Consider the following 72,089-nt stretch of genomic DNA (forward strand, 5'->3'; position numbering starts at 1 on the left):
CCTATACTTTTTGAGTAAAGGCGCTGACTATTAGGCTATATCGTTTATTTCCGATTAAAATGATATAAAATAACCAACATTTAGCGAAATAAATCAATTCACTGTTTATGCTTCTTTTTTTCGTTTTGAAGATTAAGTAATAGCACCGAAATACGAGGCTAACATTCCCGAGTGTTTTGGTGTTCTTTCTCTTTTGTATCATAGGCAAAAGTGAAAATACGTTCTCTATCGTCACGCTTTTAAACCCCAGAAGAAAGTTAACAATGCACGAGCATCAGAATATGACTTTTCTATCGTTATCTCTTTCCCTGTCGTCAAAAAAAAAACTCAGAAAAAAATGAGCCTATCAAGGAGCGTGCTCCAGACAGTGAGTGTAGATAACTAATACCAGTTGTATCATAGTCTGGGGACCTTTCTGTTGAAAATGCGCCAGAGTTAAATCGTATACATAAAGATGCACAATGCGTTAACTGGATTGCAGGTATTAGTTACCCGCACTCCAGAGCATGCCGAATGATTGGCTCATTTTTGCTGGGGTTTTCTTATTGATACGGCAGGGAAAAGAGAAGGGGAAAGCGACAGAAATATCAAATTCAGATTCTCGTTCATTGGATATATTTTTCAGGAGTTTCTCATTGTGACAACAGGGAACTTGTTTTTATATTTGACTATGATACAAAAGAGAAAGAACATCAAAACACTCGGCAATCTAATTGATACTCGGGCGCTACGCCCCCTCGTACCAATCAGATAGCCTCGTGTTTTAATGCTTTTTCTATTACTTAACGCCCTGTGCATGCATTGGTATAACATTTGACTGTGATACGTTTTCAATAGTAAAGTCTCCAAACTCTGATATAATATAACGATGTAGAGATTGTTTTTCCTTATATAAAGTATATAAAATTATTCTGCGACGTTTATTACAGTAATAGATATTAGTAAAAAAATCGTGAGTGATGGCCCGAAAACATGTAATCACAACAAAATTACGTGAAAAATTGCAGACTCGGTTTGACTTAGTCTGTATATGAGGAATAATCAAAAAGTGTAGCATCCCTCACGTCCCCTGTCACCGGCTGAGCGGTACTCAATTTTTTAACAGTCAAAAGTGCTGGAATCAATGATCCCGAAGGAAATATAACAACACAAAAGTGAAGTACGGGGCAAATTTTGCAGCTGCCACACAGCACTTGTCACTTAAAATTATTTGTGTAACAATTACTTAAACACTTCATGCCTTATTATCTTGATATTTGTTTTCATAGTTTGTCATGTCCACTCTGCAATGATAACCTGTCACTTTTACTCGTATTCAGTACATTATTTTATGCATGAAAGGTAAAAAAGTAGAAGCAATTTTGTGTGCATGAAAGGCCTTCCAACCTATTTATCACTAATGAACTGATAAATGTGGAGCCACAAGAGTCTGTCACTTTACAGATTAGTCCCCGTTTTTAACAACAGTACGAACTTTAATATATACTATAAATAGATTGAATATAAATGACTGACGATCGGTATACCATACATACATGTAATATAGTTTAATTCCATTATAAAAAGGTTTCGGATATTTGTAATACAACAAACCTTAAAGCTCAAGCTAATTTTCATATAAATAAGTTGTATAAGATTTCATTTGAAACAAAATATATTAATACATGTACAGTGAAGGCCCATAATGCCTCAGAAACTTTCATTTTTATTTCTCAAAAGCTTTTTCTTTTATGATATTAAACAAGTTACTCATTGGCCAATTACTGGAAACATTTTTTTAACTGTGTTTTTGGTTATAAAGAATACGTTAGATTACACTATTGAATCAGGATGTGTACTGGTAGTATGATTGTAATGCCACAATACTGTTTGTTGCTCCCTATCAATATACGTTTTTAGAAGTCTTGAGCCTCTGAAACGCGCTGATAGAGATCCCAATTGTTTTCTCGTCCTTCAGGGAAAATTCTGATCTTTTTGCTTATTATAAAATGTCTTCTTTCACCGCCCTGTGCCGCAAAGCAATAAACCGTATGCACATCAGTATCATTTGAAGCAGATAATGTAAGGGTTATTCGGGATGAGTACTTGCCGGATTCAGACTTCCCAAACTGCAAAAGTATAAATTCATATACCAAACTACAAAAGTATAAATTCATATATGAAAACACCCGCCAGTTGCTAGTTATTTATCGTGATTAATACATAATCTTGACAGTCGTGACAACCATAATTGGTAGGCGTATTCTAATCAAAATCAAAGTAACATGGTTTAAAGGTTCATTAGGCCCAACAATACTTTTATTAATGAATTATTATCGCACAGGTCCAGTTTCCCAAATGGTACCTTTTGGTCATAAGCTAAATTTGTCAACAAAGAAGGGTGTTATTCAATGGATGCATCCCCAAAATACCCCAGCAATACCGGCAAGGATCCCAGAAAGACACCAAACAAAAACAGGAGAGAGCGCAAGGGCAACAATCTTTTTATTCTGTCCATGTTTGCAATCATTTGAATAATTTGTATTTAGTATTTTTTTTTGGAAGCCAGAATTTAATTTGTTGACGTTTTATTAAGAAAACCATTTCTTAGCAATACTGAGTACAGGAATATAGATGTCAAAATGTTTAAATCAGCTCCTAAATATTAACTTAAGGATATTTCAACTTAATCAGAATGCGTCTCGAATTCCTCTATATCAAAATGTTACATTAACTCAGTCGTCTCCAGGACTTATAGTTTTGGAGGTTTATATGTAGTAAATGTGCAGATAGTGCTGTTTGATATCATTAAAATTGAAGAGGGGCGACATATTAAAACACATACATTTGTATATAAAAAGCAGTCCAAAGTAACCTCTTTGTAGATATATAATGTGCATTACCTTGAACAATCCAGATCTTATCATAAAAGGGCCCTGTTTATCATACAGACGGAAGTCAAGTTCTGGTCTAGGCTTTCCTTTGGCCTTGCAAGAAACAACGATGGTGTTACTCGAATTTTTCAATACACCGGTCTTGGTTTCGTCGATCACAGCTTTTTTGATGATAACAACGTCAGTTTCTGATTCCACTACTTTATTACCATTCGATGCACTTTTTGAAAACAAAAGTTTTGTGTCAAACAAAGTGTCGTAAAAGCTAACATTTTATCAATAATAATTCACATTCAACTTCTTTTTTAATTTGTTCATGTATTATTCACATTTATTTTTTGGCAGTTGAGTTTGCACAGTAAGCATACACGTTATAAATTTGACAAATAACAAAATAAAATTGTTAAGCCAAGTTTGAATTATTCTTGTTAAGTAATGGCAAAATGTAATGACGTCATGGCGTTATAGTTGTTTTAAAAGCATTTAATGTAATGACAAGATTACAAGTATGTGTACTTAACTGAAATACCTGCAAATATAACGACCCTCGTGTGTCCGTTGATTTGCTGACAAAGTTAGTACTTCCACGGTTGAATAGCTGTTTGAAAAGACTGTTTCTGTAACAAGTTTCTTATAACCACCATTTTTATCGATTTTGAATATTGAAGCGTTAGGACGTGGGTTTCCAATTGTAAGGCACATGATGGTACTAGATGGCGGGAAAATAATTGTCTGCTTTTGCAGAGGAAACGTTCCAACAACATTGTATGGTAGAACGTCTTTTGTGCCATAAGCAAAGATTTTTACACGATAACCGCTTGAATACACGTCGACCATCCTGTCCTTTGAAGATTCCATATAAGGGACGCGGATCGTCAGAAAGCCGCCGTATTTGATAACAGAATGACCGATTGTTATATGGTAATTTGTTGTTTCATTTGTTCTTTTCGTTAAGTTAACATTTATTTCATCCGAGTTAAAACTGGATTTTTCAAAAAATATAGGTGGGTTTGAACTTGTGTTAAGGCCTTCAAAAACGTCAACAATCGTAGAGGAGTCACCGATAAATGACATATTTAACTTTATAACCCCTGTTATTGTCAAACTAGAATTTTGTGGTGCCATGTAACTTGTGTTCATTTCAATAAGTTTTGAATGTGGTTGTGTTATGGTCTGTTCTTGGGATGTTTCTGCAGCGGTGGTATTTAGTACTATAGATATGACATGTTTTTCGTTAGACAATCGGAAGTAAATAGTACGAAACGAGGTAACATTCATCACATCAACCGTTGAAGTATATATCTCACTTCCTGGCGTAGACTGTGTCTTTGTTCCACCTGTAATTGTTCGTACAAAATTTTCGTCACTATTTTTGATTTCACTTTTTTATGTACTGTTTGTCTAATTACTGATCTGTTTCTTTTATTTTTATTTTTAATCTTAAGTTTAATATTTCAATATATAAGCACCCAGTGAATGTGAAAATTTAAAATGTGAATGTTAATATAAAAAACGAAGGGCAGCGATGCGCCACATGACGGGATAAAGGCACCCAGTGGAACACAGAGCATGATAATTGCATGTAACATGCCATTGCATTAGAAAAGGGCACTCAATAAATGTATTGAGCAAGGAGCGGTTTAATTATTTCAAACCAAATGACAAGCTTTACCGTTTCTCCATGTTCTACCATCATCTACCAGACCAATCCAGTATACGTTATGCTCGGGGAAGCGACATAGGTAATGCTTATATTAGTTACAATTGACGTTAGTCCGGTTGACTTGATTGACAACACCTCAAGTGGTAATGTTGCATTTGCTGGAGTACATTCGTACTGATTTTCATTTGTTTCGGGCGCATATGATTTGTTACCCTGGAAAAAGATGCGCATTTTGTTTATTTATAGACATCATTAAAACCTGAAAATATGTACCCATTGAACATATACATGTACATTTCACACTGAACTGTAAAGGTGTTGAATTGAAAAGAACATAGCGTTTATTTAGATATTGAAGTTGTGATTTATTATAGTTGTAAAAAAATTATAATGATTTTGATAATTTTTTTTTAAAGATTACTGTATTCCATGCAATACTAACATAAATAGGATATTTATAAGCGATATATGTGGTAATTCAAAAATACTAACGGAAGCGCAACCAGAGCCACTAACATTCCAAGACGGATAACAGTTGTGTTTCTTGTGACAATGAATGTGTAGATCTATAATAAATATTGTTAATAATTTAAGTCGTTAAGATACATACACTTAAGGTCATGTTACTGCACTGGTCACAGTCGCGTACAGGCAACGCTAAAGCTTTACACATTTGCTGCATACCAAACCATACCTGAAATTGCCAAGGAATATTAAAATAAAAAATGACATGTAGTAAAACAAAGGTTTACGACAAATAGCGTTATTTAAATGATTGACGTACAGAACTGCAAAGTATCCCACAAAATACACAGAAAAAGACTAAAGTACAAGATAAACAAAATCAATACAAAAAAAGGAAAAGAAAAGAAAAGAAAGATAATTTTCATTACTTGCTGAAGCCTGTTATTCTGCAAAACAAGTTTCCTGTTTTGCTCCATAACAGTGTTAAGCATATCTCTCAATTCTTGTTCATTTCCGGTCAGACTATTTCGGCTACTGTTATATTGACTAGCTCCATATACCTACAAAAATAAATTCATTTTTTACACGTGAAATTAGTATTTACTGTTCTTACATTTGTTTAAAAGATGGAATATCCAAGTTAATGCGTTTAAAATACCGTGACAGTATACTACAGAAAAGTAAACGTTTTATATGATAGCACAATGTGGAATAACTGACACAAGTAAATGCATGCTATCCCAGCACTGACTTTAGTTTTATTTAACACAAAGGACATGATTGAAAATAAAATGTACATAAAAACAACAAAGTAACATTAAATTTTAATGTGTAGAAAGAGCATCGACACACGAGGATATCTGATATATACGAGGGGGCATAGCACCCGAAGGTATATCCTATTGCCGAGTGTGTCGATGCTCTTTCTATTACTTATAACGAGCATGCTCAATTTTAATCCCCAAGAGACAGTGCTGAAACTGGAATGCGGATAACTAATAGTATGCGCTCCAGTTAACGCACTGTATATGTATGGGTATACGACAATGCCAATATCACACTATGATACAGATGCGATTATGCACGTAAGTTAAAGTTGGTCTGATACATTTATAATATAATTATTACTTAAATGTGTACAGTCACGTATAAATCTACAAATTCTCTGTAATAATAATTGCTTGAATTATGATAAAAACAACAACAAAAGCAACAAAAAAAAAAGAAAAAAAAAGAAAAAAGAAATATATTAATATCATAATTCTTTGATAGTAAATGAGGCGTATATTAAGGCATTACAAAGCAGTTAAAACTACTCCAAATAGCAGTCTGTTCACGTGTAATTGTCTGGTGAAATAACAGACAAATTTGGTTTCCAACCTTTCAAGGATCGACCATAAGATTATAGAAACAACTTAATATTACCATTATAATACAAAAGTATATTTCATCCCTTTAAATAAGTTAATCACTAATCAGCCATGTGACGGTCTTGTTTGTGTTATAATTTGAAATAACAGACCCAGTTAAATGAAGCATATTTGCCACAATTGTTACTCCCCACCCACCATACATACTGAGCCCACATTCACGGTTTGATTAGGAAGTGAATAAGAAAATACATTTTTGATTAAATGCTGAATGCTTCCATAAAATCATACCATAGAAAAGCATGTGTTGATAATTTTTTTCATCCATGTAACGGTTTGCGCGCTGTCCATGTACCATTGTTTTCTTCCTTTCTATTTAGCCTTTTTGACTTGCTTACTTTAGTTACTTTGTCTCGACTTAAAATGTATTTTGTCTAACTTTGCTCACTTGATAATAGTTCTAAAGGTCTTTCTGAACATAAATGTGCTGTTTTAAATGTACATGCCTTTGCTCAATTATAACTAACTAATACTGCTCAATTAAATTGCAATGAGATTATTAGTGTTGTATTATCATACACGATGGACTTGGACTGACCCTTTATATAATGCTTGTTTGCGCATGCTCAGTATTTCTAATAAATATCTAACATCACTTGTTAAGGCTTTTCACAGAATGATTTGATATCGTTGCTAAAACATTTGCTAAAATAATGATATTTTGAATTTTGAAATCATCCATTGATTAATTAAAACAATAACTTCTTGATATAGACTTTAATAATTCCGTGTTAAGCAGATATTTTACAGCCTCCGAACAAAGTGACTACAGAGGTACAATCTTGACACTGGATCTCAAATTTTAGCGGATGTGGATGCGAAACCATATCCATTTTGAAAATTAAATTTTTACATATGATGTGCCCAAGTTCTCTTTGTGGACATTCCTTCATGTGAGGAAGTTTTCGAGCTAGTTAGCGGGACGTCGGTGGCTCTACTGAGATGCCGGTTCGTGTGGAGAGGCACCTGAAGTCTTCCTCTACCAGTAAAAATGGGAAATCGTACAGAGAGTATTCGACTAACATAAATAAAATAGATGTGTGTACATACAAATTGGTCATAAAATAGCATCAGAGATACTGCATGTCATTTTTTCGTAGCACTATTTAATTGATAGCAAAAGATCATATTTTTCTAAAAAAACGAATGCATTATATAAATTGATTTTACTTAGTCCCCTGATATTAATGTCTAAAACTCACCTCAAAGATGTGTAAAATAAACACAACTGCGAACAATATATTTAAAGACTCCATTCGAATACACTTTATACAACCTTCACAACTGAAAACATATCAAATATTCTTTTTACCACAGAGGAGAGCAAGTATGTGGACGGATAAATAACAAGCTATCATATTCTACTTAACAATTAAGACAATTATTTCCATCGCGTACACAATGTAAGCTGTACTTAAGCGTTATGCTCTTAAAATAATTATACTTAAGCCCTTCATATAGAGGTCTTTCAAAGGTTAGGTGGACAAAAACTTACTTCTGTTTAAGTAGAATACTAGAACCTAAATGATGCTTATAGGCATACTGGCAGTTAGCTTTATAAGTGTTTGAGTATTGTTTATTTGATATGAAATAAAATATGTGAGCTATAGTTGTAGTGTCAGCCTTGAACAACTTATTCTTAGTGATTTAGCTTAACCACTACTTGACAATGTTTAATTAAGACCTTCTCTACTTGGCTTTTTTCAGCCGTTCTTCATTTACAGCTTTTGATGAAGGTGTAGGTGACCTTTTCGTTGAGAAATTGTAGTAATTAAAATGTTTTCATATAAAATTACATCAGTTTCGACATTTTGATTCATTAATATTTCGACTCAGCTAAGTAAATTATTTTAATCTATATTTTTTAATAAATAGTGTATGGCTCAAATCACAAAACATTTTCTGGTAAACATGGTATCATGCTGACATCTGATACATTGGTAACTGGGTTACTCTGAGAATAAATCGTTGAAAAATTACGGTCTTTCTTCGTGCCACTGTCACAATAAAATCAGTTAGCTTCTCATATTAAAAGTTGCATCTTTGGAAGAAGGTTCCATGATAGGCGCCGTAATTAATTTTGAATTCTGCTTAAGCAGGTGGTAGGGTGCGTGGACGGTAACTTGCATTTTCCAGTATAGTTCATGAACAGGCTCAATCAAACCAAGCCTGCAGCATTTTTCAATTTTGTCGTTTTAAGCGGTATTTAGGGATTCTTTTTTTCTATTTAATAAAGCACGTAAGTGATTGCAATTTAAGGAAATTTACTCTGACATTGCTTTATTCTAATTTGCTCTTAATGAAAACCAAAGATAACTTTAACATGTTGTTTGTATCTATTGTACTGTTACAGTACACTTACCGTTACGTTAGAGTACATTTGTATTTAAACATGGAAACATGTTATATGAAATAATATTTGTTTAAATATTTTAAAATGCATCGTTTGACTTAAATAGACATTAAAAAAATAGCACCGCTACATTTTGAATGACCCTTTTTTCTCATTTTGTTCCACCGCATTATACAAATTACTTAACATGAAGCTTTATGCCTATTTTTGCGTTTATACTTAAAAAGGTTAAGAATAAACCTTTCGAAAAAAAGAAAAGGGTTCGATTAAATGTTATCAATCTTTAGGAATGTTTTAACAGGACATTTCGTCAGAAAAAAAAACTGCCGCAAAATGTCACCGCATAACGGAAATGAACTACATAATAAATTATTGCTTCTTGCGAAAGAAGACAATATATTTTGAAGGGAATTTGTTCGTTTATATCAATACTTTTCCCGTTATCCACCTTTCTGCTCTGTAATAATATATATAGCAGAAAACATAAACAGTGTTACGGCTAATACATAAACTGAATGTCTTCTGAAGGTTTATATAGGAAGAAGAAATATATACGAGTACATCTGCATAACGTTGCTTAAAAAGTTTATATCTGCATATTTAAACGTTAAATGTTATATAGTTGGATAATAAGGATTAAGTTTATTTTGTATGTAAGATCGAAATATCTTTCAAAAAGTGAACATCAGACTGATGTAATATTTCACGCGTGGAGTAACCACGAAGAAAAGTATGAGTTTGTGTTCACAAGTGAAATATAATTTGCTCTTACATACAAAGCAAAAGTTTCTTTTAGGTTCATGCTTTAAAGTGGTTTCCAATAATTTTTTAACCAATTTTTGCCGTGTAACGACAAATGTTTTCAATCATGACGTCATTAAGTCATGTTGTTGAAAACGTTGTACAATTTTACAAAATTCGTTACGTTTTTATATGATAGGTGCAGATGTTTACGCGCCTTTTTTCATCAACCTCAGCCATAATGGGCATTAGAATGTGATATAAATAAATAAAGAAACATATTCATGTAAAAATATTTTAAACACAACTTAGTGACCTAACCTTTAGAAGTTTTTCGTCCTCAAAAGACTTTTGCAAGAGGTGTTGAACTTTCCAAAGTTATTGATACTGAGTCTGAGATACATTTAAACAATAGAATAAGTATAGTTTTATAGTTGCATTGGTCCCCCTTTTTCATAATACTTCAATCCATCGTTGCGTCTTTTCTTTTCATTTGATATTTTTCTCTGTAGATATCGATTGTTTACCAAGCCTGAACTCTCACAACTAAACTCTTGAAATAAACAATATCACAAGATGACTTGTTTTCTTTGTGTTCTGCTTTGTGACTTGTTGGTAGTCTTGAGTTGATGTGTTTTGCTCGGGACAGCTTTCTGAGAATTTTGTTGATATAAAAATATAGTAAAAATACAGCAACGTTTCTATCATATCAAATGTAATGAATAGTATCCTCAAACATTGACCAAATAATTCAACAGATGCAAGAGCAAAGTGAACACTTATTTAAAACTTGTTGCTGTTCATGAAATATTTAAAGAAAAAATAATAATGTGTCGCGAAACAATAAAATAGTACCAAACAGCGCTTTTTAATGAGATTGATTTATAAAAATTCATTCATTCTTTCTATGCGCTCATAAAGGTCCCAGTTGTATGTCTTTTGACCATAAGGAAACAGATCAATTTTAACATGTTTATGATTTCCACCCATTTGACTTGCAACACAGTATATCGTGTGGAAATCTTGACCGTCCTCGGCTGCAAGCGTAAGTGATACCCGAGATACAAATACGTCTTCCTTCCATACCTAAAATAGAGATATCAATAGCACATTTAAGCATCTACATTAAAACAAAATCAAAATAGTTAATGACTGTTATCGACATCAAGTAAGGCATGACATGAATTGTTGTACAACTAAACATATAACATAACTTAGTGTTGAGAATTGAGAACCACTCAAGCCGGTGCTAGCGGGCGTGACGGATGTTGCACTTCTAGATTATATCCCCCATGTACAGACTCAGACTGTGTCTGCAAATGTTATGTAATTTTGCTGTTTTAAATGCTTCAGTGGGAAGATAGTTTTATTCAGCGTATATCGTATTTTTCGCAAACCTTGTACTCTCCAGCGTTGATTAAACTTGGACCATAGTCACTGTACAAACGAAGAGATAATTCTGGTTTTGGTTTTCCAGTAGCCATACACGACAGCTTGATAACATTACTGTCGTTTTGTACAACGCCTGTGTAGGTATCATTAAAAACAACATCTTCGTTAGCTATCACTTGTGTCTCTGATTCAACCGTCTTGTTGCCATTTGTAGCCCTATAATGAAAATAGTTAAATGCCTTTATGATTGAAATTGATAATAACTTTTTTGGAAGATTAGAAATCAAAAAGAAAAATATGTGAGCTGTTTCAAACAAATAATCTTTATAAAGTGATCAGAATATGATACACTATAGCAAATATATCGTGTATGTGTTATATTTCTGTAATACCCAGAATTATCCTTATTTTGAACAGAAATGGCTATTTCACCATGATCTTGAATGATTTCATATTTAAAGGGTTTATGTTACTGACTTACTGATATTATGCTCATTGTTTCATTGTCGAGCTCAACTGGAACGATTATATATTTTAAAAGATTGACTGTTGTTATGTTGATGTAACAACAGTAAATAATTGGAATATGTTAACGATAAAATATAAATCTGCCTAAAATATAAAAAAAGTATTCCCCACTCTTTTTATTAATTGAATGTTACAGGTAACTTCCGTGAATATTTATAGAAATTTCCTTGAGCCACATGGGTTATCAATTATTCGTGTGAAGTGAATTATAAAATTGATTATTATGGTAAAATTACTTTATACCCTTAGATTGGCATAATGTAACCTTAAAATGTTTGTTATAACTGACGGTTAGTGGCTTATATTATATACAAAATGTTTCAAAACTGTTCTCCCGTTATTATGATATAAAAAATAAACATTTATTGATGTACCTGCAGACGTAAAGACCTTCAATATATCCTGACGCATCCCAATTTAATGTCAATACTTTCATCTCCATGTTATTAACACGAGTAATTAACTCAGTTTTTGTTTCAATTTCATTGCGTTCCGGGCCATTTATTACCTTTACAATTGTGACATTTGGATGCGGGTTTCCCATTGCTGCACACATTAGTGTTGATGATGGAGCGGAAATAACAGTTTGCTTAGGCAATGGAAACACGCCCAAAGTATTATTGTATACAATGTCGTCGGTCCCTACTGCTTGTATCTGAATAATGGGACCATGGTATAGGTCTTGAAGCATTCCTGTCATAGGAGACCAAAATCGAACTGTTAGAATACCTCCATATTTTGCAATCATCTGCTTGACAATTATTTCCATATTTGTAGTGTTAGCTGATGTAGCAGACATATTTACTGCAATCAGATCTGAATTAAAGCTAAAAATCTCAAATATTTCAGATGAATTATCATTTACTCCTGTAAAATAAATTTCAAATGTAGGAAAGTCTTTTAAAAATAATACGTTTTCATAAACAGTTGTTGAAATACTGAAATCGGTATCATTCGTTGCCTGAAAGCGCTTGTCTACAGTTATTAATATCTCCGTCGGTTGCATGACTATTTGTTCTCGATCTACAGTGACTGCTATTTCTGTAAGGTTGAAACGTATACTTAGATTCTCCTCTTCATTGTAAAGGAATAATATTAAATCTCTTAATTTTTTAAGCTCTCCTATCTCAACAGATGAGTCGAACATCGTTCCATCAGAAGTGTTTCTGCTTCCAGCTAAATGTATAAGAAAATACCACTGTATTGTTAAGTATCATTATTATGTAATAAATACGTACCAATATGAACATTGGCTTAACTTCTTTCCTAAAAAGTTTCTTTGTTTTCTTTTCTAAAAACCAAAAAAGAAAACTTCTAATGCATTTGCATAATTCATTCCTTTGTTGTTACCTAAACATCGACTTCCTTTTTATGATTGATATTTTGTTATGATACTTCATTTTACAAATTCATCCATTAAAACATTGTTTGACATAAGACGATTATATCTATATACCTGTTCTCCATACGCCACCATTTTCTCTCAGGCCAACCCATTCTGTCACATGATCCAATGTCGACATGTAGCTGACGGACATCATGGTCATATGCCCGTTATATACATTTGACCTTACAGTCTGGATTTGTAAAGATACATCTGCATTTCTCGGCTTACTTGATTGCCGTACTGAATTGGTGAAAGTAAATGGTGCTGCATACTAAAAGGAAATGAAGAAAATGCTCTTAAATGGACATGCTAAATTTACAATCTGCCATATCAAGATTCTTATCTAAAACTTATTGCTATCTTTAAACGCTTCAATTTATTTCTCACATTTTTAAATTATGGAAGCTGCGTAAAATATTTCGCAGTTTACGTTAACAATTGTTGCTTCAACGTCAATAAATAAATGATAAATAAATAAATGAATATTCCGTTGTTTGGGTTTAACGGCGGCATTGACACATTATATGTCATACCGCGTCCAACACTACACTAAGTAGGCCTAAAAGAGTTGGTACAAGTGAGTAAGTTCAATACAAATTTACGTTTTTTCGGTAGTCGATGAGAGTGGATGGATCTAATGCAAAACGTTCTCTAAATGAATTGCCTTAATACAATATATTACGAACATGTGCACGATCATGGCATTCAAGAAAGAAATGTTTTAACAGTAATAAATTCCTTGCAAGATATACGAAATGGAACATTGTCTCCTGTTAAAAGGTAAGAATGTCTAACTTAAGTACCTAAAAAAATCAACTTGACCATGACGGTTAAGGAGGGAAAGAGGAGGTGATATCTAAAGACAAGATAAGCCTTAGTGTAGATATCATGAAGTCTGTTAATTATAGTTTTGTCCCAATAAAATAAATGCATAAATATTTTGTTTGTTTGTTTGTTTGTTTCATTTTACGCCTTTTCCCAACAGTATTTCAATCATATAGGCGGGTAGTTTCCTAACCATCGTTCCTGGAGAAATACATAAATAAAATTGTTAAAATCACAATTTATGCTTCAGGTAGATATTCTAAAATTTAATACTTTGAAAATAAATAAACATTAACATAAATATTTTATTATTCAGATAAAGATGTAAATCAGATATATTTTTGATCATTAAAATGATTTGTAATATCTATTTAAAGTGAGAAAAACGCTTACATCTAACGAAGATGCTGCCTTTGTATCACATTCACAGGACAGCATGTTAACAGATTCACATATGTTCTGCATATCTTCCCATACCTTTATTAAATTAACAATATAAAAGCATATATAGCAATTGTATAAGATAAATAAATTTAAATAATGTCTAAGTGAAATTTAAAAAGTGAGATTGCATTTGCTGAAAATATATTTATATGACATATATTATTGGTCAAAAATATCATGAATGCCTTAATTTATTAAAAGCGTTAAAAAGGACAAGATGTTTTAATTGAATGTGAATACAGATATTTAAAAATATGACTATTTGGAAGATTAGTTTAATGCTTGAATAAGACAATAAATGGCAGATACCTTGCGCAGTTGTTTGTTTTTAAGGGTGAGTCGTCTGTTTTGTTCCATCAATGTTTGTATCATAATCCGAACATACTGTTCATCTGCTACTTTTATCCTTTGGTCTTTGACATGTTTTCCACTGATTTGAACCTACATGTATATATGAAAAGTTATAAACTTGATAAAACCTATTAGACATAATCATTCATTTAATGCGTGTTGTGTTACATAATTTGATAAAAATATTTTTTTTTAATATGCAATATATTATGTCCTAAAATATTTATGGAGCAATAAAATATCATATGAAATTATATATAGTAATCGAAATAAAATAATTGTTCAATAAAAATTTATGTTCTAAAAATATTAAATGGCGTAAAAATATAATTATATAGGCTATAAATATATATATATTAAGTAATTCTTGTTTCATTTTAATACATGTGCCATCATCAAATATATTTTATAACAGTCATGCTTTTTATTGAACAGTGAAAATATATTTTGATGATTTCACTATCATGATAAATTTAAATGTGTTATGACTGTTATTTTTGAAGATAATACATTTTCTGTCATGACAAAATCTTAAGACAATAATAATAGATATTTTATAAGAAAATAGATTCTTATCACATTCCAGATATAACTGTGATTCATTGCATGGTAATTGCAAAGTTCACATTAATCATATTTTATCATTTATACAGCATATGTCTTTATCATTTAGGCAGCATATGTTCTGATAGTACATTCTACTTGTCTTTATCATTTAGGCAGCATATCTATAAACATTTATAACAAACGGTACATAGTTCGTAAATGGCCACACCCTGGCTGCCATGTAAAAACTATGAATTTCTACAATAGCGTGATTTCACATATTTTAGATGCATTTTCTTGTTTTTTACTGATTTCATTCTTTTAAAGAAATGTCTTGCCGTACTGGATTGTAGTCAAAAGTTTAATTCGTACTTGACTCGAGCACGACTAGGCCAGGTTTGAAGTGCAGGCATTACAATTTATTCAAATGTAAATAAAAACAAGCATGAGTCTTAACTTGTACTGTGAATGAAAGAGAATATTTCTCAAATGAATAGTATATGCATGTATAAAAATAATCCTACTTACCACTAGAAATGTGGCACTGCAAAAACACATGAAAACTGTTATCAATTTATCCATTTGTTTCTCTAATTTGGTCTTATTAATCAATGATTTAAAACATAGCAAAAGTTTGCTATTCTTTTCACATCGCGACTATAGTGCTTTTTATAGGAATCAGAAAACACAAAATGCAGAAAGCCGACTAAATTATGATGATAAATATATTTTTATACCTAAAGTGTACAAAATCTGTCAGTTATTATCATGAGTTTTTAAAACAAAAAATACTTAAGAAAATGTCACGGCATATGTAAAAGTTAGAAGGCACATCAGTTTTTATCTGTACTTTACTAAAAAATAAAAAGGGAAGTTTGAGTCACAACCATTTAATTAAACTCCGATGTAAATATCATACGTTTGATGCTCATATCAAGGGTTTACAGCAAAACTGCAGTAACTCATATAAAATAAAGAGGGACTTACAATAACCTTGCGGTCAACCCTCAATATTATGTAGATAAATAGAAAAAATAAAGTTTTGACAGATATCCTTAACAAGCATACTAAATAAGTAAAGTCACGAAATAAAAAAAAATGTTTCAACGTTTACGTTTTTTACTTGATTGCCCTTTTACTTTATATATTTAAACAAAAATCTTTTCATTTTCTTTTTTTGTCACATTTGTTTTAAGTGTATTTATACCGGTTGTAATCTGATATACGAGGGTTGTTCAAAAAGTAATAGGACTGCAGCTCTACTGTTCACATTTTTTCATCTACGTACACGAGTTTACAAAAATCGAATATCGGAATTTGTCCTCTATATACAGTGAAAAAATCAATACAATATGTTTAAAAACAACAATTCTGTACAACTTACAAATGACAAGGGGTACGCGACCCGGCGCACGCTAATTGTTAAATAAATGACGTTCATGACGTCGCAAAATAAATTCAAAATGTAAACAGCGTCATTCTTTCTGAAATTATTCTCCACAATGTTCTAGGTGCTTGAATCATGTAACTATAACCAGAACTCATCTGTGGAGATGTAGCGAAAAAAAGCAATCACATTTTCATTTCTTTATTCGAAACATGCCCGGTGGCCGGCAACTTTCGGTTTGATCTCGTGATTTTGAGTATTCTGGAAGCTAAACGGGCATGGACATATAATGTAAATGACAAAGTGATTTATATTATTTATTTACACATGCCATCTTACATTCTTAAAACAATATGATTATGTACAGTAAATTAAAAATGCTTATTAATTGAAAAATATTCTCTTCTTCTGAGCACAGGCTATCATTTATTAAACGAAATCGAGAAAAATTGATACCAATAATTACCGCGTATCATTATCAAATTTTTTCAATGATAACACACACACACACACATATATATCTAAAAAATAAAATAGTGTTTAAAACAAATTTCCCCTATTCAATAATTTTCTTAGAACTGAAACAGTATACCCGATGCAAACATCAAACATGCCGGACAGTATCGCCGATACTTTTGTAGCGCTATTGCAATTAACGTCTCTAACGTCCGTCAATTTTCGCTTTCTCCCTAGCCCTTTCGTGTCTGTGATCTCATATTCACCGTCTTTGAACTGCTTTCTCCAGCTGAAAACGAGTGTCCTAATTGCCTAATTATTGTTCTGTGAAAATTTAATCTTTTCATACGTAGCTAAAGGAGTAGGGCCTATCTGTTGGAAAAATTTAATGATCGTACACATTTTAAGTTTTTCAACGAACGTCATTTTTCTACATTTAACGCGATTATCACTGCTGTTCAAAACGTTATAGTTTAGCGATTTCTTGACTGAATGACGTCAAATTTGGACAACATGACACTTTAATATGATGAAATGTGTTGGTGAAATATTAGGGGGAAAAGACAACATATTATGAATAAGCTGAAAGTACAAATTAGCGTCAAATTATTTTTGATGCGCTGCGCCGGTTGCGTGTTACCATGGTTATTTAATATCACAGGTGATAGCGCAATAATTCAATAAACTTATGCTGAAGTTGTAGAAAACAATTAACTATTGCCGTGGATATGAAAATATTTAAAATCTAATGGAATATGGAGACATAAGACTCTTAGTCCTATTACTTTTTGAACAACCCTCGTATATAGTGTTAAACTATCTGGTACTGATTGTCTGAATTGAAGATATTCCACTGATGATAAATCTGATAACAATCTTTATTTTCCAAATTGCTTTATACAAACTTATTGTTTAGATAAAACCCCATACTTTTTGCTTATTTTAAATCACATCGATGTTGAGACAATTAATAACAATACTGTCGTGTTAACAATAACCGTCGTTTTCGTTTTTATTTATTATTTTTTCTTATATACATTATCTTATATGACTGTTTGTTGTCATTGTATTTATAATTTATAATGATACCTAAAATAAAATTGTTAGCTACTGTTTAGTATGTCATCGACCTTCTGCAACATATGACGAGGGAATATAAAACAGCAAACAAAATACTAAGTGGTGTAAGACATATGAAATAAAGTTCTAATATAGTAAATTAACTGATTGTTGGGCAAATCTCGTCGTAGTCAAGACAAAACATACCAATCCACATATTGATTTATTTTAATATACACTTATACAATAGTTTCAAGACAGGTAAGCTGTCTAAGTAGATGTATGATTCCACATGATCAAGAACCTGGACGTTAAAGAACAAACTAGCTCTTTTCCGAAATGCACGCACTTTGAAATGTACGAGGGGTGTTCGGGAAGTTTAATATTGAAATGTACGAGGGGTGTTCGGGAAGTTTAATATTGACTTTTGCTGTATTTTTTTCCTAAATTGTGCGTTTTTATCCATATTTCACAAAATGTAATTTAAATATGTGCTCAATTTGTAGTATATCGCTCACTAACAACAATAGACAAATACCGCTCGAAACTTGTTTCTATAGTAACCGCATAACGCATACCCGGAGCACTCCGATTTTATCGTATTTAAGTTAATGGTACCGATATATTTAATTGATAATAATTTTCTTAAATTACAATGGATAATGTCACGAAGAAACACGAGCGTTAAATACAACGTCAACATCATTACCTGAAAACTCTACTCGTAAATCATTACAATTATTTGTATTACAACGGTTTTAACATCGCTGGTGCTTAAACAATTCAAGAGAAAAATGACGTCAATAGGCGACATTGAAGTCAGGGCAATCATCAAGTTTTGTGTTGGAATAGAAAAGACACCAACGGAGACGTATAAAAAGATTCAAGCATCTAGTACAGCAAAGAAAAGCTGTAGATCGCTAGTATTTAGATGACACGACATTTTCTGGAAGAGAGTCAATAGATGATTGATTTCCGAGATTTTCCGGAAATCAAAGCACAGCTGCGTGGTCGACGCTTTGATTCCGGGTTGGAATTACAAATTGAAACCCAGAGAATAGTTTCGTCATTCGAGAACATCTGGTACGAGGACACGTACGACAAATGAGTCAAGAGGCATATAAAATGTATCGCTGTGAATGGAGATTACGTCGAGAAGTGAGTCAATATGACGGTCGGGGAAATTTGACTTTAACATATTAAGCAATGACGTGACGTTAGCGTGCTCCGGGTATGCTTCGGTGTATGTTTTGTTTTATTTGTAATTTACTTATTGTTGAATGTATTTCATTGTAATTTTTACAGCTGGCTGTAAAAGAATTAAACATTTTTATGGTGTTTTTCATGTTTTTCAATTCCTATTATTTATCAAACTACAGCAAATGTCACCCCTCGTAAGAGCATGTATGTGTCACTTAAAATGACTAGAAACAAGTTAAACATGCCGACTACAAAAATGGATCAAAGACAGACATGACAGGGTTGCATTTGTATACCAAATATCTTGAGGCTGTGATCGTACGAAAATTGCTTCCATTGACCATGAATGTCGAAAATTTAGCTAAGTCGGTAAACGGGAAGTGAATGAGCGACATACCTGAAATTGAATCCCACGGTATGGGGTATTGGATCACGTGGTAATGTTGTAAATAAATATCAAGTTGCTGTGATTAGTAGTTGCTTAGAAAAAAGTTACTAAAACTGCCTACAATTCATCATTAATGTCGAAAATTTAACTAAGTCGTTATGAGCGACAAGTCTAAAATTGAAAGCCTCTGTATGGGACCACGAGTTAATGCTGTTTCCAAATATGAAGTAGTTGTTGGGGAAAACTATTACGAACATTTCCTACTATTGAACATTTATGTCAAAAATTTAACTAAGTCGGTAAACAGGAAGTAGATGAGCGACATAAATGCGCTCAATTGTAGTTCTATGTTTAATACGTCTGACATTATTGTTAATACTAGTATTACAAATTCTATGTCCAAAATGACCGTAAGACGTAATGTAATGCTCAACATTATGCTATAACAGATGACAAAACAAGTGAAATTATCATTACGTTGTTACTTTATCTTACCATGCTGTAAATTATCATTACGTTGTTTCTTTATTTTGCGATGCTGCCAATTATCATTACGTTGTACTTGTCGTGTACAGGCCTTGAATAGTTGCCTGATCATACAATCAGAGATGTTTATATTTCCTATTCTTGAAGGTAGCTCAACACGACATTATTGTTGTGTTTGTTGTAATCTTATTTTTATGTTGACCATTTTCAAGTTTGGTGGTTCCAGCAACTTGAATATTGTAAAGTCAATCTAAGGATTAATGCTTTCTATAATGACATCTTTTAGCGGCTTGTCTGTGGTATACATGCTTTAAAATTAGAAGATTGCTTTTATTTTAAACATCGTATATACTTTTTCTTAAAAATGATATACAATTTGATATTTATTAAAACAAGTCCTAAAAACAAACCTGTAATAGTAGGCAGTTTCTTTAGTTATAACTTAAATTGTGGCAAACTCCATAATCATTTCGGGAAACTGTGCTCGGTCATACAGTCAATAAGCTATTAGCATTATTAGACGGCGCGTACATGCGCCATCTTGTAGATATGCATTTGCCCATATAGCAATGGGGAAATTTTTTGACTTTGTTTTTGTCCATTTGTTTTGTTTTAACAGAATCACATTGTTTTCAAATTTTCTAATAAAAATAGCTTTTCTGATGAACAACATGTCACAGAGCTTTAAAGGATTAAAATAAACGTTTAAGTGATAGTGCCATGTTTGAATATCATATTCTTTTTATAATTATTTAATTTTATCGACCTTATAAATAACGTGCCAATGAGCCAGTCTAGTCTATAGTCGATCGTTCTAAAACTTAACCGTTGACAGAGGTAACCACTGAGGCACTGTCACTCACTACATTTGCTCCGCCTCTATTGGAGTTCGGATCCGACTTAAATTGTCGCCAAATTTAATATGATGCTCCTTAAGCTTGCATTTACTCTTCTTTGACGGTGGGGAGGGAACCAAGACAACTATGATCAATATAACTTTCGAATCATTACATGACAAGTAACAACACCTAAACCACGCTTACTATCAGAGAGGCGGTTCTTCCTCAACCCTTAGCTCAACACAGACATGTCTATAGTCTAATGACGGGAACCAAATTCGGGCAGGGAACAAGAGGTATCATCAAAATACGCAACGGAGATTTTTTGGCGCTACAGACGCAACGAAAATATTTTTTGCAAAATAGGCAAAACATGTGCGACATGTAATTCATGAAAATAATTTACATTTAAGTTATAAAACAGTTTAACTGAGTATAAAAGTACGTTTATTTTAAAATGTATCACAGATATTTGCAATAGCTTATTTTGAAGGATTCTGTGACTGACGATTGTTCTCTTTTGCCTAGATTTTTTCACTACATTTAGTGGTCCTTTGCGAATATGCATAATTTTGTTTAATCAAGTAATTTTATCTTTTATAAATAAGTAAACAATACGTAACTAAGAAATTATAATATAATATTATATCAATTTATTCCTAACTATTATTTTATTGTTGCTACTTGTAAAGTAACAGACAGTTCTCCCTAAAAATCATTCCAATATTATGCAATGCGGACCAATATTTAAATGAACATATTTTCGGCACATATTGTCTTGAAATTATTTTAAGTTTACCAATCATTTCAAATTTACTTGTTATCCAATTTATTTTGCTTCGACCAGACGTTTCAATCTTTTAGCAACAAACAAACATTTCAGAATTTCAGACACATACCAAAAACATGGAGAAAAAATTGATAAGTGCTTCGATATTCAACTGTAATAGAGAACGATTTTCAATTCTGATTTTGTACATTACCCGTGACTGTTCACATCATATGGCGGCGTCTTTGGTGTGCAGCATCATTATTTTACTTGTTTTTTACTAATATGCAAGTATATGCCCGCAATGTGTGCTTAATCTGTGAAAAATATTTTTACTAAAAATAAAAAGATTGTCATTTATTTTGGTTATTCAATTTGTCCCTTGTGTTAAAATGGTGTTTGTTTCTAATGTTATCATATCTAATTTTATAACATACGTGCTAAAAGTGTTGCAAAGCTGAAAATATTAAAATCCGTACTTCATACTTGACCATCTCTAGAAAACGTTAACGCCGGCTATATTCCTTCACATGGCGTGTAAACATTTGATGTATTATGTCAAGGTCACTAGAATTTTCAATTTTTTTCGGGTGATAAAAATTCTATTAAAATAAAAAGTTAGCCAGTGTTTAAAGTGTGTGGGATATGGCGAGTGGATATGATAAGTTTGTGGATGAAGATTTTGGATATACGGATTTAGATGAAGGTCAGGATACCGAGGAATCTAGCGTTTTCTTTGCTGTCTCAACACACAACAGATTCGAACAAAAGGAAAATGGCGGAGATTTTAAACAAATAACAAAGAAGAGGAAAAAGGGTAGTAGTGCTGGAAGTAGTGATTGCTTTAATGGATTAAGAACGGATGATAAGTTAGAACGCATCTATGATCAAGTGACTAAAAACTATAAAAAAATACGAGGAATTGAGAAGCAGCAGTTATCACTACATAAGGAGCTTCATAATGTAAACAAAGGCTTCCAGGACCTAGATGAGAGACTGAGTAAAATGGAGGATTTGTGTAAAGAACAAGACTGGAAAGTAAAGGTATTGTCTTACAAATCAGTTGATTGTGAATCAAGGAGCATGAGAAATAATTTAGTGATATATGGTCTCACAGAAAAATCACATTTTCAAAATTGTAAAAGCCTCGTTTTGGGTTTTCTTGAAGATGAGATAGATATTGACACCACGGATATGTATATTGAGAGGGCACATAAACTTGGAAGGCTTACACAAGATAAATATAAGGGTATGACTGACCCAAAACGTCCGATGGTTGTGCGATTTAGGGATTTTGTTGATACTGAAAACATCATGAACAAAGCTTATAAGCTGAAAGGTAGTAACTTGGGAATAGACAGACAGTATCCGAGAGAAATTGCAATGGCCAGGGCCTCATTATATAAAACAGCAGAAGCTAGAACAGCGAGATCAAATAGACAGAAAGTGCAAATAAAATATCCGGCTGTGTTGTACATAGATGGGAAATGTGTGAAAGATATGTTCCCGGACTGGTGGAAAGTGTTAGGAACTGATAGAATAAACCCGGCAGATAGGCTGAATAATAATAACTACTGGAGTGGATTATCGGACAGACGGATGAACAGAACTTATTCATGTACAACAGTAGAAGACAACATCAGTGGGCAGGATGAGGAGTTAAACTCTGTGCAAAGTGAAAGTGAAAGTACACGTGAGTGTTCAGATGCTAACAATGTGTCACGTGATCAACAACAGGCGATAGGTATGAATAAAACAAACATAAATAGTGACGAAATAAACTTACCGAGAGAAGATTTAGTCCATAGCAAAACTCAAGTATCAGTAAAAAATAGTAAATACAATTTTAACAATGATAAACATACCAACACACAACAGAAGCAAAATAAGAACATACAACGCACTGGAATTTCCCATAACGGTATGACGTCTCAATCTAAATATAGTACTCGAGCTGCGTGGGGTAATGTCAAACCGGATATTGGGCGTAAAGCGGAATCCCAAAATAAAACTGTACAGGGAAATGTGAAACGGACGAATAATAGTACGGCGACGACCAATGACAATACAGCGCAGAAGTAGGACAGCAGGGGTGAACATGAGGTCAAGTTTTGTTTACTAAATGTACAGGGACTCACAGGGAAAACATACAATAAACTAGACTCCAGTGAAATGAAACATTTATTCGAAAATAATGATATTGTTCTTTTAACGGAGACATGGTCAAATGATCTTTTTAACTATGAAGTTACAAACTTTGATTATTATATTTTACATAGAAAATTAAAATCTAAATGTGCAAAAAGAGACAGTGGTGGTTTAATAATATATGTTCATCATAAACTAAAACAGTATGTTGAACTTGTTAAATTTTCAGATGACTGTTTGATATGGATGAAATTTAGTAAATCATTGTTTAATTTTGAAAATGATTTATTTGTGTGTTTGACTTATAACACCCCAAAGGGTATTAGTAGGGAAAATATTGGTGATCAATCTATATTTGAAATTTTACTTGATGACATGTTGAATTTTGAAAATATGTACAATAATAAATGTAATTTTATTTTAACTGGAGATTACAATGCTAGAGTTGGGGAAAGATTAGATTATGTTGAAGAATCTTACCATATTTTACATGATTTTTTACCAGAAGATTATATACAAGATGAAATTTTGCCTAGGAAAAGTCTAGATAAAACTGTGAATGAATATGGAAAATTACTGTTAGAGTTTTGTAAAGCTTCTGGGGTTAGAATATTAAATGGCAGATGTTGTGAAGATAATAATGTGGGTAAATATACATGCATTAATACACAAGGCCCGCGTGTAATAGACTATGTTTTATGTAGATCAGATTTGATACAATTTATTTCACACTTTGAAGTGAGTGACCCAAATATTTTGTCTGATAATTGCTGTGTGCACTTTAATCTAAAATCTTGTTAAATATCTGAAAATGAAGATAAAACTGAAACTGATAATTCAAATATACCTTACACTTATAAATGGGAAAACAGTAAAAGGAATTGTATATTAGTAGTTTAGGTAGTAATAGTGTTATGAATGAATTTGTAAATGTATGTCAAACTGTTGATGATGCTGTAAGTAGCCATGAAATAGATCAATCTTTGACAAATTTCTGTAATACATGTAATATATTAGAAAATGTATGTAATCCATTATTTAAAAGAAATGTTACAAATAACATTAGTTCTAACATAAGAAAAAATAATGTATATTATGATAATGATTGTAAAGATCTAAAAAAACATATTGTAGATGTCTGAATATTTGGAGAAATAATAAATGTGATGAAACAAGGGCAGAAATGGTACAAGCTCATATTAATTATAAAAATACTTTTAGGAAAAATAAATTTATTTATGATAAGGAACAAACACACAGATTAGAAAATGCTAGACTTTGTAATGCTAGGTTATTATTATATACTGGAAAATGTTAAAAAGGCACTGTTTTTTGAAAATAATAAATGTTAGATACCACAGATGATTTTCAAAGATATTTTAAATCTGTAAATGATCCTGAGTCTGTATTTTATTAAGCTGATGAAGATGTCTTATATTTTAATGATAGATACTTATACATGTATATTATAAATGAAGAATTAAATGTCATGTTCTCGGAACTTAATATTCCTTTCACTGGTACTGAAGTTTTTAATGCTTGCAAACAGTTAAATGCTGGTAAATCAGCTGGGCAGGATTATTTAGTTAAATGAGTTTTTTAAGTTTGCATCTGATTTTGAACACTTTACAGGTTATAGTTTCTTTGTTTAATAAAATGTTTGATATAGGTTACTTCCCATCAAGTTAGTACCTATTTATAAAAAAGAGGATATAGATAACCCTAATAACTTTAGAGGTATTACTCTTCTTAGCATTTTTGGGTAACTTTTTACCAAAGTAATAAATGAACGTTTAAATATGTGTATATAGAACCCAAGCTGGTTTCAGAAAAAACATGAGCACTATTGATAATGTTTTTATATTACATGGTATTATAACACATTTATTAGATAATAGTAAAACATTGTATGCTGTTTTTGTAGATTTCACTAAAGCTTTTGATTATTTGGTATAAATTAATTCAATTTGGAGTGAGAGGTAAAATGTTAGATATTATTAGGTCCATGTATGAGAATGTAAGATCAAGAGTAAAATACAATAATACTATTAGTGAAGAGTTTGTATGTTACTTGGGAGTAAGACAAGGCGAATCCCTTTCGCCGTTTTTATTTTCTATGTATTTAAATGATATAGAAGAATATTTTATGTTAAATGGTTTTGAAGGTATTTTAAAGATATTTTTATTATTGTATGCAGATGATATAGTGATTATGTCTGAAACAGAGGAGGGCTTACAGAAAGGATTAAGATTATTAGAAATATATTGTGATAGGTGGAAATTAAGTGTTAACTGTACAAAGACAAAGGTTTTGATTTTTAAAAAAGGGGGTAGACTAAGACAGAATTTGAATTTCTATTATAAAGGTCAGTCAATTGAAACAGTTAAAAGGTTTACATATCTAGGCATTGTTTTTTCTGTTGGTGGATCTTTTAATATGACTTTTGAAACACTCTCTGGACAAGCATTGAAGGCGTTATATAAGCATGAAAAAGAGCTGATAAGATTCCCTTGTATGTCAGTTAAACATAAACTGGATTTATTTGATAAACTTATTTTACCAATTCTCAACTATGGATCACAAATATGGGGTTTACTTGATAGTCATGTATTAGAAAATATTCATTTAAAGTATTGTAAGAAGTTTTTAGGAGTTAAAAGACAAACACAAAACAATTTTATCTATGGTGAACTTGGAAGGACATCTTTAAAAACAATGAGAGCTATTAATGTTATAAAATACTGGTTAAAAGTTGTTCAGTTAAGTAGTACAAAATATGTCAAAGTTGCATATGATCTTATGTGTAGAGATTTAGAACTTAAACCGAATTCAATGTCCTGGGCTAAATCTGTTATGATTTTGTTACAATCATTAGGTTTCAATGAAGTATGGATTAATCAGGGCGTTGGTGATATAAATTTATTTTTAGCAGTAGTAAAACAAAGATTAACAGATACATTTATACAAAATTGGTATGCAACTTTAAGAGATTCATCAAGAGCAAGAAGTTATGTATTTTTTTGTGATTTTGGTTTTAAATCATATCTGTCAATGGTTAATATTGAAAAATTTAGGAAATCTCAATCACGTTTCAGGATTTCTTCGCATAGATTAAAAGTAGAAACTGGTAGATGGCATAAACCTGAAGCAATTCCTTATAATGAAAGAAAATGTAATATTTGCCTAAAACTAGAAGATGAATTTCATGTATTATTAAAATGTCCACAATACAATGTTTTGAGAAAACAGCTCATAGATAAATATTATTGGAAAAAACCAAATATACCAAAATTTATTGAATTGTTAACATCTGAAAATGAAAATCTTATAAGAAAATTATCAATGTTTATCGTTAAAATGTTTGAATTAAGAACAAATGTTGAATATTCGTAAATTATAGTACCTAGGAAGGTAAATGTAATGTTACTTAATTAATATCATTATGCAAAACTTGTGCTTCATTTAAACCTTGCTGTAACATGTTATTCTGTTCATATTAAAGCAAACTTATGACTCAAATATACAGTAAATGTTAAATATATGTTATATATGTTTAATGACCTTGATATTATGTTTCTGTATGTATTTATGTTTGTATGTATGCTGTGTGCTCATGAGTATAATACCCACATGTATTTGGAATAAAATCTTGAAATCTTGAAATCTTTGATTTGCATTTATTTAAAGAATGTTACGATCACACTGTCCCTGAATTGCCAGTAATGTATCTTTTTAGATGTTGCAGTATCAGATTATGCTACCGAATATGATATGTTTCAGGGCTTTTCGTTTATTTAAAAAAAGTCAAAAAAGCATGCACCAAGAAATTTAAACATTTTAATAATACATAAAATGTTCAAATAATTGTGGGGTATAACTTCTTAGCTATCGGTAATATCTAATTAATTTTATTTATTAAATTTAAAAATTTATTTATTTATGCAATGCTTCGTTTTTTGGCCCATGGTAGGAGCTGTTATTATTAGCAGTTAATGGCATATTCTATATAGTCTCACTGTTTATTTATTTTTGTTAATTCTGCATTGTTTAGTTATACGAGTATATACTGTTTTTACAGGCTATAAAATAACTTTCTTATGATATTTATATTGTTAATAAAATTAATAAAATAACCTGTGGTAAAAATGAAAGGTAGAAAATTAAAGATATTTGTATAGGTGCTCATGTCCATGTACCATTGAAACAGAGAAAGGATAACATCCTTAAGTTATCAATTTTAAACATTTGATGTATATGCAGTTAGTTGTTACAGTAAAGTCTAATAGAAGATTGATAGAGGAACAGAATTAGCTACTAAAAGAGATATGCATTCGATGCTAATATACATCTCAATGTTTATTATATTTATTATATAATATAGACTTTTTGAGATTTTTTACTATACATTATTGTTTTCTTCTACTAGATTTGAATTCCAGCCAAGTACTAATGTAAATAGGATTTTATTTTTATTAATTTATAGATACTTGGAATTATTACTGTTCTGTGCATACATGCATATCTTAGTATGACTGAATAATATTTCTGTACTTAAAGAGTTAAGTAATGCCATTATTATTAAAGGGATAAGACTTCCATTTAAGTTTATAAATGATAATACATGTATTGATAAGTCTACAGGTTAAAGGTTTATACCCAGTGTTAGCTTGCTAATAATTTTATTTATTATAGAGTTAAAGGAATATTATAAAGGGTGACTTAACCTGGACGTTGTGGTTATATGTTAAACTTTAGAAGAACTTTTTACTTACTGTATTATTCAAAATATTTCATTTTCTTAACATCTTTTCTTATTTTTTTTGTAATGGAGGAACACCGGTCTCAATCTCATGAGCCAACCCGACTACATAGTTTTCATAGAGTAGATTGCTGCTTGCACTTGAGTAAATTTGTGCTCTAAATCTTGTAACAACTTACATCTATCAGTAATAAATGTTTAATAAACATCATAATTATATAACAGTAAATCCCACAAATATCACATTGACACCACTTATCTAAATTATCACATTGACTATAGTAAAACGCTAACATTTAGCGTGTCTAAACGCTATGTTTATATAACGCAAATGACGTCAGTCAAAATATAAGAAAGTCGTTTGGTGCACATGTACCAAAACGTCCAATATGAAAATGATATTTTTTTTGGATCTAATACGGGAATATATTTGACGGTCACGAGGTACAAATGCAGATTGTCGATTGGTTAGATTTATTAGATATATAATAATGTAGAATATTTTAAACAAAAATATTATGATGTTAAGTTTATCAACAAGTAAGTTTAAAGATCTTATGACATATATATCCTTACTTATCATGTTAGAATAGTTCTACAAAGGTTAAATGCGATATCGCATTTAATTTGCACATCTCGTTTAAATACACTAGGAAATATTCAATAAAACTAAAGGTAAGCAAATAAGTATTTACACAAGAAGCAACCTGTACTATAAGCACACCAAAATAGCTAAATTAAATCAAATAACAACTCACACTGACACTCACAATAATATATGTTGATAACAGATTTGTAGAAGTATCTTAAGGGTATATATTATCATGTAAATGTAAAAAGATGAATGTATTGTTGATACACAGTGATTTCTATACAATACAAAAGTCACGTGATACGGTTTCATAAGTCAATGAATCATCGTGTTGTGTGTGTCTTCCTACAACGAAACCAATGTTGAAACGTTGATGCAAATGATTTCTGTGTCAATATACAACAATAGACAATAAAATCCATAAACGAAATTATAAACCAAATGGAATATATATAATTTGATAAAAAGATTTAATAGGCTTAAACTGACACTATGCTCATTTTTCCTTTGTAAAGTTGAGATGAATTGGATATACATTTTCAAAAGATTGACTATATTTATATGATAAATGAAGAATAATAGACACTTCGAAGTTCGCCATTATTTCAAGCAATACAAAACCCCGTAGTAGTCTGTATCTTAACCAAAAAATCTTTTTTTGCCTAATTTTGTTTATATTTGAAGTGTTTATTTTTTTCATCTTAGGAATTGTTTTGTTAAAATCTTATTTTTAAATCTAGAAGTAATTATGTAGAAGTTATGTATCATTCTTCTGATTGATAGATCCTTACTCTGACCTTTCATTTGAATAACAATAAATTTACCCACAAACATTGACACGTGCTCTTGCTCTTTTGTTAACAAATATGTTGTGGTGAAATTCTTACTGTATCCACTAATCTGATAATTAGAATTGGACAGGTCAGGGATCTATGCATTATGCAAATGAAACGGATAATGACGTTAAACAGTTCAAATCGTCAGTAATTCTCAAGTGACTCGGAAAACTTTACTGTGATCTGTCATTTTCCTGGTCATTTAAATATTGAATTCAATTCATACAGTTTACTTCATACAGACTGACCCAAAACGGAGTATGCGACTTTACTTTTCTTGTTTAAAACACAACAATTACAATCAGCAACCTGGTGGAAATGAAAAGATAATTCATACGAATCTTTGCAATCTAAATTTCCAGGTTCTGTATCGTGAATACCAAACATAATATACAGTTTAACAAACTAGAATGCCACTTGACCTTTCTCATTTAAACACAACGCAGTATCAATCAGCAGTCAGTTGGAAGATAAAAGATAATTCAAACAAAGCTTTGCTTACACAATTTCTAGCTTATTCTTGAATTGAATATCAATCATAACAGTCAAACAAATAAGAAAGCTCTGAATCACAATCAGACATTATTGATAGAAAACATAAACCGAATTGTTTAGTTGCATTTGATTTTCACGATGTCATCAGTTGGTATTTTCTCCACTATGTAAGCCAATCTGCTTTGTCTTGCAATTTCATTTGGTCGGATATCAATGGCCTTTTGGAGTTCGTGAAGAAAATCATTAGGCAGCTCGTTATCATAGTGGACTTCAACCCATGGTGAGCCTCCAAGTAAATAGTAACAGAAATATTAAATAAATTTATAATATATGAAAAATAAAAGCACATACACCAAAATTACATTTGTGGTATGAAAGATTAAGTAATTACAACTTCATAGAAAAGTATCATTTCTGACGAATAATGTAAGCATTGTGTGATAGACTTTAGCGATCAATTCTTCAGATATCCTCCAATAAAATACAATCAATTGCAACATTCAATTTGAATAAATAAGGGTTAACAACGTGAACAGCAAGTTAGCCTTTCAATATTAAAATTCTTACACTTACCACAAGCAATTTTCTTCCCAACGTGTGTTTGCAGAACGAGTCCAACAGCAGGGTTTATAACGTCGCCAGGATTAATCCGATTGGCTCCTAATTCTGCGGACAGCTTTCCGCATTTCATTGCATCAATTCCGTGTACATAACCTATCATATCAAACTGTCAACGTCAGTAAGAGAAATTATAGTTGGTTCGTAGTTATTTGGATTTTTTTTACGAAAATTTTGAAAAAATATAAGTTACTATTATAACAATTACATTTTACATAAAAGGAAATTGAATAGTGATTTACAAAGCACGTAGAATAAAACCTCAGTCTGTTACAGCGAAATTGGATAAAATTCTACAACGGGAAACTTCTCATGAATGCTTTAAAACTAAATCTATTTTAATTACTTGAATCATTATTTGGAGGACTTCCTTTTAAACAATATATGCGTGATAAATGGTTCAGTGCGCAAACTAGAAAAACTCTTGTAGATTGCCAACATTTTCTGAGGTTTACATGACGACAGGGCTCATAAGACTAAGAACATCAAAACATTTTGCAACCTCATTATTTTTGATCCGATGCATTTCAAAGTATCTATTGTTCAAAATAAAATAAACATATGTACATTTCTAACATTTCGTTTAAACGTTTTAACATTTTAGATTATTCAAAACTACCTTCAGTTTCGGCTTTGAGTTGTTCGGTGTGTTCAGATTGAGGTAATAATGTGGAAATATCAATCCCTTTTTCACAGAGTTTGTCGGCTAGTTCTGGCGTTACGCCCTGTTCCTTAAGCATGAGTACAAAATGTTTAATGGCTGTTCCATTCTGTAATGTAGTGTCGATCATGTCATATGCTTCACCTAAACTTGGTGCCTTTTTAACACTAACCAACAGTTGACCTCCTATTAAAGTAAGGTAAGGACATTTTTATAATTAAACATTGCATAACTATATAGAAATTTGGAGCTATCATAATATCAGATTAATGACAATACTTGCACGTCTGTTTGTTACTTAAATAATCTGCAGCTCTTTTCACAAAAATATTACGACAAATTTCTATCGTTAAAAGAAATCTGAAGCTTACGATAGATCCACTTTTTACGAAATATCTTAAAACATTCTTAAAGTGCAAAAATCGTCGTTTTTTACGATAGGTGTACCACATTCGTAAGTGATTTTTTTATATCTAAACAGAACAAAAACACAAAGAATGGAAAGAGAAATATGTATGCAAATATTATGTTGAAAATAAACCAAATTAAATTAGAATTATTTTTAAATAAATATTGTAACGCAATGATATGATGACGTCATAACGGAGAGTGCTAAAATAGTTTATATGGCATATGTTTCTATGGTAGGATACTACGTCATTGCGACTTCTGAAGATAAAAACATATCTTATCTTCGAGTTGGATGGTCACAAAAATACTGTCGGAATGGGTATTTTGGAGGTGCGCGATTACATTGATTGAGGTGATCTTGTTACCTAGAATTTTTGAAACCTACCATTTTGTATTGTGTATTTTGTTGTGTGTTCGATTTCACTGCCAGCATATACAATATGCACTTATTATTAGTTAATACCTTGGCAATAACGTAGTAAACTTTTTTCTGAATCACTTAGACTCATATATGATTTGCATTCAAGATAAAAAGTTTGAAAAAGCTTTTTCTTTTAAATGTATTTTTAAATTGTTAAGGATAACATTATTGTGTTCAGGACATAATTATATCAAGCTCTTTGAAATAAACTTATACATGTAAAGTGCATCAACATATCAACATCAAACGAACGTTGTTACAAACGCTTTTTTATCGGAAGATTTATCTTAAGTGAATTTTTATCTCTAGGTAAAATTTTAATTTACGAGTTGCATTGTGAAAATGACGTCACTTACAATTTTCGTAAGGCAAAATTAGAAAAGATCGTAAGATCATTTGTGAAAATGTCTGCAGATTTTCAGCTGCTTATGAACATGAACTAATAAAAGCCACAAAGCGGAAATAATTTAATCATTACAAGAATAATAACACGGCTTGTATTATTTCCCTTGAACAAGATTTGTCCTTGTATCTTCTTATGATGTTGTTGAGGATAAAGCCAATGTAGTTACAAATATTTTTGAATATTTATAATTATATTCAACATGCACATAAATATTTACTATTGTAGTTGTTTGTACGTATTATTTATTACAATACCTAAATATTTAACTAATTCGATCAGATCTTCTGGCCCTTCTCCTTGGAGACATTTTATAGATTCAGCCACCTCAAGAGCGTTCCCAATCGCGTTACCAAGAGGAGAGTTCATGTCAGTAATTAAGGCAACTGTTTTGACACCCAAACTGTTTCCTGCTTTGACCTAAAAGAAATAACATGAAAAAGACATTTTTAAAAAAAAACTTTGAAAAATGATGCATTAGTGTATGTAGGTACATTTGTTTTTCATGGATTTATTGTTCGTTTACTTTGAATCTGTTTTCCATCAACGCCGCGGGTTTGAATCCCAAAAAGGACCTTGGATTCTTTCATGTGAAAAAGCAATCCAGATGAATGACAGGGGGTTCAACTGCTCTTTAAGGTACCCATTCATTCCTAATGTAATGCAGGTAGGGAGACCTTAGCGTCTCTGTCAGAACTATTAATTAAGTTGGAATTGCCAAATTTTGAAGTATCGATGACTGATTTATATTGCATCATTATTATGTTTCACCGTATACTAGACTTTGGTGTTTAAAAGTCACAAATATCTTTTACTAAAGTTTTATACTCTACGTTTTAATGATCACAAATAATTCTGTTAAAAAAATGACACAGTTTACCATTTTTTCAGATAAGTTTATTGCAACGTCTGTTGTTTTGCAGAAAGCCCCTATTCCAAATTTGACATCTAGAGCCAATGCTTCAGGTGACTCAACAACTTTTTTTGAAATGATTGATCCTGTAAGGATTTAAGTGTCTTTTTTTCTTAAAATATGTTGTAAATGCTTTTGATCTTAATTGCACTGCGTTAAATGATTTAATATATCCGTAATAACCCAGAACAATCGTAATTACACTGCTCGACTTATAGCAATTTTCATTCTTGCGACATACATTGACTCAATTCTATGACGTTATATAAGACTGTATATAATTCAACAATGTTCTTGTTGTATTATATGTTAAAGATGCGAACATATGGCGCAGCAGAACAAAACAAAAACAACAACTGGAACTTGATGGTTATAAATGTATATTTGATATTGATTCGATTGAAATAGTGACACAATTGGATGGATTGTTTGTTTAGTTTGACAGCGCACCAACACAATCTAGGTGATAATTACGGCACTGAAAAAGAAAATATGGTTCTGGCAAACCTTGGGTGTTACGAATTTTTAAGCAACACGAGTCAAATGTTCTTATGCCCACTCAAGTTATTGATCAGTCACGGATTTTTAATAAGATGTTACTGTGACCTCTAATCTAGAAGATTTCAATAGCCGGTCATGGAAACTGTCCCTACCTTCTTCGTAGTGCAAAATGTCACTGTGATCTTTGTACAAATGGCCTAAGAATCAATAGTGACCATTAAAGAATTAAAGAACTAAAGAATTAGTACGTGAAACAAAACAGGACGTACAAACGGACCTCCCAATTACATTTAGCTAGCAACTTTTTAGTGGGGCCATAACATTAGTCTGCCACTCATATGAAGTCGAATCTTACCCGTAATTAGTCCATGCTCATTTACTGTTTTAGTTTCGTCTCGTAAAGCGTACAAAATTTTGTCAGCAGGTACAAGCTGACTTGTTTGGCTAACAATACAACATCCAGCTCTCCTCAATATTCGCAACATGTCTTCTTCTTCCTGCATAACTTTGAAGCCTGGGATAGACTCAAGTTTGTCTAACGTACCACCTGTGTGTTCAAGGCCTCTACCTGATATCATTGGTACCTAAAAACATCAAATAACCATAATCAATTTAACGTTCTTGCTTAACTGGCTATCGTTATTGTAAATGTTGTTGACTATAACTTTACTAAGTTAACTCTTCTTTACTAAAATCTTCTTTTTTACTCCATATATAATTTTTCTCTGTACATTCCTTCGATACAATACAGTGTACTAAACAGGACAAGTGAAAACCCTATTTTGGGCTTTAACCCAATTCAATCAATAGTGAAGCCGACAATTAACCGTAAATGAGATACCTCCAAAGATTTAGGTTAAGGGATTTGGTTATTTCCGTGACTTGTGTGAACAACATGGTTACATATCAAGTATTAACAACACAATCACACCCGATCAAATAGACATTTTAGCAGTTGTAAAACATAAAACGTTAATAATCATAATGTTACAGTGTCAGGAAATTGCTTCTTCACGCAACCAAACTCCAAACCTATACAATTGTTCATAATACTATTGACTGACTACAATCTAGTAAGTTTTAAGTGTTTCAAAACGTTAAATGCTTTCAATATATCTCACACTTGGCTGTTTTCTTTTATACACCATGACATGATAAATAGCCATCTGTTCACTTTATCGAAAAGGAGCTTTGGTAAACTATGCGGATTAAATACATGTAAAAAACTTGTAACTGATTGATACTTATATAAATGTTGGGGCATAGTTGTATCAGAAGTTGCTCAGCAGACCATACTCTCACTGAATATCATCTTTAAATACCAGGACAATATAGAAGTTGTATGGTTTCGTGAAACTCTATAATATGGAGTATAAAACAAACATGTGATAAGTAAGAAAATTTATTGCCTTAACAAGCATACCTTCAGTCCACACGCTGCAAGTACAGGTGCAAGAACTAAGCTGACCTTGTCACCAACACCACCTGTACTATGTTTGTCTACAACTGTCCAATTGGCAGGCCATCGCAGAGTTATTCCAGAATTAATCATTGCTTCTGTGAGATGTAAAGTCTCTTCCTCGTTAAGCGTTTTGTCACAGATCGCTTTTAACATGTCACCTTTCAATATTAAATGGTTCTCTATTTATATAAATGTTTTGTAACTATTTAAATTATTTAATAGTTCAAAGTAAATGTGCTAGCTACCGCGAAGTTATTGTGGGCATTTCACTTCAGACGGTGTTGTATTACAAATACATTCTAAAAAATATGACCGGCGTATTTGATTATAGCACAGACCAACAACTTTATCCATAAGGTGTAGTACTGTAAGTATATCATCATATATACATTGTACATATCAACTTAGTACAGTAACAGTTTAACCACTTCTCTTATGGAATGACCTTCAGTTATTTAAATCGGACTTTAGATGTTAGAATTAGTGGGGATTCCATAAATACAATTAAGATTCATTTGGTGTTTTTTTTTATCTAAATTCTGACATGTAATCGTACGTCAAATTGATCTTGTGTAAATTGAATTATTAGTGAACCGACAGTTTCTATTAACAATGATTACTGTGAACTAAGTAAAAATTTTGAAATGCATATAACTGTGTGAATCTTCTGTAAATAATACCGCAAAAACACCGTAAATATATTTAAAACAAAGAACCCGTTTTTTACAATATTCAATCAAATTTAGGATATTATTAATCAATTTTGTAAAGAAGAACTTTTAAGTAATTTAAATACGTTTAAAATGTATTCAAATACAAGTATTCCAACGTATCTTTGCCCCAGAATCGTGGAATTTAAAACTTGATACAGACATTTATAACTTATGAATTGAGATTACGTCTCCTAATATTTTTATAGACATGAATTCTTATATGGAAACACCCCCCTTCCTGCTTAATATTTTTATAACCTTATTATTAATATTTACATTATGTCAGTAAAAACATGTTTTAACAACATTATTGTTCTTTTACAAGCACATTGAACTAGGAGCATGCAATTAATTGACATTATTTTTTTTTGAAATGTAACATTTTTTAAAGGCACATTATGCCTTAGAAATGAATATATTTTTTTCTTCTTTAGAAAGGGCAAGTGAGTTTTACAACATTTAAATAATAGTGTAATGGCATATTAGATTCTTATCACCTGAGGGAAATGGTTCTGTATATGAGATAAATTGTCAAAAATGTACCAAAATGTACAAATAGTATTTTGTATATAACATTATTAAGATCCCTTTTGACGACCTATAAGTGGGTGATACATGTATGACAATCCCATTGTTACCAAAATGAATTGAGTTAAGGTTAATTATACATGTAATATAAATATTTCTACACCACTAAAATGTATAGTTGTATCAATTATCATACTAAACTGATTAGATTATTATTGTTTCATTCATATCAATTAGTGCTGAAGTGTACAGGATATTCCTGCACTTCACAAATCTTGTTACAAATATCTTCATAATCTTAATTTTGATTGTTATTTTAATCACTTGGTTTACAGAAACAACTCAAACTACAGACACCGTTGCTTCTTTTAAAATGTTGTTGATAATTATATCTTACTTATTATTTGATGTTGGAATGTAACAATTGTACACAATATAAAAAAAAACTACATGCATGGATGGAAAATCAACACGGAACGTCCTTTATTATTCTTTTTATAGTTAACTCACTATTTTCATAATCTCTTAAATTTCAGGTATAATGTATCATAATTATGATCCAAATCATTAAACCATCATACGTTATGACAAATCCAATTTAGAAGGTATCATAAATGTTTGTTTGTCTAGGCACAGACATTGAAACAAAAAAAACGTGTATATATTTGCTTCATTTTGCAAACATTCATTAGAAAGTTGCCCGAGTTGCCCAAAAATATACTTTGAAAGCAAATATTGTATTGATATTTATTTAACTCTGACTTGAGTTTTATTATTTGAATTCTATGAAATCTATTGTAAGAACTTTATTAAACTTTATCTTAACAAGTAATACCAGATCGACCAAAAAGTCTAATCCATGTAGAAGGCCATTTATCATTTAAAACTTCCTCGATTGTTAAAGTTGAAAGGATTTCAAACAAACCGCTTTAAATCCCACTTAGGCCAAGTTTAAGAAATAATTTATCAATCAAATTGAAAAATGAAAAAAACCTCTCACATACGTGCGCATCGATATTTAAGAAATAAGACAAAGTATGCACTATTATATCAGTCATTTAAAATATTCTTGAAAGCGGAAATTCTTTTTTTTTTCAGTGTTATTTCAGTGTAATTCTTTTTTATTTTTTGCTCGATGTTTATTAATCCTTTTCAGTGTTAGCTAGCTAATTCTATATTCATGCATTAAGCCGAATGTATATAAATTATAGTTCAGTTCTTTCTGACAAAACTTATATGTACTATTACAACCGTTAAACCCTTTAACTTCAATCATGTCAATCAAGCTTTTAGTGTATCGTACTATTTGTTCATCACTTACATAACATCATGATCGGTAAATCTTATTTCTCTTTCACTACATGCTGAAAATTCTTTATTCATTGATTCAGGGTATTATTTGTAAACATGCAAAATTATGAATTTACATACCTAATTGTTTATTGCACAATATATGCAGTTATTATTATACTATATCTTAAATGTGCCTTATTAAACAATCGAGATTATTTTAGGGAATTATTTTCTGGCAACCGTAAGGACAATTTTACAGACTAGTGTTGCCCGGGGTCAGTGGTATACTTCTGTGAACAGTGTAAAGATATTACATGCTCCTCTAAAACATTGGTATGTGAACATCTTAGAAATTGTGATCTTTCTTTAATACATAAATCAAACATAAACATCCAAGAAAGGATCGATGCTAAAAATATCGTGAGTGACCAAAATAGTACGTTTATAAATCAAACCCCCAGTGCATTTCATGGAAACTTGAAAATTGGATCGCTTAATGTGTGCGGCTTAAAAACTAGGCTTAAGTATCCTGAATTCATAAACATGATAGAACAGTATTCAATTTTGTGTGTAACTGAGACTAAATTAGATAAAAATGACATTATATCTGTACCAAATTATACTTTCTTTTCCAAACCAAGGACTGAAAGTTGTAAACGAAAATCTGGCGGAATTGGTTTTTTCGTACATGATTCTTTTGTTAAATATATAGATATTCTAGACTCTAAAAATGAGTACATTTATTGGTTAAAAGTTAACACTTATATAGACGGCATAGTGCAAAATATCATCATAGGTTCCATGTATGTACCGCCAGAACAATCACGCTTCTTTAATGATGACGAGTTCTATGATTTCCAAAATGATATTTCAGTTAAATGCAGTAAATACGAAATTGTATTGATAACTGGAGATTCAAACGGACATACTTCTACATTACCAGATAATCTTGAATTTGATGACTTTTTATCATCCTATCTTAATGTTGATGATGCTACTCTAGATTCATTTAATCAAATTAATAAGCTGGAAAAATTAAATATTCCACGTGATCGATTATCTCAGTGTAGTAAAATTAATAATAATGGTAAGAAATTTCTCGAAATTTGTAAAAATAACAATTTGTTTATTCTAAATGGTAGATTTAGTTGTGATAAGTCAATAGGAAAATGTACTTTTAGAGGTAAAACTGTTATTGATTACTCCATTGCTACCATAAATTGTATATTGTTGTTAAATGAATTTGATATAATCGAGCTTGATTCCCTGTTCTCAGACGGGCATTGTCTACTTTCAATGAATATCCTTATCCCTATGCCAGAATTACCCCATGTTTCACCCAATGAACCCAGCACTAGGAAATCACAAAATAAATTGCCAAAATGGGATGATAGTAAATCCAGTGAATTCTTGGAAAATATTGATTTACAAGCTATGCAAGAGTTGGGATTTATGTTAGATAACAAAAATTCTGACCAAAACAATAAACATTACATCAATACAGTTGCTGAGAAATTTTCAAAGATATTTCTTAACTCCGCAAATATAACATTTCAACCATCTAAAACAGGTTTCACCAGTCGACCTTCCTCAACTAATGTTCAAAATGGTCATAAACAATGGTTTGGGCCTCAGTGCAAACGTGCACGAAATTTATACCATAAGGCTCGTAAATCCTACCAGTTAAACAAAAATAGCATGAATAAATCTATGTTACAAACTGCTAGTAAATACTATAATCAAACCATGAATATCTTTATATGTAAACACAGGTATAATAATGAACGTAAATTGCTTGCGCTTAGCTCCAATCAACCAAAAGATTACTGGTGTTATCTAAACCAGTTCTCACGAAAGAAAACTGAAACGCCCCCTGATATTTCAGAATTTTTCAATTTCTTTAAAGACATAAACTCTCAAAAAGATGAAAACGAAACTTTATCAGGCAACTCTGAAATCCCCAACCCTTTAAATAATAATGCACTTAATAGAGAAATCTCGGATGAAGAAATTTGCAAAGTTATTTCAAAATTAAAAAATGGCAAGGCTTAGTCACAATTTGATAGTATGTATATTAAATGAATATATCAAATACACAAAATCAATAATGGTTCCATTTTATCGTCAGTTTTTTAATATGATTTTAGACTCTGGAGTCATGCCTGACTCGTGGTTAGTAGGAGCTATTAAGCCAATTTATAAAAACAAAGGATCCCCTTCCGACCCAGGTAACTATAGACCAATAACTATTTTGAGTTGCCTCGGAAAGTTATTTACCTCGGTTTTAAATGAGAGAATAAATGAATTTCTGGCCGAAAACGACCTTTTGAACGAGAATCAAGCTGGATTTAGAGCTAAATATTCGACCAGTGATCATATTTTTGCACTTCATTTTCTTGTCTCTAAGCTACGCGCAGAAAAGAAAAAAATATTTTGTTCATTTATTGATTTCTCTGCAGCGTTTGATTCAGTTTGGCGCGCAGGTCTATGGAGGAAACTCTCTGATATTGGCATTACAGGAAAAATTCTTTCTGTCATCCAAAATATGTACTCTAATATTAAATCTTGTATAAACTCCGAAGGTCAAACATCTGCTTTTTTCTCAAGTTCTATAGGTCTAAGACAAGGCGAGAATTTATCGCCTGTGCTCTTCTCAATCTACCTAAATGACCTAGAAGTAGCCCTTAATAAGGACAATAATGGAGTCACAATTGACGCTACAACCCAGTTTTTAAAAATATTAATATTACTGTATGCAGACGACACGGTCGTAATAGGCGAAAATCATGAATCATTCCAGTCGTGTCTCAATGATTTCCACAAATATTGCGAGACTTGGAAATTAAATATAAACTTTCAGAAAACTAAGGTAGTTGTCTTTGGCACAAATAAACCCAAGTCATACACTTTCAATAAAAATGGTCAATCAATCGAAACAGTAACGGAATATAAGTATCTAGGTGTTATTTTCTCTAGCTCTGGTTCATTTCTTGCGTGTAGGAAACACCTAGTTTCACAAGCAAACAAAGCCATGAATGTTCTATATATGAGAATAAACAACCTTGACCTTCCCTTAGACCTACAAATAAAGTTATTCGACCATACAGTGCTCCCCATTCTTACAAATGGAAGTGAAATATGGGGGTTCGAAAATTTAAATATCATAGAACAAGTCCATTCCAATTTTTTACGCAAGATTACTTATACCAGAAAAAGTACTCCTAGGTACATGTTATATGCTGAACTTGGGCGCTATCCTATCGAAATAAACATCAAATCTCGTATGATAATTTTTTGGAATAAACTTATTCAGTCTAAGGAATCAAAGATTTCATATATGTGTTATAAGTATATGATACAGTCTAACCAAAACTTTAAATGGATCAACTATGTTAAAAGTATACTTAACTCTACAGGTAATTCTATTCTATGGTTAAATCAAAATAATATCCAAGCTAAAAGTATTAACAAATTGGTTAAACAAACATTAATCGACCAATATAAACAAGAATGGTTCTCGCAACTAGAAAACTCGCATAAAGGTAGACTCTATGGTAGTTTTAAAAACAGTTTTAATCTAGAATGTTATTTAAATATTCTCCCCCACCCCCTTAGGTTATCTCTTTTGCATTTCCGAACTGCTAACCATCGTTTCCCAGTAGAAACTGGTCGTTGGAATCAATCTTTTAAACCTCATGAGCAAAGAAAGTGCCAAAAATGTAACTTGGGGGACATTGGCGATGAGATGCATTATCTGTTAATATGCCCTTTTTTCAGAACTAAAAGAAGACAGCTAATACCAGAGAGATTCTATATTAGACCAAATATACTGAAATTTAAGGAACTACTTAAAACAAATGATAGCCAGACCCTATCAAACCTTAGCTTATATGTTAAATGTATCATGAAAAAAATTAACGATCAATAACAATTACATGAACTGATGTATTTTACATACCTGGTGATTGTTAATCCTAATTATCCCCATCTTTATGTGTTTTTTTTTTCATTGTCATTACAATTACACATTTATGAATAGACTGTCTCAATGCAATTTTACAACCGACCAATGAAACTTTACACATGTTCTATTTATAGATATGTCACGGAAACCCCGTGCTGCAATGTTATTGTTATTGTTAGGTTTTTCCCAGGTCAGCTCGGTTGTACATAAGCCAAAATTAAAATTATTGGTTACTTCATTCATAAATTTACTGTATGTTCACTGACTTTTTCCCTTTTTTTTATTGTTGTTAGCATATTAAGAACTCAAAACTATGTTTTTTCACCGCTTTCAAATAAATACTTCAAATATTATCCGCTTTCCCCATCGAATACAGAAACACTCAAACCCAAAACATAATAAATTAGAATATTTTTGATCATGTTGTTACCCATACTTATTATTTATGCTACTATTCGTTCACATGTTATTGCTTGATACATGTTAAATGTGTATTATGTAATCTGTGACAATTGAAAATAAAGTGATTTGTATTGTATTGTATTGTATTGTATTGCAGATAACGGAGTTTATTTTATAAAAATAAAAAATAACTAGTATTCGATTAGTATACAGAAATACACATGAACTATCCACGTTATCTTTGGAATACACGTAACAATTTCAAACAGGTAATAGGTATATACATATATATACATATACATGTGTGATTTGTTCTGTCATATAACTGGTAGATATCTTTACGTGTTATAGGACCGATTTCTCTCCGGGACAATTCTTCTCTGGTTAAATACTATGTATGTATTAGTTAGTAAAGACATCCGTAAAGATTACATTTACACAGAGCAATGTATTTTTAAAAAGCTTGTAACATCAATGTCAAACAGTTATTAAAATATATTTTGAAAACTTAAATAAGTAAATTAACGAAAAACGGTGTATTTTACAATTATAAGTAAGTATATACACTAGAAGGAAGCATTATCTCCAACATATTTAGATATGATTACTTATTTCATTTTATGAGTACAACCATCTGTCAATCGTTTTGATCTTGGCATTTTATACAGTACTAACGGAAATGTCTCTGCAGAAGAATTTCCAGAACCCGCATTAATGGTTTAATTTAGCAGTCAAAATAAAAAATAATAATAAAATAAAAAAAATAATAAATTTAAAAAATGGCGTATTATTTTCATTTACTTTTGCTTCCAATTTGGATATTTTAATAAGTCAATGTCTGAAGACATGCATTTCTCCCAAAATAAGAGTCGGAAATCGGACTAGAAATTCACTTAGGGAATATAATTATGAAGATTCTAGAAGGTCATATTAAGTTTAAAGTACAAACCTATATCCTCTTTCTGTACTGATACATTGGTAGCATTATTACCACCTTGTCCCTTATTTTGTTCGACTTGTGTTGCACATGTCACGAAATATTCTATCTCTTTCTTACATAATGTTTGTTTCTGTTTCGTCTTGCTTACAAGATCCTTAATGGAAGATGGCTCGGTACTCCTTTGATATAGAACACGCTCCATTTTACTATATGCTTTCGAAAGCAAACGTTCTGTTATAAATTATTTTATTTTATAATTACAATACAGTAAATTAGAATAAAGATAATTAATGATAAAGAAAAAAATATTTTCTAACAAAATATTTGAATTGAGCTGGACCAACTTCCGAGAATACTTGTCAAATGTAAAAAAACATTATGGACAACTGTATGTTTGAATAAAGGGGGAGGGTTTTACGTGCAATTATTTATGATGATACTCTATCTCTTTTTTACATAATGTTTGTTTCTCTTTTGTCTTGCAAACAAGCCCCTTAATGGAGAATGGCTCGGTACTCCATTTATCCATTTTACTATATGCTTTCAACATCTGTGCTCTTTCATAAAACTAATTTAAATATACTTACACATGTATTTATTTAAGGCTGTGCATTACAAATTAATGATTATTTGACTGACAAATACGCTAATAATAATAATAATAAAAGCATTACCATTAAAGACATCCGTAGAGATTACATTTACACAGAGCAATAAATTTTTAAAAAGCTTGTAACATCAATGTCAAACAGTTATTAAAATATATTTTGAAAACTTAAATAAGTAAATTAACGAAAAACGGTGTATTTTACAATTATAAGTAAGTATATACACTAGAAGGAAGCATTATCTCCAACATATTTAGATATGATTACTTATTTCATTTTATGAGTACAACCATCTGTCAATCGTTTTGATCTTGACATTTTATACAGTACTAACGGAAATGTCTCTGCAGAAGAATTTCCAGAACCCGCATTAATGGTTTATAATTAGGGAATATAATTATGAAGATTCTAGAGGTCATATTAAGTTTAAAGTACAAACCTATATCCTCTTTCTGTACTGATACATTGGTAGCATTATTTCCACCTTGTCCTTTATTTTGTTCGACTTGTGTTGCACATGACACAAAATACTCTATCTCTTTCTTACATAATGTTTGTTTCTCTTTTGTCTTGCAAACAAGCCCCTTAATGGAGAATGGCTTGGTACTCCATTTATCCATTTTACTATATGCTTTCGACAGCAACCGTCCTGCTATAATTTATATTATTTCATGATTAAATTAAAGTAAATTAGAACAAAATTTGATAAAGAAAAAAAAACTTCTAAAACAAAATATGACTGAGCTGAAAAAATGTCCTAGAATACTTGTCAAATGAAAATAATATACATGGCAATCTGTATGTACAAATAAGGGGTTTTTTTTGCTTATCTATGTTTACGTCATGTCTGCAAATTGCCTTTAGAAGCTGTTGACCGACAAGTCAATATTAAATCCCTCCTTTAAATTTTGTCGTAACAGCTAAACCCAATAACTGTTGAATATTCTAAATATTATAATGTTACCTACATGCATATTAACATAAACATTGCGTAAAAACAGTTAACGTTAAAATTTTATACATAAACATTTAACATAACATAACATAACATAAATTTATTGCATAAAACTCTTTTACAAAGTTTATAGCAAGCAATATATAATTGCGGCAAGTACAATTGTTAACCGTTAAGGCTAAATATCCTTAAATAGATAAACAACTTCAAAACTGTTTTGCACCGTTAGTTTTACTTTCATAACGTCAAGTTTTGTCATGTGGTCAACGTTTCATTTTGCATGACAATACATCTGTGCTCTTTCATAAAGTTAATTTAAATATACTTACACATGTATTTATTTAAGGTTGTGCATTAGAAAAATGATTATCTGACTGACAAATACGCTAATAATAATAATAATAATAATAATAATAATAATAAAAGCATTACCAAAATTCCGTGAGTCATATGCGACCAACAGCACTAATTTACGCAGCACCTCTCTATATTTTGCCATTTTTGATCCTGCAAGATTGCTAGTCTTTCTTCTGAGATTTGTGACCTCCTTATAATCTCCCAAATTATCCAGAAAAAAAATCTGATTAAAGTATATATATTATCACATACATCAAATAACATGTCTGTTTAAACACATATATCTTTTCAAACAATAACATCATATTTATATTTAACAGATAATACGTAAGAAACCCAATTACGCAATCTTTGATAGCTGGATCTATTTATACATTGGCGACACTGGTGTTGTTTGTTTTTACTTTTATAGGTTTATTCAAAACTCACATCCTGTTGAGAAGTTTAATCTTAAAAACTGTTAAGTTAAACTTCATTCTATAAATTTTTGAAAAAAGAAATTCTAATATGTCATTTTTTAAATGTATACTGGAGACTCATTATTTAGTTGGAATCAGTATAAGCTTTTGGCATAAAAGACACTACAAACTAAATACTCTATGTAATCTTCACTTTTGTACATTGTTGAATAATTCAGTGTCTGTTATACTATACTGCTTGGACTTAAATCAATGATATTCCAACTTACCTTCACAATTGATAAATGACATTGACAATGTTGTAATACTCGGATTTAAGGGTTATATAATTATTTTGATCATATACATGTACATATCATATAATAGCGGAGATAATCAATGTATATAAATATTGTTATAACTGTGCTTTACATATAAAATCGTTCTATAAATACTTATCGTGCAATCACTGATTTTACATGACGTGTATGACATTCCTTTATCTAAAAGTGGAAAGGATTAAGTATTCAGTGGTTTTAATTTCGGCAAGAAACTACACCTTTTTCAATAAAAAATAGAAAATGTGGCCAAAATCGATAAACCTTCTAATTAAACAATCTCTTATTTATCTTTTTAATAAAGTACGAAAAAGAAAGTAGATGTCAACAGGTGATATCTAAATATTTTATTCAAGCACTCTGCAAAATAATAATGTTCTGCAAAATGTGTGTTTATAAACTTTGTGTTTGTGAAAGGTGATCGCAGGTTATGAAGCCAACATATCAGAGACAAGATCTAAGACAAGACAAATTGAAAATACATCTTAAAAGTGATAAGGCAGTTTCAGAAAGAATTCAAGTAGATATATTGAAATCACAAAACTAGATGAATAGGTGAATATGAAATAAAATTCGCTAAAATGTAGCCCAACGTTACAAAGTGGTATTCTGTTTCAAAAATTATTTCAATTAAAACATAAAGTACAAAAGAAGGCTTTGCATTATGACCGTTAAGTATCATTCCGGTTTAGAAAACAGGAAAAAAAGAGAAATCAAAATGGTATTTAGGGCTTAATTGACCTTTAATGACATGTTTTTTTCGGATTACACAAACATGTCTTTATTTCAATATCGTATGGGGTCGAGTACAAAAATCAAATTATATTACACAATCAAGGTTGTTTTCTTATAAATTTGATCATGTCGTAAAGTATTAGATAATCTTAAACACACAGCAAATTGACAGGTTTTCATTAAACAGTGACAATCGACAGCAAATAAATGCTATATTGTACAATTTGCGATACTTAAACCTTTCCGGAACAAACTGAATCCGTATAATTTTTTTTTAAATACCGGGGACACAGGAAAGAAACTTGTTTTATATTGAAATAACTATAACCCCACCCACAACCTACAAAACATAAAATTAACAACAACAACAACAAATAACACAAAAATTTCTGCGATATATTTAGAGTTAACTAATAACAAAAAGTATTTATTTTTTTATATAACATAGATATTACAACTGATCATTATGTTTACTACTTAAGTACATGTACAAAGAATCAATAACAACTGTTCAGAACTTTGACAGTTGTATTTAAAAAAAGAAATGTGTGTTTGTCTGATTTTAAAAGTTGCAAATGATACATATTTGTGGCAAACATGCACAAAAGTTTGTCTATTTTACTATTATAATTATTATAATTATGATTATTAACATCATCATCATCATCAACATCAACATCATCATCATCATCATCATCATTATTATTATAATTAGTATTTGCAATTAACAATTTATAAACGTTGCAAACATGGAGTTATTATCTGAATGGTAAAAGGTTACCATTTTTACATATCGAAGTTAATATATATTTTGAAATTTGAAACAGAGCAATATCTTTTCAAATGACTTAACGTAGGTCGAAGATACATGTACAACTGCACGTGTAGTCATAAGAACAATCAGGACAGTTTACATTGTTTGAAGTTAACAGTGTAACCAAATACTAAATAGATAAATAAATTAAAAAAAACAACATCAACTATAACTGAAACAATGGATGTACATTTTTGATGATATGATTAAATAGTATGGAATGTATGTAATATAAAGTAGTTCAAAATTCATTAAATAATCTTTAACACCTTAAATTAAAATTAAAGATCTAAACATTATTTATTTGAGTGAAAAAATGGAGACAGCTTTCTGTTACATTATTATTATTAAAACTGTTTTGTTTGTATTCACCATTTGTAATACGTTCTCATGTCTTCTTAAATAATGTTATTTGTCCGTGCTTAGGTGAGACATATAGACAAAACGTATTTAATTATGCAGAGTTAATTGTAGCAGAGATACAATTATCTTTTTTTCGAAAAACTAAATATCAAAGCGGACAAAATACAATCGGAATAACAAGTATTTAGTAGTGATTTCTTTACATTCTTAACAAAGAAAATGTATAGTATAGCGATACAATATTGATAACAATGATATGAATATCGATCTTTCCTGATCGACCTCGAAATATGATACGTTGCACTGCATATTTGCACAGTACGTCATTTTCTTAAAGATAAAACTACCAAACCAAACGACCTTTTCATAATGTAGGTTTGGATACAATTGAATCTGATACGTATAATTTACATATTCGAACGTCAGTGTAACATCATTTTCCATGTCAATTATTGTTATATCATGCTTAGTTTCTAATTAAATTGATCCGGTTTTTTTTCGTTTTATGTATAATATAATATCTTATTCAAAACAAAGTTCACTAGGATGTCATACTCAAGACATTATTCTAAAGGCTAATAAATCAGGTGTTAAGAATGCAAAAATACGACAAAGGATTGGAGTAATGCCAGATCTATGCACATTCTAAATAAAAAGGTTGTATGGATCAATAAAGAATTTACAATGTAGTTTTACAAAAACATTTTACTTCATTATTTGTAAGTCTATAATTAGAATTTCCACGTATTTTTATTTTTTACAACGATTATGAACAGTAACAGTTACATAAAGTACATTCTTTTAGTAAGTTTTTTATTATTTGTCCAACTTTTGTAAAGTTGTGCCAAAGATTGTACGTTTAAAACGATTGCCCTAAAACATGTAAAAAACCACGATAAATGCAGTTCAACATGTTTACGGCTTTGTTAAGATTAAAAGTATCGAAACAAACCAGCCATGTTGTGCGTGTTTGAAAAAACATTTTGTCTTTATCACAATATTTAAAGGTTTGTAAAGAAGAAATACCATAAGCACTATAATTACTTTTTAGATAATTGACTATACAAATATGGACTGGAATACATGTATAAATCTATCAATAACTTAGATTTTTTTGAAATTCTTGATAAAAAAGCACAGCAATAAATAAAAGAATAAAACCACTAAATGTAGACCATTTAGTACATTTCAATTAAAAGTAACAATATTATTAAACGAGGGATTATCAAAAATAAATCGAACTGGTGCTGTCAGTTGAAGTATTTACAACCAATCACTTACACTTAATCGGAAACAATACCTATAAACTGATACTAAATCTTATCTGATAACGTAAATAGATTGTCCTCCGTAATATATTATATTCTTGGTTAACAATTGTATCAGTTGTTTTATTATTTTACTTACAAGGCTTATGGTTAAATTGTGTCAACAATTTAACAGTCACGATGCGTTTTATGTATTTTGAAATAATGACAAGTTTGTAATACATAATATAGTTTATTGCATGTGCGATAATTATACAACAATTAAGATACAGAAGGAAAGAACAGAAGTTTGCGGCATTACAGTCATCCATTCTATAACAATGCTATATGATACCGACTTGTACAGAGATATATATAGGCAGTGGATCCGACACAATCAACAATATGTGGAACACGACTTGGCCTACTTCCTGAATAAGTAAAAAGCTGCTCTATTAACGACAATGCGCTTGTTACGTCGTTAACGTCAAATTTTAAAGTTATACCGTACGCCGCATTGCTTTACATGTACATGCCAATTACAGCATAACTTTTAAGATGCTTCGATCACTTCTTCTTAACAACAATGCATCTAAACCATTGAATGATTTCCCGATCAAAAAGATTCATAGCGCTTGAAAAGATGTATCATTAACTTTTCAAAAAACGAAAGAATGATACAAAGATATTTTCATCTGGATATAAAAAATAGATAGCTGCAATTCGTTATCGTTTAATCAATAATTTACGTTTTTACAATATTCATATCGACGTTTATAATCTTAAAATAAAGAAAAATTAGTGCAGACAAACCCCCAAGGCTAGGGATTTTTTCCATCACTGATTTCATATGAAAATTTAAATAAAAAAACTTAAAGTGACATTATGCTCATATTTTCACAGTCAATCCAACTCAACTGACTATATATTTCAAAAGATTGACTGTTAAAATGGTGATTGACCCATAGTTAATATTGCAAAATGTTTAGAATAAAATTTTGATCTACCTAAAATATAAAAAGACTGCCCCGCTCTTTTATGAATTGTATGTTAAAGGAAAATCTTCATGGATATTTACGAAGAAATCGTTTGGATCCGTGCTTTGGTTATTGTTTATGTGAAATAAAATTTTTATTAAAAGGAATTATGATAAAATGAAAATTTATTTTGACTTTTAAATGTTCACTCATTTATATCCTTGGATGGGCATAATGTCACTTTAATAATCGAGATACGATATATACGTATATAGGTAAGGAAAAATCGCTTTGTAAGCTTTTTAAAATCCATAATACAAAGAAATCTATATTTAGTTTATAACCAGTGCAATTATTGAACACCTATCTATATTATGTATATCTCAATGCATTTTACAAAATGCATTTCAGCATTTTTCAATGACATTTAAATGGGTTAAATAACATACACGTGCGTTTTGTCATGTAAGCAGGTACGTATTTGTTTTGTGGTATAGGACAATTTCCTCCTAGTGTTCAAAACGTTTACCTTAATTTGTATTCGGCTTCTAAACCAAAATCCATAAAATGTTTTCTTCAATCAAGACATGGTCATTCATATCTTTTAAAGGAGAATAACAGCTGGCTGATCATTCTGTGGCAAACGAAATTTCAATGTTTACGGTTGAAAAAGGTATCAAATAAAAATAATTTTACACTTTTATACACGAAGTTGTCTATTACTTTTTGATCGTGCAACTGTGTTAAGACTTAAGCAATGTTTGTTTTCGAAATATTATTTTTATCATTATGCAAGCTCCATTTGATCAAAAGTTGTTTGACTAAGCTTGTTGTTTTTCTAAATGTACATACATAATTATTGAGTTTTTTTTTATCAATTTAAGATTTTCTACTGATATTGTTAAATTCCGATACAAATCGTTTTACCCTTTCGCTTGATACACATTGGTAGAAAAAATACAAAACATGCATGTTGCTACTTTCAAATCACATTGACGATGCTGAGATAAAAAAAATGACAATGATGTCAATTACATTGTTCGTTAGATACATTGTCCGCAAAGTATCGATATATTGTCTCAAGAAAGTTTATTGTTAAAGTCCATTATTATTTAAAGTACATTGTTCTTTAAGTACATTGTCCTTGCAAACAAAAATACAAACAAACATTGAAATATAGATAATTAATAAGAGTCATATTACGTTTGACATGTTTATTGTACTTTGATCAACAATTGGTATGTGTTATTATGTTTCTAAATTATATACTTGGTTATATATTTTGGAACATGAACTGGTATTCCTCTTCATTAAAGGCCTCTAACAATACGATGTTTGTTCAAATTAAAAACATAGTGTAAGAATTGGTGGGGATCATAGGTTTAAACTGTATCCTTTTGAGTGTGATTAAGGGCAATTATGGCTCTCTTGTCAAGACAAACGAACATTATGGAAAATAAACTGACATATTTGTACATTTACAAGAACGGGTATGACATTGTTTTAAGCTTATTATATCATTATTCTGACAGTTTGTATTGACTTAAATGCCAAATATGCTATCAGTAGTATCTGTTAATAATAACTACATTCAGATATTGAATCTGGCAATTTAATACACTGTTTCAAATATATGACTACAAATACTACAAAGCATATATCTAACAGTCAGTTCTATCTTTGTGTTTATATATACGTACAAGTTTTATTTTTGCTTTTGTTCCATATAAATTATAACCCGTTTTCATCAAACAAAGACAAAAACAAGAAGTATATTTTAAAAGTTACTCGGGCGAGGAAAAACTGCTTTTACATTCATGGTGTCTTTCAGTATTCACATGCTTTTCTGGGAACGTGGACGTTAATGGCCGTCTCGTCATTTTATCACTCGGTAATGCTTTGTTGAATGAAATATTTACGAGAGAAATAATGAATTGCTTTAAAGCAGTGTAAAATATTTATTAGGATAAGTTCACATATCTCAAATATCCAAGAAATTTATCCAGAAAATGTGTTGCCGGTACTCCTTTAGAGTGAAAGCGAAGATGCGACGACACGACAAATATAGGACGCCAAAACACACATTTTTACACGATAATTTTACAGAAATATATCTCATGCCTTCGCCTGTTATTTCGAGGCGAAGACACGATAAGTGAGAATATAATCGTGTCTTCGTGTTTTCGCCTTCGACTTTTGAGAGGCGAGGCACGAAATGGCAGAAATCAGCCACTATATATTTAGTGATCAAACGAAAAAATAAATAAATAGAAAATGAAAAATAAAACGTGACCTTATTAACCTAGAAACTTCCTTTTATATTGAACTGTTTAAATAATTTTTGCTTTTATTTCTTCTCCACAAGATCAAATAATAACTTCAAGTGTTTGTTCAAGTCACATGGCTTGTTTTAAAACTACTCGGTGATTCTGTTGGCGTCTAAATTTCGTTTAATATATCTAGATATATTTACTCTTCAAAACCAAAATATACAGAATTTATACAGAAATTCACACTGGGAGTATTAAAGAGTGTCGTTTTATTAAAAACCTGGTTTTGCTTTTCCAAACTACCAAAATTGAAGAAAAGTAAAGTTACGTTAATAAATAAAATAAAAGGACCTTATAACTACTTTTTTAAAAGGAAAAAATTTTGCAAAAATTTTTCCCTTTTTTAAAAATTCTAAAGTTTTACCCTGGCTTGTTTTAAAAAAACCGAATTTTTTGTCCGTCAGGAATTACCCTAAAACTTAACACCCCCCCCCAAGAAAAAGAAATAACAATCACACATGTAATTGATGTCATGGACGTCAATCCTATCTGTTTTAGACCATCTAAAATAAACACAATAGCTTCCATTTACAGTCATGTGCAATGAAAAAAACACATGTATTAATTTACGTCTAATAATTGAGAATGTGCTTAGGTATTCAGATTTTTATGCTGACTGCACAGACAATTAAAAATACTCCAAACAGTCTGCCAAGTATATAGTAGAGTCCTTGGCCGATATTTTAAAATCGATTAGTTAAAATCACTTGCCTAACACCGCTGAATGTTCGAATCTCGCCAGGTACTTTGAGTTCATTTATGTGAGGAAACTACCCAGCACATTTACCGAACGTTGGTGGTTTTTCTCAAGTGCGAACAATGCAAGGAGGGACACTTGAAGTCTTCCACCAAAAGCAGGAAGTTGATTATGTGATTTGTTTAAAATTTCGATGTGATTTAAAGGCAACAAAGGTTGGGAAAATGTAGTGCATTTCGTGCAACGTCACATATTTTGTCTTCAAATAGAAAATTATTATGGCTTCAATCATGAACTGAAAACCGGCTATCATATGAAACAGAAACTGGGTTTAATAAATTATTACATATAATTACTCTTATGGCTAGTGTAAACATATATACAAACTTATATCTATCAATATGACAATTAAGATTTTGATGGACGGAAATTAAATTTTTAAATTTCATTTCTTTATTTGTTTCATGATTTGATTCAACTTTAAACCTTTTTAAATTTGAAATTTTCAATTTATATACCTATATGAAGTTGACCATGAAATATTTCTTTACACAGTTGATGTTTCCAGTCTCGTAACGTATTGTTTGCACTAAGTTAGCTGAACATTTTATTTTTTACCCAGCTTATTTTAACGTTGACAACAAATCAACTATTGATTAAGCGTTTCATTGTCCAACAATTGTGAATGAAGTGGACAATTGCTTATATGAAGAGTTTTTGGTTTCAATACTGTGATGCTTCATAAGGGAACAAAATGTTGTGATTAGGGTAACTTGTCTATTTAACATAGGTAGGGTACGTAGGACTTTTTTGATTTTTTGTTTTCTTGAATCATTGAACTTGTTTATACATTGAACTTGTTTATACTGACATCATTTTAAGACTTTTTATACCATGTCCTCATTAAGATTTATTCAGTTTGTCTTTTCTACTTGTTCGAGCTGAAAATCTGATACGGATTATTAAATGCTAACGAATCGTACTGGAAAAAAACTGATACGGTTGCTACTCAATGACCTCGCCACCAAGAAAGTCATCAAAAAACTTTAGGGTCAGAAGATTTTGCTAGGTAGGGTAGGGTAGGATAACGACATCTTTTGTTTAGGCCTAATAATATGTTCAGATAGAGAAGGCAATAGAGTAGGACCACTTACATTCTGTATGGTAGATAGATGGTTACAATCCAAAAGACCAGGCTTATTCGAACCTACTGTGGTGTGGTTTAAAGTGGTTTAAATTCAATAATTTTAACATGGTGCCCACGGTAGCCTCTAAAATAATATGTCTGTTTATATAAAAATTAATTAAGTCGTAGTTGTGGATCATGTTAACAAATATTTGAAGGATGTGAATTGAAAAGCAAAAAATAGTAAGAAATAGAAAGCACAAGTTAGTATTAAATTTTCAAACAATTTATTTAGAAAGGCGATTTAAAGGCTTGTCTATTTTCAGCTCTGTTGAGCAGACTTGAAAAAGAATAATCTCAGAAAGCTACACAGAAACTTTAGTGATAACCCATTATCAGTTCAGTAAACACAGATGTTTACAGATGTTTTCTATTATCAGCTCTAGCGGCCATACAAGAGGCCAATCAAATTGATTTGAGTAAACCTTACTAAAACTCACAAAATGCTACAGACCAATTTTGGTGTTCATCAATGCATCAATTAATTCAGTAGAATATGTTTAAAGATGTTTTTTCTCGGCCGAAGGCCATCTTATTTCACCTTGACTTCCGCTAAAATTAACAGTAAAGAAATGAATATAGGCAGAATTTTCATTGGTCATTTTAACACTAATAGCCTGTTCGATTTATACTTTAGAAGAGCTTCCGTTATAGGTAGAGTTCTTTCAAACTGTTCGATTGTTCAATGGCAAGAAGTGTTGGAAGAAGATATGTCAGAATAAATATAAAAACACAAACTGATATTTTCTAGATGTACCTAACAGCTTTGCAATAAATATATGAAAAATAAATATGACAGATCGCCTTTTTGATACTTTTTGCGTTCGATTGGGTTTCTCTTTTAAGCTGTTCTGGTCGTTATATTCTCTTCTCGAACCGGGCATAAGACGATTGAAACGAACTTTCGACTAATTTACAATTGCAAAATTCTCCATGGAATTAGTGTACAGTATTTACTAATTGTTTTGTTATAAATTCTTATTAAAATTAAATTCCATTTTGATTAAAATCAAATAATGTAAGTTATACTGTTAAAATCTAAAATGACAATGAATGGGGAAAACATTGCAGGTAAAAATGAACTGAAATAAAACTATTGAGGACGAATAAAATGTCATGTTTGCGGTTAGCATGGTAAGTGGTAGCTTATCTTATGCAAGTTAACAAGTTTGAACCTGGCTGAATATCCTTTTTAGAGAAACATTTTGTTTCTTTTTGTAGCTAAAGCTGTCCCCAAAATGGGGAAATTTGATAAAAAAAACTACCGCTTCCTAAAAATGCTACAGACAAAGTTTTGTGATCAACCATCAATTAGTTCAGTAGAAGAAGATTTTTAAAGGTTTTCTATTTCTAGCTCTAGCAGGCCCTAAAAGTTAAATATTGGGAAGTCAAGATGTTAACATTGGAAACAATTGGATGTTGTTCTATGTCACAACCACTTAGGGGTAAGAAGAGTCATGTAGAATTTAATTTGTCTGTCCGTTTGTCACACTGTCCTGATTTCGTCAGAAGACTGACAAAACAGTGGAATGTTGAAAAATCCTTGTCCTTGTCCTATGGTAAACATTTCTAGTTAATCGTATCTAGCTTAGGTAAGTTAAATATTCAAATATTCATTTGAATATTTAATAATGTGCTCTAAATGAACCTGTCGTATTTCAATACGGGAACTCAACTTCTAACATCAACGTCTACGCAGTCGGAAGGCAGTAATATACATGTATAGACATACTTGATTAATATACAAAAATATATGACAATTATAAACATTATATGTATTGAGCACATCATTGATCATATAACATAGTGAACAAACATTGAACATCATATTCTGAGGGTACCTGATAAAATTTTGTTGTGTTTTTCGATATTATCATGTGTGTAAATTAAGTTAAAGGATCGTGAAGGTTAGGAGTGTACACGTTATTTTGGTCATAATTAATAACTCAGTAAGTTCAGTAAAATGCTCACAAAAAATGTAATAAGATCTAAAATGTAAAATATTTTGTCAATAAAAGTATCGTTAAACGGAAAATGTATATCTTAGCAATTTAACTAGAAAATTAAAGAACTATCCTGCACATTTTATTTTAAATCTATACTTTACATTTTTTAACAATCTGACAAGAACTGTCCATAACATTGCATTTAAGACTTATCATTAAACATTTATTTTAGAATTGCAAAAACTATCATAAACATTCTATTTTAGAATGGTCAATGTCATTACCAGATTTTAGGTTTCAAAGGACCAATGGACATTTCTTTATGATCAGTTCTAACCTGTAAATTTTGCAGGGAGTCAAACTTGTTTTAGACGGCTTTCGGTAGAAAAAGTAGATTTTAGGTTCATATCTGTACACCAAATTATATAGATTAATATAGGAAGGATGGCCCGGCGTCAGAATGTAAAATACATGATATTCGGAAGTCACAGTGGTAATCATTTTTCACTATCGTACGTCTACACAGTCGAACTTCTAATTATGAATTAGATAAATAGCTGTAGCATGTATAATCAAAACACTTATTCACAAGTTATTATATACGTACTACAGAAAAAAATCAAAACCGTTTAAGTTTCGTTTAATAAACCATGTTCAAGTTAGATAAGTTAATTATATAGAAAATTGTATAATGAAATAATAAAAATAATGGCATTATGTGCAAAAATGCAGTGCAGGTATCATAACAAATTTAGAAATGACATAAAAAAACGTTAACATTGTCAATGACGATAACAATAGTTAACAAAGATACAGCATGCCAAAAAAATTGGAAAAAAGTGATCCATCGGAAGCATTAATCACAACAAAATAACATGAAAATTGCAGACTCGGTTTGATTGAGTCTGTACATGAGAGATAATGAATAAGTGCACCATCGCAAGTCTGCATCGGAAGAAATAATTAGGAGCGGTATGATTGTATCTAGTAAGAAAATGATAAATAACTCTTTTTTCTATAATTACTTTATAACACACTTGTACGGAACATGACTAATTATAAACATTTTTGCGCTAGCATATACGTTGTTTCAAGACACATTTTCGTATAACTCTTTTCGTCAACAAACTAAGATAGATCACACTGGTAGATTTTTAACGTTTATTAACAAGTAAGTTTTAAGTTTTTATGACTAATATTTCCTTTATTAGCATATTAGAAAAGTTCTATAAATGTTAAAATCGATATCGCATTAAATTCCTACTGTATATTGCAGGCATCTCGTTTCAATTCACTTGGAAATATCCCAGAAAACTGAAGGTAAGTTAATAAGTATTTATTCAAAAAGCAACATGTACCACAAACAAAGGGAAAAACACACCACAACATAAAGTAGATAAATAAATCAAATAAAAACTCACACTGTAACTCAAATAATATCTGTTGATTACATATTTGCAGAATTATCTTGAAGTAATTTATTATCATGTTATTGCTCATAGATGAATGCGTTATCGAAGCTATTTCTTCATTATACAGTGATTTCTATGCAATACAAAAGTCACGTGACACAGTTTCTAAAGCGTATGTCAAAGAATCATCGTTTTGTTTGTGTTTTCCTACAACGAAACAAATGTAAGAACATATACACGTAACTGATTCGGAATATCCGAAAATGAAATATATGTCAATATATAATGAGAAAGCGTTATACAATTATAAAAGAAATAAAGAAATTAATCCATCAATGAAGTAATAAAAACAATTGGACTATATAAAGTTTGATAAAAAATAAATCAATAGGCATACACTGACACTATGCTCATTTTTCTTTTTAAATTTGAGAGGAATTGGATATATATTTTCAAAAAATGTTAATGGTAACTAAACCGTTAAAATTTCATTTTCCATCAGTCCAAGCAATACAAAGTCCCGTTGTACTCTGTATCGTCACCAAAATAAAGCTTGATTTGTTTCAAATAAACCTCCACGTATCCGTCAATAGGTAATGCAAAGTTCTTTTAAAAAAGAATGCCTCATTTTGTTGATATTTGAACAAGTGCTGATATTTTTATCTTACGAATTGTTTTGTTTAAATCTAATTTTTAAATCTTTTAATAATTATGTTTAAGTTATGTTTTAAACGTGCTGTCATTCTACATATGATGTAAATGAAAAAGATAACGACGTAAAACAGTTCTGGAATTCTCAAGGGACTCGGATTACTTTTCTGTGATCTGTCATTTTTTTCCTTCAATTCATACACAGCATAACTGCTACAACTGCATTACTGCCGGTTACATGAGATACAGTTTACTTGATTAAATATTTTATAAACAGACTAACCAAAACGGAGTATGCGACATTACTTTTCTTGTTAAAAGCAAAACATAATTTCAATCATCAACCAGTCGAAAATGAAAAGAGATTTAAGTCAAATCTAAATTTCCAGGTTCTATATCGTGTGATCCAAACACAATATACAGTTTAAAAAAAAACAAAATGCAACGTTTACTTTTCTCGTATAAACACAACATAATTTCAATCAGTAATCAATTGGAAAATAAAAGATAATTTAAACAAAACTTTGCTAACAAAATTTCTAGCTAATGCTTAAATATCAATCATAATAATCAGTCAAACGAAACAGAAAGCTCTGAATCACCCTCAGAAATCACCGATACAAACATAAACCGAATTGTTCAGTTGCATTTGATTTTCACGATGCCGTCAATTGATATTTTCTCCACTTTCTATGTAAGCCACTCTGCTTTGTCGTCGAATTTCATTTGGTCGGATATCAATGGCACTTTGGAGTTCTTGAAGAAAATTATCAGGCAACTCGTTATCATAGTGGATTTCAACCCATGGTGAGCCTCCAAGTAAATAGTTACAGAAATATTAAATAGTTTTATATATTAAAAAAATCAAGGACACCAACATAACAAATGCTGCTGAAATAATAAGATTGAAAAAATAATTAGAATGTCCAAGAGTTGTATCACTCCTAACAACAAATGACGTAAAACATAATTAAAACATGTCGTATGGTCCTTTTCAGATGTATGAATGGTCGTTTATGCCTGTAAGGACATAAACATACGCCTTGATAAATAAATAAATAAATAAATAAGACAACAATTTCTGGCGCAAACCAATAGAAATATTTATATCAAAGTGCATAAATACAGTTCCGAAATACATAAACGATCAATGGAAATATGCATGATAATGAAACATAATGAATAACAACAATTACCTGTAAGGACATAAACAATAATTTACAGAGGCAGAAACGTGCAAGAAAGAAACCCGGATGGATGCTAAATGATAACTGAGAATTAGATTAATGCTTTTCTTTTCTTTATAGTATAGGTGTGTCTCAACTTTGAAGTTAGGCGTTGTTCAGTACCTGATGTGTTTCGTTTTATGTTTTATACCATGTACCATATATTTTACCTTGATAATTTATAAATGTACTTAACAGTACTTTAAAGATCAAGAATTTATTGTTGAGGGTGCACCTTTTCAATGAATTCACAGTTCTACTGATAAATTAAAATTTTGTTTCCGCGTGACAAAATTTTCTTTCGCGATTCGCTGCATACGGTATTTTTGTGGAACGTGCTTGCATTTAAGGTCTTTTGCCCGGGTATTATATATTTGCTCACAGGTTGTAATTGCCTTCAGTATTTAGATTTAGTTATGTAGAACCTAGTAGTTTAGTTACTTTATGGTCTAAGCTTACTATTTGCAATGTCTGATTCAAGCTCTTCCTCTTTAATATTTTATGAATGTCGGGGCGACGTTCCCCAAAGTGGGGAAGTATGTCATGTGGTCGATATTCGTGTTTTTGAATATCGTTTTTATGTATCATTTTGTCCTTGTATTTGTATATATATCTCTTGTATTTGTCTTTTTACAGTCCGATATACAATCCATTATCCCATATCATTCCTATATCATTCCATTTCATCATCTCATTATAACAACTAATTTCTCATATTTCATTTTGACATAATTTGCATGCCGGGCCTCAGTTTTTACAAACTTCACGGAAAAACCATCTCACGCATGCGCACTTTGATATAAATTTTTCTATTGGTTTGCGCCAGAAATTTTTATCTGATTTATTTATTTATTTATCAAGGCGTATGTTTTATGTCCTTACAGGCATAAACGACCATTCATACATTTAAAAAGGACCATACGACATAGAGTTTAGTGATCAATTCTCTAGAAATCCTCTTATAACGAACATTGTATACATTGAATAAATAACGGTAAAAACGTAACTGCAAATTAATTTTGATATTAAAATTCGTGTACCTACCTTTAACAATTTGCCTTCCAACGTGTGTGAGCAGGACTAGTCCAACAGCAGGGTTGATTACGTCGTCAGATTTTTTACGATTTGCTCCTAACTCTTTGGACAACTGTCCGCATTTCATTGCATCGATTCCGTGTACATAACCTGTCATATTAAACTGTCAACGTCAGTACGAGAAATTATTTTTATACCTAATTATTTGGATTTGTTCAAGGAAAATGTTGAAAAATGTAAGTTACTATTTAAATTTCATTTTACATAAAACAAAATTGGATAGTGATTTACATGGTCCGTAGAATAAAACTTCTATTAAAGCTTAATTTGGATAACAATTCTACAATGGGAAAGTTCTCACGAATGCTTTAAAACTAGCCCTGTATTATTTGCTTCAATCAATTTTGGTTGACCTCCATTAAATCAATATGTTGGTGATAAATTGTTAAGTGCGCATTTGATAATCGTTTGTTTCGATGCATTTCAAATTATTTATTGTCAAGAATAAAAATAAAAATAAATTTATTTCTAACATCTCTGGTAAAGGTTTAAACAATTTAGATTATCCAAATCTACCTGCAGTTTCAGCATATAGCTTTTTGGTTTGTTTGGATTTAGGTAATATAGTGAAAACGTCAGTCCCTTTTTCACAGAGTTTGTCGGCTATTTCTTGTTGTACGCCCTGTTCCTCAAGCATGATTACAAATTGTTTAATGGCGGTTCCATTCTGTAATGTAGTTTCGATCATGTCATATGCTTCATTTAAACTTGATGCCTTTTTAACACTAACCAACAGTTGACCTCCTATTAAAGTAAGTACAAACCAGAATTCAGAATTGCATGACAATATCAATTCAAAGCTATCATAATATATTACTAATGATATTTCCTCGTTTGTTTGTTAGTTAAACAAGTCTACAGCCTTTTGCACAAAAATTCTTAGGACAAATTGCTATCGTAAGAGAAATCTTCAGCTATTTTCACAAATATTTTAAACAATACTTAAGTGTAAAATTTGTCGTAACTATAGTTTTTTTTTGTACAAATTATTAATGGCTGTTCCATTCTGTAATGTAGTTTCGATTATGTCATATGTTTCATGTAAACGTGGTGCCCTTTTAACACTAACCAACAGTTGACCTCCTTTTAAAGTGAGGTAAGTACAAACCACTTTTATAACTCAAAATTCTTAGCAAGGATAATTTAATTTTTACAAGAATTATAACATGGCTGGCATTATTTCCATGATATTATTATAATGTTGTAAAAGACAAAGCAAAATTTTTTTTTTTAATTTTTAAGCATTTTTATAATTACATGCATATTAATATCTACTTTTGTAGTTGTTTGTACGTATTCCTTATTGCAATACCTAAATATTTAACTAATTCAATTAGATCTTCTGGTCCCTCTCCTTGGAGACATTTTATAGATTCAGCAACCTCTAGAGCGTTCCCAATCATGTAACCGAGAGGAGAGTTCATGTCAGTAATTAAGGCAACTGTTTTGACATCCAGTCTGTTTCCTGTGTTAACCTAAAAAGTAATTATATGGAAAAGGCATTAATTAAAAATTTGGATAGTTGACGAATCAATTTCCAATCATTAAGTGGACATATTCATTGTGTTTTGTCTTTTCGGATTTCATCATTTATGTACATTTATATTTATTGGATATACATGTATAGTTTGCTTACTTTGAATATCTTGCCTATCAACGCTGCTTGTTTTAATCAAACAAAGAACCTTTGATTATTTCGTGTGAGACAGAGGGACGAATGCTCCAGAAGGTGCCCGTTCGAACCTGATATAATGCAGACAGGGTCACCTGAACACTTCTGTCAGCAATTAGGTTTGTTAGTTGGCACATGAGCATAACAAAGTGTCGATGACTTATTTATATTACATCATTGAATATTTCACAGTATGATACTTTTAGACATTTTTTGAGTTACCAATTTAATTGACTTAAGTTTATAATCTACGTTTTAATGATCATAAATAATTCTATTCAACCGAAAAAGAAACAGTTTACCATTCTTTTAGATAAGACTTTTGCAATGTCCATTGTTTGGCAGAATGCCCCTTTTCCAAACTTGACATCCAGAACCAATGCATGAAGTGACTCACTAATTTTTTTGACATGATTGATCCTGAAAGGATTTGAGTGTAGTTTTTTCTTATGTTGTCAATGCTTTTGTTCTGAATTGCACTTGCGTTAAATGCATTTACATGTATCACAGTTCACAAATGTTCGCCAAAATTCAAAATAAACATCTTGAAGTTGCTTCGAACTTAAACATGCAAACACCCTTTAATTGCTTGAGAAGAAAGACATTATCTCATATTCTATGGAACGTTTGATAATCAAACGTGGAAATACGAATTTGTTTTATAATGTGAATGGTATATTTATTCAACAGATGTTCTTCTTGTATTATATGTTAAAAACAATACTGGCAACGTTTTAGTTAGTCTGTCACTCATATGAAATCGAATCTTACCCGTAATCAGTCCGTGCTCATTTACTGTTTTAGTTTCGTCTCGTAAAGCGTACAAAATTTTATCAGCAGGTACAAGCTGACTTGTTTGACTAACAATACAACATCCAGCTTTCGTCAATATTCGCAGCATATTCTCTTTTTCCTGCATAACTTTAAAGCCTGGGATAGACTCAAGTTTGTCTAACGTACCACCTGTGTGTTCAAGACCTCTACCTGATATCATTGGTACCTAAAAACATTAATTCACCATTGTCATTTTAACTTTAGCTATCATTTATCAACTCAAATCTTTTTAGCCCCAGTACAATTTGTCTGTGTATTTCTTCGATGCATAAAAGTTTTCCGAAACATGACAAGCGAAAATCTTTTTGGGAGCATTTACTTAACATCACCAGTATTCAGGCCGACGAGATACAGTGCAAGATTGAGGTTAAAGGATTTGATTATTATTTAATAATCATGATGTCATAGTATTAATAAAATGAGTCCCGAAGCAAAACAAACTCTTAACCTATACAATTGTTCATAATGTACTAAGAAGAGTATACACAATTACATACATGTTGAGTGCATAGATGTATCAGACATTTCTCAGCCGAACATACTCTCCCTTTAATATCATCTTTTATACCAAAGAAAAAAAAAACTGAAATTGTATGGTTTCATAAATTAAATATGGATTATAAAACAAACATGTGATCAGTAAATAATTTTATTTTGATGCCAAGTAGACATTTACAAGCATACCTTCAGCCCACACGCTGCAAGTGCAGGTGCAAGAACTAAGCTGACCTTGTCACCAACACCACCTGTACTATGTTTGTCCACAACTGTCCAATCGTTAGGCCAAAAGCCTTTCAGAGTTTCCCCAGAACGAATCATTGCGTCTGTGAGATGAGTAGTCTCATCCTCGTTAAGCGTTTTGTCATAGATCGCCTTTAACATGTCACCTTTCAATATCAAATGGTTATCTATTTATGTAAATGTTTTGTAACTATTTAAATTATTAAATAGTTCAAAGTACATATGCTAGCTTCCGTGAAGTTGTTTTTATATCTAAGTACTGACACGTTTTCCTACGTAATTGATCTTGTGTAAATTAAATTGAGTGAACCGACAGTTTCTATTAACAATGATAACTGTGAACTAAGTTAAAATTTGAAGTGCATATAACTGTGTGAATCTTCTGTAAATAATACATTAACTCACAAAAGCAAAAGTACTGTCAATATATTTATAACCAAGAACCCGTTTTTTTTTTACAATTTTCAATCAAATTTGGGATTTTATTAATCAATTTTGTAAAGAAGAACTTTTAAGTAATTTAAATACGTTTAAAATGTATTCAAATATAGATCACAGATAGAGTATCCCATCGTATCTTTGCCCCAGAGTTGTGGAATCTAAAACTTGATACAGACATTTACAACTTATGAATTGAGATTACGTCTCCTAATATTTTTAAAGACATGAATTCTTATATGGAAACTTTCCCCTTCTTGCTCAATATTTTTATTACCTTATTATTAATCTTTACATTATGTCAGTGAAAACATGTTTTAACAACATTATTGTTCTTTTACAAGCACATTGCACTAGAAGCTTGCAATTAATTGGCATTATTTTTTTTTTAAATGCAATATTTTTAAAATGCATATTTTACCTTAGAAATGAACAACTTTTTCTTCTTTAGAAAGGGCAAGCGAGTTGTCAAAAAATGTACCAAAATGTCCAAATAATATTTTGTATTTAACATTATTAAGATCCCTTTTGACGACCCAATAGTGGGTGACATATGTATCACAATCCCATTGTTACAAATTGAATTGAGTTAAGGTTAATTATACATGTAGCTAAATGTAAATATTTCTACACCACGGAAATGTATAGTTGTATCAATTATCATACTAAACTGATTAGATTATTATTTTTTCATTCATATCAATTAGTGCTTAAGTGTACAGGATATTCCTGCACTTGACAAATCTCATCACAAATATCTTCATAATCTTAATTTTGAGTGTTATTTTAATCACTTGATTTACAGAAACAACTCAAACTACAGACACCGTTGCTTTTTGTTAATAAATGTTGATAATTATATCATACTTATTATTTGATGGTGGAATATATCAATTGTACACAATATAAATAAACTATTTACATGGAAGGAAAAAGCAACACGGAACGTGGTTTATTTATTCTTCTTACAGCAACTCACTGCTTCCATAATCTTTTAAGATTTCGGGTATAATGTATCATAATAATGATCCAATATTTTATCAAAATCATTAAACCATTTTACGTTATGACAAATCAAAATTAGAAGATATTGATAAATGTTTGCTTGTCTAGGCACATACATTGAAACAAAATAACGTGTACATATTTGCTTTCTTTTGCAAACATTTATTAGACAGTTACCTAAGTTATAATGTTTATAAAATATACTTTAAAAGCAAATATTGTATTGATATTTATTTAACTCTGACTTGAGTTTTACTATTTGAATTCTATGAAATCTATTGTAAGAACTTTATTAAACTTTATCTTTACAAGTAATACCAGATCGACCCAAACGAAGGACATTTATCATTTAACACTTCATCGATTGTTAAAAATGAAAGAATTTCAAACAAACCACTTTAATTCCCACAAACTTGGGCCGAGTTTGGGAAAGAGTTCATCAATCAAATTAATCAATAAATAACTCTCACATACGTGCGCATAGATATTTCAGAAATAAGACAAAACATGCACTATTATATCAGTCGTTTAAAATATTTTTGAATGCGGAATATTCTTTTTCAGTGTAATTCTGTTTTTTTCTGCTCAATGTTTATTATTCTTTTTCAGTGTTAGCACATTCTATATTCATGCATTAAACCGAATGTATCAAAGTTTTAATTCATTCAATGTGACAAAAATAATATTTGCTATTACAACCCTTAAACCCATGAACGGCAATCATGCCAAACATGCCTTTAATGTATCGCACTATTTGTTCATTACTTAAATAACATTATGATCGGTAAAAACTGCATGCTGAAAATACTTTATTCATTGATTCAGGGTAGTATTTGTAAACATGCAGCGGTACAAAATATTAATTTACATACCTGATTGTTTATTGCACAATATATGCAGTTATTATTATACTATACCTTAAACATGCCTTAATAAACTATCGAGTTTATTTTAGGGAATCAAATGCAGATAACGGAGTTTATTTTATAAATAAAAAATAGAATAAATAGTATTCGATTATTGTACAGAAATACACATGAACTATCCACGTTATCTTTGGAATACATGTAATCAATTTCAAACAGATAACAAGTATATATATACATGTGTGATTTGTCCTGTCATATAACTGGTATATATCTTAATTTGTTATAGGACCGATTTCTTTTCTGGCCAAATCTTCTCTGGTTAAATACTGTGTATGTAGTGGTTAGTGACGGCATCCACAGAGATCACATTTACACAGGACAATATTGTTAAAAAGTTTGTAACATTTAAAAGAGGACAAAGTGCAGCTTTCAATGTAAAACGTTTATTTAAATATATATTTTGAAAACTTAGCTAGGTTAATAAACGGAAAACGGTGTATTTTACAATTATTAGTAAGAACATATATTAGAAAAAAGCATTATCTCTGATTTATTTTGATATCATGACTACATTTTCATTTTATGAGTACAGACATCTATCAGTCTACTTGATATTGACGGTTTGAGCAATACTAATGAAAATGTCTCTGTAAAAGAAATTCCAGAACCCGCATTAATGATTTAACATAGCAGCCAAAAGTATTGGCGTATTATCTTTATTAAGTTTTGCTTGGATATTTTCGTGTGATAACGACAGGTGCAATGTAAAAATAAGTCACACTGTCTGAAGAGTCTAGAAATTCACTGGGGAATATAATTACGAAGATTCTAGAAGGTCATAGCAAGTTAAAAGTACAAACCTATATGCTCCTTCTGTTCTGATACATTGGTAACATTATCACCACCTTGTTCCTTATTTGTTTCAACTTGTGTTGCACATGTCACGAAATATTCTATCTCTTTCTTACATAATGTTTGGTTATTTCTTGTCTTGCAAACAAGATCCTTAATTGACAATGGTCTGGTACTCTGTTGATTTTCCTCCATTTTACTCTATGTTTTCGAAAGAAAATGTCCTTTTATATTTTTTTCTAAATAAATTAAAGTGAATTAGGAATAAAATATGATAACATAAAATAATATTACTTGAACAAAATGGTTGAGCTGGAACAACTCCATAGAGTACTTGTAAAATGTTAAAACATTGTGGACAGCTGTATGATTGCATGAATTAGGGGGAGGATTTTTACGTTTGATTATCTATGTTACGTCATGTCTGCAAATTGTTTTGAGAAGCTGTTGACTGACAAAGCGATATCAAATCCCGCCCTTAAATCTTGTCGTAACATCTAGCCAATAACTGTTGAATATTTTAGATATAATGATAGCTACATGTATATAGAAAAAAACGGTGAAAGTGAAAAAAAATGTATATCCTTAAGGTTGGATATCCTTAGTTTTAATTATCCGTTAGTTTTAATTTTATTTCGTCAACCACTTTATATAGTCAACGCTTCATTTTGCATTACAATACATTTGTGCTTTTAAATAAAGTTAATGTACTTACACATATATTTATTTCAAATATATGTTTATATTTTATTTAAAAATATGCTAATAATAATAAAAGCGTTACCAAAATTCCGTGTGTCATACGCGACCAACAGCACTAAATTGATGTAGTACCTCTCATTATTCTGCCATCTTGGATCTGGCAAGATTGCTAGTCATTCTTCTGAGATTTGTGACCTTCTTATAATCTCCCAAATTATTTAGAAAAAAAAAATGATAAAAATATATATCTATATTATCACATAAATAAAATAACATGTCTGTTTAAACACATATATCTTTTTGAATAGTAAAATCATATTTATATTTGACAGAGTATACGTAAGAAACCCAATTACGCAATCTTTGTTAGCTGGATCTATTTTTACATTGGCGACACTAGCGTTATTTCTTTTTACTTTTATAGGTATATTTAATACTCACATTCTGTTGAGAAGTCTAATCTTAAAAATTGTTAAGATAAACTTCATTCTGTAAAATCATGTTTATAAACTTCTGAAAAAAGAAATTCTGTGTAAATTCGAGACTCGTGATTTACTTGGAGTCAGTATAAGCTATTGGCATAAAAGACACGACAAACTAAACACTATATGTAATCTTCACTTTTGTACATTTTTTAATAATTCAGTGTCTGTAATACTATATACCTCTTGGACTCAAATCAATGGTATTCCAACTTACCTTGACAATTGATAAATGACATTGACAATGTTGTAATACACGGATTTAAGGGTAATATAATCTCTATGGTCATATACATGTACATATCATATAAATGCAGAGATAATCAATCTATATAAATATTGTTAAGCCTGTGCTTTTCATATAAAATCGTACGATAAATACCTATCACGCAATCGCTGATTTTACATGACATGACATGTATGACATTCCTTTATCTAAAAGTGGAAAGGATTAAGTATTAAGTGGTTTTACTTTCGGCAAGAAACTAGACATTGTTTTTAATCAGAAAAATAGAAAATGTGGCCAAAATCGATAAACCTTGAATTTAAACAATCTCTTATCTTTTTGATAAAGTACGAAAGGGAAAGTAAATGTCAACCTGTGTTTTATAAATGTTTTATTCAAGCTCTCTGCAAAATAAGAATGTCGTACAAAAAGTGTGTTGATATACTGTGTGTTTGTGAAAGGTGACCGCAGGTTATGAAGCCAACATATCAGAGACAAGATCTAAGATCTAAGACAAGACTCATTAAAAATACATTTTAAAAGTGATACTGCAGTTTTAGGAAGTATTTAATTATTTTTACTGAAATCACAAAACTAGATAAATAGGTGAATATGAAATATATATGTATGTTTTTTAAATACAGAGAGCACAGGAAGGAAACTCGGTTTATTTAGAAATAACTGCAACACCACCCCACCCCACACACCCACACATACAAAATATACAACAACGAAAATCCAACAAATATTTCTGCGATATATTTAGAGTTTACTTTTCATATTTTATATAACATAGATATTACAACTGTTCATTATGTCCACTACTTAAGTACATGTACAAACAACCAATACCAACTGTTCTGAACTTTGACACTTGTATTTGAATAAAGAAATGTGTTTTTGTCTGATTATAAAAGTTGCAATGGATACATATTTGTGGAAAATATGCAAAAAAGTTTGTCTTTGCGTTCGAGTTTTCATTATTTTGTTTATTTTATTATTATTATTATTATTATTATTATTGTTATTATGATTATTAACATCATCATCATCATGATCATCATCATCATCATTATAATTTTTATTATTATTATTATTTGCAATAGAAAATTATAAACGTTGCAAACATGGAGTTATTATCTGAATGGTACAAGGGCACTATTTTTACAATCGAAGTTAATATATATTTTGAAATTTAAAACAGAGAAATATCTATTTCAAATGACTCAACGTAGGTTTGAAGATACATGTACAACTGCACGTATATTTATAAGTATAATCAGGCAAGTTTACATTGTTTGAAGTTTACAGTGAAACAAATACTAAAAAAGAAACATCAATTATAACTGAAACAATGCATGTTCATTTTTGATAATATGATTTAATAATTTGGAAAGTATGTTCAAAATTCATTAAAGAATCGTTGACACATTAAATCAAAATTATACATCTAAACTTTTATTTATTTGAGTGAAAAAAATGGAGTGAGCTTTCAAAGACATTACTATTATTAAAACTTTAAAACTGTTTTGTTTGTATATACCATTTAAAATACGTTCTTATGTCTTCTAAGATAATGCTATTTGTCCGTGCTTTGGTGAGACATATAGACAAAAGGTATTTAATTATGCAGGCTTAATTTTAGCAGAGATACAATTATCTTTTTTTTTCTCGAAAAACTTTATATCAAAGCGGACAAAATACAGTCGGAATAGCAAGTACATATTAAGTTGAAAATTTAGTATAGATTTCTTTATATTCTTAACAAAGGAAATGTATGGTATAACGATACAATAAAGATATGAATGGTATAAATATCGATCTTTCCTGATCGACCTCGAAATATTATACGTTGCACTGCATATTTGCACCGTGCGCCATTATCTTAATAATGAAGACACTACCAAAACAAACGACCTTTTCGTATATAGATTTGGATACAATTGAATCTGATACGTATAATTTACATATTCGAACGTCAGTGTAACATCATTTTCCATGTCAATTATTGTTATATCATGCTTAGTTTCTAATTGAATTAATCCGGTTTTTTCCGTTTTATGTATAATCTATCTTTTTCAAAACAAAGTTCACTAGGATGTCATACTCAAGACATTCTTTTGTTTGAAACAAAGCGAGCATAATTTTAAAGGCTAATAAATCAGGTGTTAAAAATGCAAAAATACGACAACGGATTGGAGTAATGCCAGATCTATGCACATTTTAAATAAAAGCTTTTGTGGATCAATAAAGAATTTACAATGTAGTTTTACAAAAACATTTTACTTCATTATTTGGAAGTCTATAATTAGAATTTCCACGTATTGTTATTTTTTACAACAATTATGAACAGCAATAGTTACTTAAAGTACATTCTTTTTGTAAGTTTTTTTTATTATATGTCCAACTTTTGTAAAGTAGTTCCAAAGATAGTTTAAGGTTGTAACTAAGCCAAGCCGTTTAAGATGATTGCTCTAAAAGAGCAAGTTAAAGGCAGTCCAATATGTTTACGAATTTATGGAGATTTATAGTATCAAAACAAACCAGGCATATTGTGCGTGTTTGAAAAATATTTTGTTTTCATCAAAATATTTAAAGGTTTATAAAGAAGAAAAAATCATAAGGACTATAATTACTTTTTAGATAATTGACTATACAAATATGGATGGAATAGATACCTACATGTATCAGTCAAATTTAAATTCTAGATAAAAAGCAAAGCAATAAATAAGATAAATAAAACCACTTAATGCACATAAATAACGTTTTAGTACATTCAGTTAAACGTAACAATAATATACGAGGGATGACCAAACGTAAACCGGACTGGTGCTGTCAAGTGAAAAAATTTCAAGCAATCACTTATTGCTGTATATCACACAAAATCGGAAACAATACCTATAAACTTATCCTATATCTAATTTGATAACGCCAATAGGTTGTCCTCAGTAATATATTATTTTCTTGGTTAACAACTGTATAAATAGTTTTATTATTTTACGTTGTAGTCTTATGGTGAAATTGTGTCAACAATATAACAGTCACAATGCGTTTTATTTATTTTAAAAATAATGAAACTTTTGTAAGACATAGTATAGTTTATTGCATGTGCGATTTATCCAGCAATCAAGTTACAGGAGGAAAGAAAAGATTGAAGTTTGATTCATTATAAGAGTTCTCTATCATTATTCATTCTATAGCAATGCAATATGATACCGGTTTGTACAGAGATAAATATATAAAGGCAGTGGATCCGACACAATCAACAATATGTGGAACACGTATTGGCC

General features: G+C 30.7%; 3 protein-coding genes and 1 pseudogene across 4 annotated transcripts; all 4 read right to left on the reverse strand.

The window, feature by feature from the left end:
• Positions 1–1,523: 1,523 nt before the first annotated feature.
• Positions 1,524–7,787, reverse strand: LOC132725807 (uncharacterized). The gene is made up of 7 exons (XM_060710994.1): positions 7,634–7,787; positions 5,430–5,561; positions 5,147–5,230; positions 4,546–4,749; positions 3,403–4,210; positions 2,883–3,093; positions 1,524–2,108 (listed from the first exon to the last, which is right to left on the reverse strand). Exons 5-7 carry the CDS (start codon positions 4,149–4,151, stop codon positions 1,896–1,898), a joined length of 1,173 nt encoding a protein of 390 aa, XP_060566977.1. The 5' UTR covers positions 4,152–4,210; positions 4,546–4,749; positions 5,147–5,230; positions 5,430–5,561; positions 7,634–7,787; the 3' UTR covers positions 1,524–1,895.
• A 2,021-nt stretch (positions 7,788–9,808) lies between these two features.
• Positions 9,809–23,498, reverse strand: LOC132725804 (uncharacterized). 2 transcript variants are annotated; one of them, XM_060710991.1, is made up of 7 exons: positions 23,369–23,498; positions 14,411–14,542; positions 14,051–14,134; positions 12,902–13,103; positions 11,820–12,621; positions 10,923–11,133; positions 9,809–10,611 (listed from the first exon to the last, which is right to left on the reverse strand). In XM_060710991.1, exons 2-7 carry the CDS (start codon positions 14,471–14,473, stop codon positions 10,408–10,410), a joined length of 1,566 nt encoding a protein of 521 aa, XP_060566974.1. In that variant the 5' UTR covers positions 14,474–14,542; positions 23,369–23,498; the 3' UTR covers positions 9,809–10,407. The 2 variants fall into 2 exon arrangements, with proteins under 2 accessions (XP_060566974.1, XP_060566973.1); XM_060710990.1 differs by lacking the exon at positions 23,369–23,498 and adding an exon at positions 15,527–16,217.
• Positions 23,499–28,674: 5,176 nt separating this feature from the next.
• On the reverse strand, positions 28,675–45,833 carry LOC132725801 (pyrimidine-nucleoside phosphorylase-like). The gene is made up of 9 exons (XM_060710987.1): positions 45,639–45,833; positions 43,653–43,874; positions 35,765–35,961; positions 34,697–34,925; positions 33,808–33,926; positions 33,185–33,347; positions 31,651–31,878; positions 30,987–31,127; positions 28,675–30,699 (listed from the first exon to the last, which is right to left on the reverse strand). The coding sequence occupies exons 1-9, from the start codon at positions 45,703–45,705 to the stop codon at positions 30,530–30,532; spliced, it is 1,536 nt and encodes a 511-aa protein (XP_060566970.1). The 5' UTR covers positions 45,706–45,833; the 3' UTR covers positions 28,675–30,529.
• A 12,082-nt stretch (positions 45,834–57,915) lies between these two features.
• On the reverse strand, positions 57,916–68,741 carry LOC132725802 (thymidine phosphorylase-like; annotated as a pseudogene).
• Between the last annotated feature and the right edge of the window lie 3,348 nt (positions 68,742–72,089).

This window comes from Ruditapes philippinarum, unplaced genomic scaffold (assembly GCF_026571515.1).
Source record: "Ruditapes philippinarum isolate M1 unplaced genomic scaffold, ASM2657151v2 ctg541_1_1_1_1, whole genome shotgun sequence".
Lineage (NCBI taxonomy): Eukaryota > Metazoa > Mollusca > Bivalvia > Venerida > Veneridae > Ruditapes > Ruditapes philippinarum.

What these genes read in the sequence shown, in the direction of transcription:
- LOC132725807 (XM_060710994.1), bottom strand. Translation starts at nt 4,151, where the DNA reads ATGAATGTTACCTCGTTTCGTACTATTTACTTCCGATTGTCTAACGAA. An exon ending in GAGGGTCGTTATATTTGCAG is followed by an intron (nt 3,094 to 3,402) that starts GTATTTCAGTTA and finishes GTTTTCAAAAAG; the next exon opens with TGCATCGAATGGTAATAAAG. An exon ending in TAAGATCTGGATTGTTCAAG is followed by an intron (nt 2,109 to 2,882) that starts GTAATGCACATT and finishes ATACTTTTGCAG; the next exon opens with TTTGGGAAGTCTGAATCCGG.
- LOC132725801 (XM_060710987.1), bottom strand. Translation starts at nt 45,705, where the DNA reads ATGGCAAAATATAGAGAGGTGCTGCGTAAATTAGTGCTGTTGGTCGCA. An exon ending in TGAGCATGGACTAATTACGG is followed by an intron (nt 33,927 to 34,696) that starts GTAAGATTCGAC and finishes AAATCCTTACAG; the next exon opens with GATCAATCATTTCAAAAAAA. An exon ending in ACTCAAAGCCGAAACTGAAG is followed by an intron (nt 31,128 to 31,650) that starts GTAGTTTTGAAT and finishes TTGATATGATAG; the next exon opens with GTTATGTACACGGAATTGAT.
- LOC132725804 (XM_060710990.1), bottom strand. Translation starts at nt 15,580, where the DNA reads ATGGATAAATTGATAACAGTTTTCATGTGTTTTTGCAGTGCCACATTT. An exon ending in GCAGTGCCACATTTCTAGTG is followed by an intron (nt 14,543 to 15,526) that starts GTAAGTAGGATT and finishes ATATACATGTAG; the next exon opens with GTTCAAATCAGTGGAAAACA. An exon ending in GAAGGTCTTTACGTCTGCAG is followed by an intron (nt 11,134 to 11,819) that starts GTACATCAATAA and finishes TTTTCATTATAG; the next exon opens with GGCTACAAATGGCAACAAGA.